This window comes from Mobula hypostoma, chromosome 7 (genome assembly GCF_963921235.1).
Source record: "Mobula hypostoma chromosome 7, sMobHyp1.1, whole genome shotgun sequence".
Taxonomy (NCBI): domain Eukaryota; kingdom Metazoa; phylum Chordata; class Chondrichthyes; order Myliobatiformes; family Myliobatidae; genus Mobula; species Mobula hypostoma.
Window position 1 is genome coordinate 74,623,542 of NC_086103.1, and position 72,089 is coordinate 74,695,630.

The 72,089-nt window shown below is 41.0% G+C and overlaps 2 protein-coding genes across 2 annotated transcripts; both read right to left on the reverse strand.

Annotated features, from left to right (window-relative positions):
* Positions 1 to 3,050: 3,050 nt before the first annotated feature.
* LOC134349909 (uncharacterized) lies at positions 3,051 to 11,325 on the reverse strand. Its single transcript, XM_063054869.1, has 3 exons — positions 11,310 to 11,325; positions 7,879 to 8,060; positions 3,051 to 4,037 (listed from the first exon to the last, which is right to left on the reverse strand). Exons 2-3 carry the CDS (start codon positions 8,056 to 8,058, stop codon positions 3,051 to 3,053), a joined length of 1,167 nt encoding a protein of 388 aa, XP_062910939.1. The 5' UTR covers positions 8,059 to 8,060; positions 11,310 to 11,325.
* A 51,826-nt stretch (positions 11,326 to 63,151) lies between these two features.
* On the reverse strand, positions 63,152 to 69,556 carry LOC134349910 (homeodomain-interacting protein kinase 4-like). Its single transcript, XM_063054870.1, has 2 exons — positions 68,995 to 69,556; positions 63,152 to 63,933 (listed from the first exon to the last, which is right to left on the reverse strand). The coding sequence occupies exons 1-2, from the start codon at positions 69,509 to 69,511 to the stop codon at positions 63,152 to 63,154; spliced, it is 1,299 nt and encodes a 432-aa protein (XP_062910940.1). The 5' UTR covers positions 69,512 to 69,556.
* Positions 69,557 to 72,089: the final 2,533 nt, after the last annotated feature.

Genomic DNA, 72,089 nt, shown 5'->3' on the forward strand with positions numbered 1-72,089 from the left:
CCCTAAAGGTTAATTTTCAGATTGAATTGGTGGTGAGGAAGGCAAATATACATTTCGAGAGGATTAGAACATAAAAGCAAAGATGTAATGTTAAGGCTTTATAACAAGCTGCTGAGTCCTCGTTTGGAGTATTGTGAGCAGTTTTGGGCCCCTTATCTAAGAAAGGATGTGCTGACATTGGAGAGGGTTCAAAGGAATTTCACAAAAATATTTCTGGGATTGAAAGGCTAATCATATGAGGAGCATTTAACGTCTCTGGTCCTGTACTCACTGGAATTCAGAAGAAAGATGGTGGGGGGGGGGATCACATTGAAACCTATCAAATGTTGAAAGGCAAACACGAGGAAATCTGCAGATGCTGGAATTTCCAGCAACACACATCAAAGTTGCTGGTGAACACAGCAGGCCAGGCAGCATCTATAGGAAGAGGTACAGTCGACGTTTCGGGCCGAGACCCTTCGTCAGGACTAACTGAAAGAAGAGCTAGTAAGAGATGTGAAAGTAGGAGGGGGAGGGGGAGATCGGAAATGATAGGAGAAGACAGGAGGGGGAGGGATGGAGCTAAGAGCTGGACAGTTGGTTGGCAAAAGGGATATGAGATGATCATGGGAATGTTGAAAGGCCTCATTAGAGTGGATGTGGAGAGGATGTTTCTTATGGAGGGGGAATCTAAAGCAAGATTACACAACCTCATCATAGAGAGGTGTCCATTTAGAACGGAGGAGAGCAGGAATTCCTCTAGCCAGAGAGTGATGAATCTGTGGAATTCATTTCCACAGGTGACTGTGGAGGCCAAACCATTAGGTATACTTAAGGCAGAGGTTGATAGATTCTTGATTAGCCAGAATATGAAGGGATATGGGGAGAAGAAAGGAGACTGGGGTTCAGAGGGGAATGGATGGGCCAAATGGCCTATTTCTGCTCCTATATTTTATGGTTTCATGGTCTCATTGAACAGTTTTGTGGGGATTGTACTAACTCTTGCAAGTTCCTTTTTGTTCTCCCTTTATGTTTACTATTTATTTTGGCTTTTTTTTTGCTGTACTCACAGGCATCAGAATCTATGTTAATGTTTGCCTCGTTTTGCTCTTTCATTTACCCTGATGTTATAATTTATCTGCTTAGTTGTCTATGACTGGGTTCTTAAGGCAAATAGAATTCTCTACCTAGGACTAGTTCTAAATCATGTTAAATCAGCTTCAGAACCCCGCCAACTGTTCCTCTGTGATTTTGCCCATAAGCAGATTTGTAGAATTTACCATGAATGCTCTCTCATCGGACAGAGGTCACATTTTTCCAGGTTAGAATTAAGAAGCCTTTTGTCACATTCTTATCTTCCAAACTTACTTGTGATGTGAATACTATGAGACAGATGTTCATGCATGTTAGGCTGTTTTTGCCCATTATTCAAATCTATATTTTATGGATGATTTTCTTGTTGGTTCTATAATATACTGAACATGTTCCAGAAATTGGATAACTTTCAGGCTTAAGGTAATATGCCTTCATGTAAATTAAAGTTCACTAATGATGTGATAACCTGGTTTTATCACATTGTATAACTTCTGTACTTCTGCTTTTTCTCTGCCATCAGGAGCAGTGTACAATCCACACTAGACTTTCAAATACTATTAATAATTCTAACTGTTCTGAGCCTACTTACCTCTCATTCTATCACCCTGCAGCGCAAAGACACTTCTTTCCCTGCACTATTTTCTTCACCCTTCCCGTAGACACTATAATCAGAAGTATTTATTTCCCAGTTCTGGCCAACAGCCATATCTCAGTTTGTCTCCAATGTTAAAACTGGGTTGCAATTTGTTCAGTTTGTTCATTATATTCTGTTTTCTTTTATAAAGACTGCTTATTTGCTCCCCTGGAGTAAGGCTGGAAGCCTTGACCTACCAGCTATGAGGTAAGTACACTACCTAATGCAGGCAACTCACCAGGAAACGTATCCCCTTTACAAATATTCTGATGTGCACAGTATAAGTGATATAATTGTAATTTAGTGTTAAAATGTAGCTTAAGACCACTCTCACTGCTTTAGGACCTTAGTAAGAACCTGGTCCTTAAGGACAACACCGTCGTCATTCCATAATAGAAACAGACACTGGGACAGGGAAATGAATAGGGCAAAGGATCGAATATGTACCTCTGAGAATTTAATTAGTAAGAGATAGATGAAAAAGGTCTACTTATTGCATATCCTGTACAGAATAAGCTTGAGGAAGTTTTGTTCTTCACATTTGGTAATTTGATATTTTTTCACATTGCACAGTTTTCCTGTGATGATGCCTGCCAGGATGAGGGGGGTACACGAGTAGATGGCTCTGGCTAATTCCTTAAGTGCTAGGTGACAGTGACAGTACTCATCAGATTAGCAGATCTCATCAAGGGTGAGACTACCACTCCATTAACATGCTTACGACGCACAACCACAGAAAGCTCATCATGAATATGATTGCTAGTCTCCTCTTATGAGGTTTTCATTGGTCTCCTTCAACAGTTCCCTCTCATCTGATCATGTTACAGGCTGAAGGGAGATCCATTGAAAGTATAGCTGATTATACCATGTGGGGTCCAACCTCAAAGTCCAAGAGCAAGTCATATGTATCTTTCAGGAGGTCATTATTCTGCTGACGGTGGAATTCAGGTGACTGGACAGATCTTCTGCACACACTGAAGAACATCTCCAAGATTGTACCATGGAGAAACAAAGGGCAAATAGCAGAAGTGTTTCAGATAATTTTGATGACCAGAAGGATATATGTACCAGTTTACAAAATTACACTGAGTGTCTTCTGTCTGATAAGCCAAAATTATTTGTGTGAAAGGAAAATCTTCTTTGATTGACATGAACCCAGTTCGTTTACAGTGGCGTAGATTAATAGTCTGTTGTTAACAATGATGCAGTTCTAAACATAAAGAAATAAGCCCAGTTCTATTTTGGGTCTGTCATAAACCTTAATTGTAGTTTACTAGAAAATATTTTGAATATTACAGATGTTTAATGCCCAAGTAACTTCAAGGATACTTTGGAGATTACTTCACTCTTGAGTATCATGTCCACCCTTCACAATCTTTTGTCCTTTTCTTCCCCTGTTGCTGTCGTATTTTCCACCACTCTCTACCTTGCCTTCTCGCGTTTTACTCAATTCTACAGCATATAGGCCAGATAGCATCTCATGGAAGCCAGGAGGAAACTTTTCTTTGGTGAGCTTTGAGATTTCATAGTTTGGGGAAGCCCCTCTTTCCTTAGTCTTCTTTTGATCAACTGTTGTGCACACATCAATTTTCTGACTGGCTAGACCATTTTTCCAGTCATTTCCTGTAACTTGCTGACTCCATTCAGTTGCAACGTTTACGTAATCTGCGCCAGAAACTTCATTCTCATCATCGATATTCTCCCCTGAATCTTGGTAAATTGGCCCTTCTATGTCTTTGGGGAAAGGTGATTCCATGTTGAAGGAAAATGAGAAGCTTCTCTCAGAAATATTCTCATAGATTGGACTTGTTTCAGAATCATGATCTTTCTCAACTTCTTTGTATGCCATAGGATCAATTGTTATGTTTTCCATATTCTCTTTCTTTGATCTACCTTTAGAATGATTAACAGTGGCATAAACTACTTGTTCTCTTTCTTCTGTAGAAATACCTTTGCTTTTCCCACCCATCTCCACATTTAACTCAACTCCACAGGCTGAGCTACTGCCTTTCCATTCTTGATTTGATTTACTCTTGGATGTTTTGGAACCTTTTTCAGTCTCTTGATCAATTTTCAATGCATGCCCACTTCCACCTTGAGATGTTTGGATGAACACATCTTGAGAGAAACTTGCTGTATTTAATTGTTTTCTGACAGATTCTGTGGAAGTCTCAGAGTTGGATTTCATTGACTGATGTTCTTTGTTTGATTCTATTGTTTTAACAACTGTATCAACCTTGTGGTAAATTTTTCCAACTTCCTTTGCGTTGAATAAAAAAACCCCTTCTCCTGAATCACATCTTCTGCCTGCCTCAAACATGAATGATTCCTGCATAAAAGAAGATCTGTGTCAGACTTTGGCACATTATAGAACTTCACAAAACTACATCTGGTTTATATAACCAACACACATCAAAGTTGCTGGTGAATGCAGCAGGCCAGGCAGCATCTCTAGGAAGAGGTACTAGTTTATCTGGTTTATATTATGTTATCGAAATATACATCACATTTTAGGTCTATCGTGCGTAACAAATCCAAATGCATGTGTTGTCCCCACTTTCAACAAACTAAAAAAGGAGGCAACTTTGAACTTAAAACCATGTCAAATCAAAGTTGCTTGTTATCCTGATTCCGGATCACTGTTACTGAAGCCTTACTTATATCAAATGCCATATCCTGTGCTTATCCAATACAGGCTTGTAAGTAGTTCACCAGCTTGGCTCTAAAAGAAGTTAAGGGTCTAGGGATTTCATTTCATCAAAAACTGGGGACTAGGGCAAGCCATAGTAAGATATTAGCAGAAAGGTTTAATCCTCAGTTACACTATGACAATATTTAGAATGTACAAGGTGCCATGCCACACTAGTTATTCAGAAAAATTGTCACAGACAAAGCTACCAAGTAATCTCTATACCTAAGGAGTCTCAGTATCATCTGTAGAGGTTCTAGAGGAATGTCAGAAGAGAAAAAGCTTGTTGTAGAGAAGTAATGCATAGAAAGTGCTGGAGGAATGCAGCAGACCAGGCATCATCTATAGAAGACAGTAAACAGTCGACGATTCAGGCTGAGACCCTTCATCAGATTTGGAAAAAAGAGATGAGAAGTCAATGTAAGAAGGTGTGGGTGAGGGATGAAACCGGGAGAGGGTGAGGGTGAAGTAAAGAGCTGGGAAGTTGTTTGTGAAAGAGATAAAGGATTGGAGAAGGGGAAATCTGATGGAAGAGGACAGAAGGCCATGGGAGAAAGGGAGAGGGGAGGAGCACCAGAGGGAGGTGATAGGTAGGAAAGGAGATGAGGTGAGAGAGGAAAATAGGAATGGGGAATAGTGAAGGGGAGTGGGGAGCAATTACTGGAAGTTCGAGAAATCGGTGTTTATGCCATCATGTTGGAGGCTACCCAGATGGAATATAAGATGTTGGTCCTCCAACTTGAATGTAGGCTCCACAAGACAAAAGGCCGTGGTAGGCGAATGGAAACAGCATAGTGCAGAATGAGGAGTAAGGTGTCCCATAAAGCATACAAAAGCCTCCATAGAAATTGGGAGATTGCCAGTGTGCACTTATGAATGTTACACTCCCTCACAATTAAGGTAAACAGCAAGATGGATGGGAACCCTCAGATAGGGAGTGGGAAGTTACCTCTAGCATTTGGAATGCAGGGTTTTGATGCAGTTGAGAAGAGGCATCTGCTTTACAGTTTAGACTGTGCAGCATTGGGTAGACTGCCTCCACACACCAGCTGAGGTCAGCACAAGGTAACTTGGGATGATACGAAATGGCACATTATGCAAACTTGTAAAAATGGAAGTGGTTGTCCATTTGATGTCAGAGTACTTACTGTGCACTGAAACACTAGTAAGCATTCACTAATAGATTGTGACCAGCTTACAATGAAACACAAGAAAGGAGGCCAAACTGGCCTTATTTGGCTTGAAACCTTTTCCAATGATGGTATCAAATATAAGGGTTAAGACGTCATGATGCAGTTGTACAAATCTATGGTTAGACCACACTGGACAATGCCTCTTCCCACCCTATCTCCTAAATCTTGACTATATCTCTTCCCATGCTATCTCCTATACCTCAACTATACCTCTTCCCAGCCTATTTGCTGTAAAAATACTATTCCCTTTTCTCAGTCTCTTTGCCTCCACTGCATCTGTTCCCAGGACATGGTTTTCCATTCCTGGACATCAAGGATGTCCTCCTTCTTCAAAGAACAGGGGTTCCCTCCCTTGCCTATTGGTGCTGCCCTCACCCACATCTCCTCTGCACTCACTCAATTTTTCCGCCATCTTAACAGTAATAGAGTCCCCCTTGTCCTTACCTACCACCCCACCAGCCTCAACATCCAACATCATCCTCTGCGGTGTCTGCCATCTCCAAATGTATTCCACCACTAAACCTGCCTTTACCTCCTCTACAATGGTGAGACCTGTCGTAAGTTGGGAGACCAATTCATCGGGCACCTCTACTCCATCCACCAAAAGTAGAACTTCCCGGTAGCCAAACATTTAAATTCCGATTCCCATTCCCATTCCGACATGTCATTCTGTGGCCTCCTCCTGTGCCAAGATGAGGCCACCCTCAGGGTAGAGGAGCAAGACCTTATATTCAGTCTGGGTGGCCGCCATCCTGATGACATGAATATCAATTTCTCCTTGCGGTAAAAAAATATCCCCCCCCCCCCATCTCCCTCTATTCCCTTCTCTGGCCTTTTACCTCTTCTCACCTATCTATCACTTCCCCCAGGTCCCCTCCTCCTTCCCTTTCTCGTTTGGTCCACTCTCCTCTCCTATCAGATACTTCTTCTCCAGCCTTTCACTTTTCCCACCCACCTGGCTTCACCTATCACCTTCCAGCTAGCCTCCCTCCCCTCCCACCTTGCCTTTCTATTCTGGCATCTTCCCCCTTCCTTCTCAGTCCCGAAGAAGGGACACAGCTGTTTAGTTTCCATGGATGCTGAGTTCCTCCAGCATTTTATGTGTTGCTTATTGTGTACATTCACCATCCTACAGAAAGGATGTTTTAGCACCAGAATGCAGAAGTGGTTCATAAAGATGTTGCATAGAATGTAGGCTGATGTTACAGAAAAGGATTGGATGGACAGGATGCTTTCTCACTGGAATGTGAGAGACTCAGGGATAGCCTTATAAAAGTTTCTACAATTAACAGGGGCATATGCAGGATAGACAGTCAAAATCTTTTTCCCCGAGCAGGTGAATTTTGAACCAGAGAATATATGAGAGGGGAAATTTAAAGGAGAGCTGAGGGGTAAGTTCTTTTACATAGAAGGAGGTGAATATCTGGAATAAACTGCTGCAGCAGGTGGTGGAGGTGGATATAATGACAATGTCGAAATAATGTTTGAATAGGTCCTCGGATAGGAAAGGTGTAGGGGGATTCAGGCCTAATGCAGGCAAATGGAATCAGTGCAGATAAGCATCTTGGCTGGTGTGAATGAGTAGGACCACAAGAGTCTGCTCCTGGTGCTGTATACTTCCGTGCAGAGATTAAGATCTGTCCTCACTCACACAGAGCCCATCACTGATGCACCCACATCAAGACTTGATTTGGGAGATACAGGCAAAACAAAAGTGCACGTGGTAAGGAAGTGCGTTATTCTCTGGAAGGACAATAAGATAACTACTCCTCACCCATCAATGGACGATGATCAGAAAGTAAAACCCAACAGGTAGAGATCTAACATCCACAATGATCCAAAAACCTAAAACTCCCAACATGGCTCCCCAATTCGTGTTCCAACACCAAACATGCCACTTCCAGCAGACAGTCCAGGATGATATAAATCACATCTGGTGTTAAAATGGCCTGGATATAAGATTACTATGATGAGTTACCTCCAGCTCATTCTGAAATAGTCCAGATGTTAAAACCATGGACAATATTATCCACTACAAAGTGACCACTTTGCAGCACTATGTTTTTTACACCATTCATATCTATTACTCTGTCCTCCGCACTGACCATTGCACTGATGCAGAATTAATCTCAAACTGTGTAATCAAATTGACTTCATTTGGAACTGCCTGATGGCACTGATCTGCGCACATTTTATTTCAGCAAAGCCCTTGCAATTTGTTTATAAACAGAACAGGGCAAGAATATAACACATGGTAAAATGAAGATAAAAATGCAAAAGAACGTCACCTTATCTGTTCCATATCTCCGCAGAAGTTGGTAAGGCCACTTATACATAACTTCCTTAGTCACAGGATCTTTCAAGATCAGGCTGTCCTCCTCAACGAACAACGTGTACTTTCCTTGAAGATTGCATCTGGTAGAAACAGCAGTCTTCTTCACGGTCACGGTGAATTGGTTATCAGGCATAGCTGCGGAATATACTACTAATGATTTTGTTGCAAAGTTTTGATATAAAGCTTTAACATCAATGAAATTAATCTGACCCATTACATGATTGCGAATAATACTTCTGAGGTACAGTTATTGATTATACAGGTTTGTGATTTTGGGTAACAGAGTGATAGCATTTTCACAAGACATTGCTTCCATTTACAGGACATGACCCGACGATCTATGCATGTATTTTGCAGGCAACATGCCAGAGCTTTAACTCTTATTATGCATTTTTCCACATAGCCACAGCACTCCAGTATAAGACATAAGCTAGAGGAGCAGAATGAGGCCATTCACCCCATTGGGTCTGCTCTCCCATTCAACATTGACTTATTACGCCTCCAGACCTCACTTTTCTACCTTTTCCCAATATATAATGATGATAATACATCGACAGTAGAGGGAAGGGGGGCAGGGATAAGGGATGCTAGTCTAAACAGCCTGACAGGAGTGATGACTCCCCAGCATCAGAAACACTATGAACTGACTAGGTATCTAAGGGTGAGAGCTCTGACACGTTGAGCTACCTGCAAGTCATAAGGGTTCACTGCAGTTCAAAGCCTCTACCACTTTTTCAGGGAATAATTTGCATCACAATCACCCTCCCTGAGTATCCAAGTTTCTCTCCTTCAATCCAACTACCAATTAATTTAAACCTACACTCTCCACTTTTTAACTCACTGATAAGGGCAATGTGTCTCTCCTAGCTGTTTTACCTAAGCCCATCATAATTTTCTGCACCCTGAACCTTTTCTAAGCCTTGCCCATCACTGAAGTCAGACTCACTGTTCTATAACTTCCTGGGTAATCCCTACTCCCTTTCTTGAACGAGGAAACAACATTTGCAACCCTCCAATCCTCCAATACTTCCCCCGTCCCTAATGATGATGCAAAGATCATCGCAAGAGGCTCAGCAATCTCCTCCCTCGCTTCTCACAGTAGCATGGGGTATATTTCATCTGGTCCCGGTGACTTATCCAACTTAATGCTTTTCAAAAGCTCCAGCACATCCTCTTTCTTAATGTCAATATACTCAAGCATTTCAGTCCGCTGTAAGTCACCCCCACAATTGCCAAGGTCTTTTTCCCTGGTGAATACTGAAGCAAAGTATTCATTAAGTACCTCTGCTACCTCCTCCGACTCCATGCACACATTTCCACTATCACACCTGATTGGTCCTATTCTCACACGGCTCATCCTCTTGCTCTTCACATACTTATAGAATGCCTTGGGGTTTTCCTTAATCCTGTCCACCAAGGCCTTCTCATAGCCCCTTCTGGCTCTCCTAATTCCATTCTTAAGCTCCTTCCTAGCAACCTTGTAATTTTCTAGAGCTCTAACAGTACCTAGTTTCTTGAACCTTTCATAAGCTTTTCTTTTCTTCTTAACTAGATTTTCTGCATACTTTGTTACCATGATTCTTTAACTCTACCATCTCTTTCCCTGCATCAATGGAACGTATCTATGCAGAACACCATGCAAATGTTCCCTGAACATTTGCCACATTTCTGCTGTGTATTTCCCTGAGAACATCTGCTCTAAAGTTTCTGCCTATTTCCCCCATCCCAATTTAATGTTTTCCCAAATCGTCTGCTCCTATCTCTCCAGCGCTATGGTGAAGGAGATAGAGTTGTAGTCACTACCTCGAAAATGCTCACCCACTGCGAGATCTGACACCTGACCAGGTTCATTTCCCAATACCAGATCAAGTACAGCCTCTCCTCTAGTTGGCTTATCCACATCAGGAAACCTTCCTGAACACACCTAACAAACTTCACCCTATCTAAACCCCTTGTGCTAAAGAGATGCCAATCAATAATAGTGTAAGGGGTTTCTTCTTTTATGTTACTGCGTAGGCTAATTAAAATGGCTTCTTTGTTATGTTATAATTAAAATGGCTTCTCTGTGATGTTAACTGCTGAGACAGTGGTTCTCTTTCCAGCAGCTTGTTTGGATTATATTACTGATAAGGAGGACTGTATCCATTTGTTAACCAATTGGGATAGATGTTATTCTTTTTTGTGTGTCTGTAAACTATTGTGATGCGCGGGTTTTGGGGCAGGAAGCGCGATGGGAAGAGAGAGAGAGAGTGGACGCGGTGTTGTGAGCTGGCTGACGGGACGGACCCCGAGCACAAGTCCGAGGTCCGGGTTCTTCGGCGAGGAGAGGAGACGAAGACACACTCGTGTGGAGCGTCTGGTCGACCACCGTGGGTGGTCCCAGGTGGCGGGACGAGATGGTCAGAGGGGATCAAATAGTGAACAGAGGACTGTTACTAGAGCTCCAACTGCGTGCACGAAGAGGTTGAACTTTGATAAGTTTGGCGCCTTTTATTTTCCTTTTATATTTTATCTCTATTAATTACATAGTTCCAGTAAGATCTATAAATTGTAATTAATTTAATCGTATATGGTGTATTGTCTGTTATTTGGCGGGGTGGGTTACATCACACAGCATCCACACAAACTTAATTACCCAGTTTGGCGGGGCCGAGGGCTGTTTCCCCTAGACGACAGCGAGCCGAGCGACCCTGAGACTTACCGGGGGCTACATTAGGAAAGTTTAAATCTCCCATCACAACACCCCTATTATTATTGCTCTGTTCCAGAATCTGCCTCTCTATCTGCTCCTCGATATTCCTGTTACTATGGGGGGGGGGGTCTATAAAAATCATGCAGTAGAGTTATTGCCCCTTTCCTGTTTCTGACTTCCACCCCCACTGACTCAGTAGACCATCCCTCCATGACTTCCTCCTTTTCTGCAAACGTGACTGTATCCCTAATTAGCAATGCCATGCTTTATCTCTTTTGCCTCCCTCTCTTTTCTTTTTGAAACATTTAAGCCTGGCATACTCAGCAGCCATTCCTGCTCCTGAAACATCCAAGTCTCTCTAATGGCCACAATGTCACAGTTCCACATACTGATCCATGCTCTGTTCATCTGCCTTGATTATGATACTCCTTGCATTAAAATAGATACATCTCAAACCATCTGGCTGAGTGTACCTTTGCTCTATCATCTGCCTATCCTTCCTCACAAGCTGTCTTTACTTGTGCACGAACCTCCCCATCCTCTGCCTCTTCACTTCAGTTCCCATCCACCTGCAAATCTAATTTGGAAAGATATTAACATTTTTCTGTGATTAGGCAATGGTAGCATGAACAACAATGACATCTTTGTTATATGCTCTGCTTAACATTACAGTATTACGTGTATTACCAGACCTTGTGCTATGGTCGAGTAAAGCTCATTTTCTTTCATTGACAATGCATCATCGGATAACGTGGAATCAGCTGCGGCAAAATCTTTATTGGTCTTCCTCAGGGTGGCATTCTGGCAACATATAGCCATCAAAACAAATAGATCAGAACAAAAATTGAGTGTAAGTTTCTATTTCTATACAATATTGCTGCACTGCTGCCCACTTTGAAACAGGGTAATCCTAGAGTGAACCCAGTGTACTGCACAGCCAAGGTCGACTGCTGTGAATATTTTCATCGTGGTGCATAGCAGCAACCTGATGCATTATAGATAACTCGTGCTGTTTTATAAATAAGCCTATCCAGTGAAGTTACCAATGCAATGATGGAATCGATTATTGCACAAGCATAAACAAGAACATGGTCATTGACTTTTCCCATAACCCTTAACTCCTCTGCTATGTAAAAATCTATCTAACTGTGCCTTAAATATACTTAATGAGGTAGTCTCTACTGCTTCCCCAGGCAGAGAATCCCACAGATTCTCTACTCTCTGTGAAAAGGGCTTTTCCCTCTTTTCATTTTTTTGTAAAATTTTATAGGTAATCAGATATATATATATTGACATTAGCAACATTACAGGACGAGCAATGTTGTTCCTAGGTATCTTCTAAATTTTCTTTTATGTTTGTTATTACAACTGTGACTTCACTAAAAAATGGATTTAATTGACAAGTAAAGCGCTGGTGCCCTGAATGGTACATGAAAGGCATTTTGTAATTGGAAGGCTTTCTTTCATAAAATTGGAGAAACAGATCCCTTTTCTCACATATTTCATTAGCATCCAGTGCTCTTGGTTCCAATGCGGCATGGTCAAGATGCAGAGAAAATCTCCCTCTACTCTATTCTTGCTGCTACAAGAACACTCTGCACCATCTTTGGAAGAGCACATATGCAATGCATATACAGTACTGTGCAAAAGTCTTAGGCACCCTTAGCTGGGGTACTGTACTTGTCAACGTGGAGCAAAGAGCAAGTCTGTAAATCTGGCAGGAACAAAAGATGTTGGGAACGGCGTGGGAGGAGTGTGGAACAGGTGGCAGAGAAGGAGTGCCAGGGTTGGGGGGTGGCGGGGTAAAGACCCATTCAGCCCTGAGACACCAGGCAAGGTCATTTGATTCCAAACAATTGGTTTATTAATCATTACAGAAAGTCTCTCTGGTGGTTCCTGCTCCCTTCAGAATCAGGTTTATCATTCATCACATATGTTATGAAATGTGTTTTTTTTGCTGCAGCAATGCAGTGCAATTCATAAAATTATTACAGTACAGTGCAAATGTCTTAGGCTACCGAGCTCTATATACATGCCTAGGACTTTTGCACAATATTGCAGTTGTAGTCTTGAATTTCCAACAAGCCAATTAATGCTTAAAGGGGAAAATTTCTCTAGTATAGCCATATGACTATCAATCTAACTGAGACTTCCTAAACACATTTTACATTGAATCACAGAATCCTTACAACCACAACAAAAGGCTCTTTCTATCCCCTCAATACAGACTGAGTTGGAACCAGAATCCTGGTGATAAAAGTGATTAGTTGCCCCTGAGGTGACCGAACTCTATGAGGGGAATTTGAATCAAGTCTTTCTTATTTTGATTTATTTCAAGAGTTATAGAATTTCTCCATTTTTAAAAAATGGCAGCAAAGTACTGTACTTATTGCACCATCAGCAGATCTAATCATAAGAGATTTAACTTTTGCCTTTCTGTACTTTACCTACCTCAAAAGCCAGCTCACAGAGGGAATTGACCCATGACGTCAGCTCATGTTTTGGAGCTGCCAGTGTCCAGTTTTTGTCCATGGTGCTAATGCAGAATGCAGTCATGTCTTTAGGAGTGTTTTCCCCTTGAATCTGACTGATGTTGACACAGTTGGACAGACGAATAATCTTATCCACCTTTTTAGAACTAGATTTGTCCAAGGAGGTGCTGCTTTCTTTTACATCAGATTGTTCCAGCCTGGCAATGCTGTGTGAACTCCCTGGATACAACATACACCAACTTTTCTTCCAAACTTTCTGAAATTACAAAAGGGGTTCAATCAAAACCAGAGCGTGAAGGAAAATCTGATCTTCCCAGTGCACTGAATACAGAAAACCCATCTTTAAGTACAGTACTATGCCAAAATTGGTTATATCATTAACATTGAACAGGATTGACTAAAGTTATCACAATGTCTGAATCAAGTGAAAATAGGAAACCCAGATGGAATTTAATTTATACAAGTGTGAAGTGATCCATTTCAGTAAGTTTTTTTTTAATTTTATTTTTATTTGGATAAGGAATTCATAAGTATCATGTACTTTTTCCACACTTATAACCTTTTCCATTTTTTTATATGTATAAAACTATAATTATTTATACATTCTTAAGTACACATTGAGATGATATAAAAGGAAATTAGACACTTAAATAGATAATTATGTACAGTGGTAATTCTAATCTATTAGGCTAAGTAATGGTATTAGTTGTTAAGAAACATAGTAACAATAGTTTCCATAAATCTCTTCTGGACCATTTCTTCTGGTCGAAAATGTTGTATGTAAGCCTATGTAACAACCATTGTAAGTGTTTATATCCTAACTTGTTCATGCTTGCTCCTGCTCCCAGACATAATTATCCAATCCCTATGTACTTATTTACTTAATTTTATCATTTTTTTATCCCTTTCCCAAATCTTTTCCTTTACTTGTATTAATTCTCTGTTTTCCAAAAGAAAACAAAAACAGTAAACAGTTAGACTAGGGGTGCTTACGTTAGCAATATTACTGTCTTGATGAGAAGAGCAGTATAAATCACTAGGAGAGTCATCTAAAGTCTGCTCGCATTGGGGTTATATATTCAATCCATTTATTCCAGATTTGATAAAATTTTTCTTTTTGAATTCTCAGGGAGTAAGTCAACTTTTCCATTTTAAATATTTCCAAGATAATTTCGTGCCAATCTTCTAATGTAGGTGGTATTGGATTTAGCCACTTTCTAGTGATTGATTTCTTACTTGCCGCTAAGAGGGCCTGCAGCAACTTTATATCTTCCTTCTGTTCAAGAAACAATACATGCCCCAAATAGAGCGTCTCAAAGTTCAAAGGTATCTGGGACCTAAGTACCTTAACTAATGTTCTATGAATACTTTCCCAATATATACTTAATTTAGGGCAATCCCAGAAAATATGGAAATGATTTTCCTCCTTGGAGCCGCACCTTCTCCAACACGACACGTTTGTATCTCTATATTTTTCCTGATATGGGGTCTTGAAGTATCTTATAATATTTTTCCAACAATGTTCTCTCCACGTCAAAGAATTAGTCGAGGACCACTGAAAGCTGCATATTTTCCCCCAAGCCTCCTTTGAAAGTACCAACCCCGCTTCTTTCTCCCACTTCTCTTTAATATACAATGTGTTTACATTTTTAGCATGGGAGAGTGCATTATATAATCGAGAAACTGATTTACTAGGTATTGAACTGCAAGCCGAATTCAGGATCTTGAAAAATTCTAATTCTACTGTTGATAGGTCTGTATATCTACAACTCTGGTTAACATAGTTTCGTACTTGAAGGTACCTAAAAAAGTCATTGTGTTCTAGGCCATGTTTGTCCTGCAGGATTTGGAAACTTTGTAATACTCTTTTATCTATAAATGAGAGGTAGGTTGTAAGACCTTCCTTTATCCATAATTCAAATCTTTTATCTCCTCTGTTGGGAAGGAATTCGGTATCATATGCATACCATCTGAAGAGTTTAAACATGTTATTAATTCCACACGAATTAATCACCTTCTGCCATACCTTTAATGTAAGATTTATCCAACTGTTTTTAAATTTTTCCAATTGGGCCATCAATCCTTTGTCAGCTATTGAGGCCTGTAGAGGAAAACTGTCAACTAATCCAAATTCTATTTCCTTCCATCTAGTCTTATATTCCCTATTATAGAGGGGTTATCTGTGAGGCATAAAAATAATTTCTCAGGCAAGGAAGAACCATACCTCCTCCTTCCTTCCCTAACTGTAAGGTGTTATATCGAATTCTAGGTTTCTTTCCTTGCCAAATGAAGCAGGAAATCCATTTGTCCATTTCAGTAAGTTTCAAAAGTTTCAAAGGTACATTTAATGTCAGAGAAATGTATACAATATACATCCTGAAATTCTTTATCTTCGCAACCATCCACGAAGACAGAGGAATGCCCAAAAGAATGAATGACAGTTAGATATTAGAACCCAAAGCACCCCCCCCAGCTCCCCCTTCCCACGCATAAGCAGCAGCAAAGCAACGACCTCCCTCCCCCACCAGCGAAAAAAGCATCAGCCCCCCCCCCCGCCAAGCACTCAAACAGGCAGCTCCACCAAGTCAAACCGAAGTAGGACTTAAGCAATAAATGGCAGGGTCCCAGAGCACGTTATAAAACAGAGACCTAGGGGTATTCGTAGATAGTTTCACAAAACTGACAACGTGCTGTAGGTACGTGAAAGTGGTGAAAAAGGTGTATAGCATACTTAGTTGTGGCATTGAGTACAAGAGTTGGGAAGTCACGTTGTAGCTGTGCAAGGCATTGGTGAGTCAGTGCAGTTCAGGTTGTTGTACTATAGGAAGGCTGTGGTTAAGCTAGAGAAAGTACAAAAAAAATTCACAAGAACGTTGCCAGGGCTGGGAGCTTAAGCTATGGGGAGAGTCTGAGTGGCCAAGCAACTCAAGCTTCTGTGGACAACCCTTGGGTAAAATGTTCAGTCCTGGAGAAGGGGTAAAAACAGTGGTGAGATGGATAAACTAAGGGGAGAGAAAAGAAAAGAGGTGGCGAGAGTGGAAGTGCATAGGGTGAAGGTGGGGAATGGATTTGTGAGAGAGGTGGGAAGAGGAGAGGGGCTGAGGGAAAGGAGGAAAGAGAGGGGGGAACTGAGAAGAGAAGAGAGATGCAAGGAGCTGTAGACGCTGAAATCTAGAGCAAAAAAAACAAGCTCTTTGAGGAATGCAGCAAGTCAGGCAGCATCTTTGAAGGAAAAGGGACAGGTTTGTTTATACTTCAAAATTAACTTTAATTGTAATCTTCAAAAAACAATATAAAGTAGGAAGCAGTGCAAAACGTTTCCATTCAAGGTCATTGCAATCAGTGGTGTAAAGTTATTATTTAAACTGTAGCACCTTTACCACTCATATGGCACCCTGTCATGATAATGATACACCATTTCAATGTTTGAGGGGCTCCCTCCCCCCAACTCAGTCCCTCCGACCACTCATGTGACCTTCTGTCATGATACACTATTTCAGTGATTGAGGGGCTGCCCCCCCAACTCAATCCCTCCGTGTGCAATAATGGAAGGAGTCCATATTGTGGTCCTTCATCACAGAGCCTTTGCACTGGCCACACCAAGATCCAGTGCATACCTCAGCTTGTACTCCTGTAGCCTAGCCTGTGCCAGTCTGCAGCACTCCCTGACAGATATCTTGCAGCGCTGGAAGAGAAACAAGTTTTGGGCAGACCAACTGGTGTCTTCCACCGAGCTGATAACCTTCTAGCAGCACTTGATATCTGCCTCAGTATGCGTCCATAGGTCAGGGAGTCCTCTATTATGCAGCTGCTGGGGATGAATTGAGACAAGGATCCCTGCATCCTTCTCCACACGCTCTTAGTAAATCAGCAGCTTGCAAGGAGGTGGCTGACCTTCTCTTACCCACTGTAGTTGTCTCAAGGGCAGTGTGCATTGGGGATGATATGTCATGTGTACAGTAAGAATCTGACTGTGATGACGCATCTCACTGCCAGCCAAGTTATCTCTTGATGAGTTCTGGTGATGAGGCATAATTTACTCACTCTACCACTTCCTCTGGCAGCTCTTTTAATATATCCACCAGCAATAAACCTGCCCCTCAAGTTCATTTTAAAAGGAGAGAGCAGGAACCATTAAAAATGGCAAGTCTCGTTACGTGTAATTTCACTTTGGAATAGTGATAGCAAGATCTGTGAAGGCTAGGAACAGTTAGGAACAGAAGGTCTCGTTATGTGTGAGTTTCACTTGAGCTGATAAAAAGAAGGTAAGTTAAAGTGGAGCAGCCATTGTTGGAGTGGATCAGCATTAGAGTGCGGAACTGAGGCTTTAGCCCAAGAGGCTTCAGTAAGAAAAGGCCGAGGCTATTTTGGATTGGCCATTGTGTGGGTGGGCTAGTGGGGGACTCTATGTTCTGAATCTTTGGTTCAAATGGCTTCAGGAAGTAAACACGGGTGAGTAGCGGGTAAGAACAGGTAAGGAATTTTAAAATATATTAGCTTCATATAACTAGAAAAGTGCTAAACTACAACAAATTAAATAAAATAAGGGTGATGTGTTGCAGTTGTATGATGAAGGAGTTGGCAGATTCCTTTGTGGGTTTTGCTGATCATATCTGAAGTAAGTGCTAGTTACTTGAAGAACTCAGGCTCAAAATTAAGACAATACACACCAAAATTATGACCTGGAATCTGAGCTTCGAACACTGTAGTGCATTAGGGAGTGGGAGAGTAACCTGGACACTGTGTTTCAGGTGGCATTTCACATCCGTTAGATTAACTACAATACTTCAAAATTGGTCTGTGACTAGGGACAAGAGGATGTGACCGTAAGTGAGGTAGGTAGGGTGATCCAAGAAGTAATGTTGGCAGAGCTTCAGCCCTTCAGCTTGCTCAGCAGGTCTCAGGTTGCTGCTCCTGCAGAGGATGAGAGTGGGGGCTGTAGAAAGGATGAGTATTTGAACCATGGCTCATGGTTCAGGGAGCCCTTGGAAAGAGGGGAGAGAAGAGAAATTTTGTTGTAACTGAGGAAATTGTAGTTGGGGATATAGACATAATTCTCTTTTGTAAGGAGTGAGAGTCCTGAAGGTTGCGTTGACTGCCTGTTGCCTGTGTTTGGGACATCTCATCTGATCTGCAGAAGAATTTAGAGTGCGAGGGGGAAGATCCCATTGTCGTGGTCCATATGAGTACAGCAAGAACAAGGAAAGAGGTTCAGCCGAGGGAATTTGAGTAGCTAGGGACTAAATTAAACCACAGAATCAAAAAGGTAATAATCACTGGATTGTTAACTGAGGCACATGCAAATTGGCACAGGGTTAATAAATCAGAGAGTGAAATGTGTGGCTCAAAGACTGGGTCTGGGAGAAGTGGGTTTGAATTCGTGAGATATTGGATAGTATTGGGAAGGGAGGGAGCTGTTTCAATAGTACAGACTCCACTTGAATTATGCTGGGACCAAGGTCCTGGCAAGTCTCATAACTAGTGATTAATGAGGATTAACTAGGGTGAAGGATTTCACCAGTTACTGGTGAAGAATATTGGCCTTTCCAAGTCATAAGTACTTTACCAGTTTAAATCCATCCTCCAAAAGAAGTCAAATTGATATTCCTGCACATGTTCCACACTGTGGATGGGCCTGATCTGGCGTGAGCTGTCATTTTGTACTGGGATCCTACCTCTCCAAAAGTAATAGTGAGCCAGGTTACCCGGGCAATGAATAAAAATGATTTCTTCAACATAAAAAATAAGCCAATGACATTAGTACACGTATTCTGCAATAATCTGTGTCATTTAAAATCTCAGCCACCAACTCATCAGTGACTATCCTACACCAGGTGAATTGTATATTAGAGTATGGTTTGTATCACCATTTGTCTCCTCAGCATTTGATGCCCAGAGAAAACAACGCAAGTTTATCCAGCCTCTCATGATAGCACATGCCCTCTAAACCAGGAGGTGTCCTGGTAAACCTTTACTGCACCTTCTCCAAAGCCTCAACATCTTTCCTGTAGTGGGGCAACCCAGAACTGTATGCAATACTCCAGGTGTGGCCTAACCAGAGTTTTATAGAGTTGCAAGTTAACCTCCTGACGTTTGAACTCAGTGCCTTGACTAATAAAAGCAAGCATTCCATAAGCCTTCTTAACCACCTTTTCGACCTGTGTGGCCACTTTCAAGGAGCTATGGACTTGGATCCCAATATCTCTGCACAGCAACACTGCTAAGGACCTTGCCTTCAACAGTGTATCGAGGTGCAACACCTCACATTCATCTGGGTTAAGCTCCATCTGCCATTTCTCAGCTGATATCTGCAACTGGTCTACATTGTACTGTATTCTTTGCCAGACTGCTATACTATCCACAACTCCATCTATTCACAAATTTACTAACCCACCCTTCTACGCTATCTTCCAGGTCATTTACATACAAACTTTATATATAACAAACAGCAGAAGTCACAGCACAGATCCCTGTGGAACTCTATTAATTACAGACCTCCATTTTGAATAAGTCCCTTCAACCATTATCCTCTATCTTCTCTGTGCAAGCCATTTCTGAATCCAAACAACCAAATCCCCATGGATCCCATGCATCTTAATATTCTGGATTAGCCTCCCATGAAGACTTTGTCAAATGTCTTATTAAAGTCCATGTGTACAGCATCCACTGCTCAAATGTCATCAATCTCTCTTATCACCTTGTCAAAAAACTCAATCAAGATGGTAAGGCACCACCTGCCACGCACAAAGCCCTGCTGTCTCCGCTAATTAGTCAATGGGCTTCCAAATGCTCATATATCCTTTTCCTAAGAGTTTTCTCCAGAAATTTCCTTATAACTGATGTGAAACTCACTGGTCTATAGTTTTCAAGATTTTCTTTTGTTCCTTTCTTAAATAGACATACAACTTTAGCCAATTACCAGACCTCCAGGACCTCGCCTGTGACTAGAGAGAACAAGAAGCTACTGGTCAAGGGCCCAGCAATCTCCTCTCTTGCCTCCTTCAATAACCTGGGGTAAATCCCATCAGGCCCTGGGGATATCCACCTTAATACTCATTAGAAGGCCCAACAATTCCTCCTTCTTGACCTCTAAATGTCCTAATGTATTTATACACACAGCACTGATCTCCTGGTCCTCCATATCCATTTCCTTGGTAAGTGCCGAAGCAAAGTGCTCATTAAGTAGCTCTCTCATGCTCTCTTCATCCAAGCAAATGTTTCCCCCTTTACTCTTGAGTAGTCCTACCCTTTCCCTTGTTATCTTTTGACTCTTGATGTATATACAGAATGCCTTAGGATTCACCTTAATCCTACTTACCAAAGACTTTTCTTGCCCCCCCCCCCACTTCCAGCTTTCCTAATTCCCTTCTTTAGTTCTTTTCTGGCTTCCTTATAATCCTATGTGCTTCATTTGATTCTGACTTCTGAAGTTTTACATACTTTTCCTTTTTCTTCTTGACTAAATTCATCACCTCTCTGAACATCCGAAATTCTCTTATCTTTCCATCCCCATCCTTCCTTCTCGTAGGAACACACATTTCCTGTTCTCTGTGTAATTGAGCTTTAAACGCCCTCTGCATGTCTGATATGGACTTGTCAGAGAAAAGCTGGTCCTAGTTAACACTTCTTAGTTTCTGCTTAATGCACTCATAATTTGTCCTACTCCAATTTTGGGGTGTATGGGGTATCAGGGAGGGGTAGCACCTGTGGTGGGGGAACATGTCGTGTCCTTTTCAAGGCGCTTAGTCCACCTTTGTTCCCCACCTGGTACTCAGCTCTCACCTGTGGCTCCCCGTAGCTGTTTGCATGCGACAGCAGCCACACCCCGGGCAACGGCCTCGACAAGCCAGCTAAACCAGGTGAGGGTAGCCGACAGGTCTCAAACCCTCAGTGAGATAGGGAGATAGGGTTGTCTATCCCAATATGTGAAGACAAACCCCGGTGGATTGAGTGGACGAGACCAATGGAAGGTCCAACGGTCAAGTAGGCGGTCTCTGTAAGCTTTGTGGAACGTGTAGAGCAGGGCAAGACACAGAAGACATCCTGGTCATCCACTGCGCCTAGTCCCATCTCCAGCTGTCTCGACTCTGTCTTGCCACTGGATCCAGATGGGAATTGGGAAGAGAGAGTGAGGCTGACGCTGCGCAACTCTCCCTCACTTAAATCCAAGTCACGCGCTAGTCTCGACACCATTATGATGGTGTCGAAGTCCTCATCGACATCGACGATGGATGAACATATTCCAATTTTAGGACCATACCAGTCCTTATCTATAGAAAGATAAGGAGTTATGTTCACTATTCCCTAACTGTTCACAGTACTCAAGGTGAGGTCACACCAGTGCTTTATAAAGCCTTAGCACCACATCCCTGCTCTTGTATTCCAGACCACTTCCTCACCACCAACTCAGCCTCCAAGTTAACCTTTAGGTGTTTGGCACAAGGATTCCCAAGTTCCTTTGCATTTCAGATTTTGGATTTTCTCCCCATTTAGAAAATAGTCTGCACATTTATTTCTTCTACTAAAGTGCATGATCATACATTTTCCAACATTGTATTTCATCTGCCACTCTCATGCCCATTCTCCTAATCTGTGTAAGTCCTTCTGCACCCTACCTGTTTCCTCAGCACTACTTACCCCTCCACCAAGCTTCGTATCATCTGCAAACTTGGCAACAAAACCATCTATTCCATCATCTAAATCATTGATATACAGCATAAAAAGCAGTCCCAACACTGACCCCCGCACAATACCACCAGTCACTGGCAGCCAACCAGAAAAGAATACTTTTATTCCCACTCACTGCCTCTTACCAATCAGCCAATGCTCTAACCAGTAACTTTCCTGTAATACCACAGGCTCTTAACTTGGTAAGCAACCTCATGTGTGGCACCTTGTCAAAGGCCTTCTGAAAATCCAAATATACAACATTCACTGCATCCCCTTTATCTATCCTACTTGTAATCTCCTCAAAGAATTCCAACAGGTTTGTCAGGCAAGATTTTCCCTTAAGGGAACCATGCTGACTTTGTCCTATCTTGTTCTGTGTCACAAAGTACTCCATAACCTCATCCATAACAATTGACTCCAACATTTTACCAACCACTGGGATCAGGCTAACTGGTCTATAATTTCTTTTCTGCTGCCTTCATCCTTTCTTAAAGAATGGAGTGAAATTTGCAATTTTCCAGCCCTCTAGCACCATGCCAGAGTCCAATGATTTTTGAAAGATCTTTTCTAATGCCTCCATAATCTCTATCATAACCTCTTTTAAAACCTTAGGGTGCAGTTCACCTGGTCTGGGTGACTTATGTACCTTTAGGTCTTTCAGCTTTTTGAACACCTTCTCCCTTGTAATAGTAATTGCGATCACTTCTCTGCCCTCTCACCCTTCAGCATCTGGCACACTGAAGGCTGATGCAAAATACTCATTTTGTTCATTTGCCATCTCCTTGTCTCTGTTAATATTACCCTCGTAATTTGTACTACTCCAGCTTAGGACCATACCTGTCCCTATTTATAGCTATCCTGAAAGATAAGGAGTTGTGGTCACTGTTCCATAACTGTTCATCCACTGAAAGATTAGTTACCTGGCCAGCCTCATGACCCAACACCTGGTCCAGAATGGTCCCTCCTCTCATTGGACCATTCACATATTGACTTAAAAGCCTTCCTGGATACACCTAACAAATTCAGCTTCATCCTATCCCCTTACACTAAGAAAGTCCCAGTTTATATTAGGGAAGTTGAGATCCCCAATGACAACAACCCTATTATTATTAAATATTTCCTTAATCCATGTTCCTCAATGTCCTGATGGCTATTAGGGGGACTGTAGTTCAATCCCAACAGTGTATTCCTGAATTCCACCAAAATGGACTCAGTGTCTAATCCTTCCATTACATCTCCTCTGAGTGCAACTGTGATATCGTCCCTGATTAGTAGTGCAACTCCATTCCTTCTTTTACCTCCTCCTCTATCTGTTCTTTTTTCAAGAACTATTACATTATGCCATTAAATAGGGTGTTTAAGGTGATTGAAAGAGTCAGCTGGAGTCTCCTGATTGTTTGAATACATTGCCCTCAAGAATATGTCAGACAATTGTAACAGGGTCTCAGTCTGAAATGTCGAATGTTTACTCTTTTAGACCATATGACCATAAGATACAGGAGCAGAATTAGGCCATTTGGCCCATCGTGTCTGTTTCGCCATTCAATCATGGCCGATCCTTTTCTTTTCCCTTCCTCAGCCCCACTACCCGGCATCCTCCTCATAACCTTTGATGCCGTGTCCAATCAAGAACCTATCACTGTCTCCCTTTAATACAGTACACCCAAAGACCTGGCCTCCACAGCAGCCTGTGGTAACAAATTCACCACTATCTGGCTAAAGAAATTTCTCAGCATTTCTGTTTAAATGGACGCCCCTCTATCCTGAGGCTGTTCCCTTTTGTCCTAGATTCCTCGAACATGAGAAACATCCTTTTCCAAATTTACCCTGTCTTGGGCTTTCAACATTTGAAAAGTTTCAATAAGATCCTTCCCTCCACTCATCCTTCCAAATTCCAATGAGTACAGACACAGAACTATCAAATGTTCCTTGTATGATAACCCTTGCATTCCTGGAATCATCCTTATGAACCTCCTCTGAAACCTCTCCAATGCCAACACACCTTTTCTCAGATATGGAGCCCAAAACTGTTCACAGTACCCAAGGTGAGGCCTCATCAATGCCTTATATTGCCTCAGAATCATATCCCCGCTCTTGTATTCTAGATCTCTTGAAATGAATGCTGGACTTCCTGCTGGCTGTGGATGGAATAACAGCATTTTATAGCTGCTCCTCGTTTACTTTTCTTACTTTCCAACCTGATTTGATACTATGACTACAAGAACTGCTAAAGGTAAAAAAGAGGAAGATTCTTCTACATCTTTGGATTCTATTATAGAATTGCTGCAAAAACACAGAAAGGAAGCGTCTGAGGAAGTTCAGCGATTTAGAAAGGAATCTTCCAAAGAGTTTCAACAACTTGGCTCTGAAGTTAACGATTAAGTACAAAACTGGATTCTATTCAAGAAACCTTAACTGAGCCCGCTAAACGAATAAAAGAGAATGAAGAAATCCTGTCGATGCTGGAAGAGAAAATGGATGAGCTGCAAAAGCGTTATGAAAAACAATCCAAGGTTAACGACGAACTAGGACAGAAGATCCCTGATTTAGAAAACAGAAATAGAAGGAATAATGGATGAATTCTTGGTCTCAAAGAGTTAACTGAAGGTGATCATCCTACGGAATTTTCTGCAAACTTTCTGGTTCAGTTATTTCCTGATATTTTAAGATCGACCGAACGCACAGAGTACCTGGGAATGGAATGTTTGCAAGCAAACCTCATTTAGTGGTAATCACTTTTCATGAGTTTCAAACAAAGGACCGTTTAATTCGTGAATCTCGTCAGAAAGGTATGATTGATTGTAATGGTAAGAAGGTTTCTCAGCAGAGATTATGAGGGAGCTTGCCAAGTTTAAAAGCATCATGTCAGAGTTCTACAACAAGGATTTTAAAACTTCTCTAAGGTATCTGGCGAAGCTCAGAATTACACTGTAGGATGGATTGCAGAAATGGTTCCGTTCGAGTCTTTAGGCCCATAAATTTTTTGAATCAGTAAAGTGATTGCTTATTATTTGTTACATGAATAACTGTCTATTTTACCTTTGCTACTTTGTACTTAACTCTTTCTTTTTGAACTTCTTAAGGCTTTATTTTGAGAATAAGACTTTAATGTGCTAATACTTTGTCTGCTAAGTTTAGAAGTGTCATGTTAGAGCTGTTTAACAAAAACTTACATGAATAATTGTATATTTTGCCTCTGGTGAATCTTGTAGTCAATTCGCTTTTTGAAGCTTTTAAGGTTTTACTTTGAGAATAAGATTTTAATGAGCTAATATTCTGTGTGTCCATATAATTTTATATTATACTTACTTTTCTAGAGTTCTTGATATCAGAATTAACTGTTTCTTTATTATCTGTTGTTCTGACTAGGTTGGAATATTTCTAACTTTGAAATTTATTTGGAATTAAGTCAGCAGGATTTTCGGGGGGATGTTGCTATTAGTTGTGGGCGTCGACTTTCTTTGGTCAACTTTCTCTCTTTGGGGCGGGGAGTGTTTGGGATTTTTTTTCTTGGAAGCTGTTTGGGATTCTCAGTCAAACTTGTTGTTTGGTTTCCTTATCTCATAGGTCATTGTTTAGTTTTATTGATCTTCTTAAGGATTATCCTTTTAACTTTTCTTTTAAATAATAATAAAATGGATTATAATATTAATTTACTTAGTCTTAACATGAAAGGATTAAATCACCCTAGGAAACGAAGTAAGGTTTTTGCCTATATTAAAGAATTTAAGGTCCCAATTATTATTTTACAAGAAACCATGTACGCAATTCTGATAACTCACACCTTTTTAGCCAATGGAGAGTATTACACTTTCATTCTTGTTTTCAGGACAAATCTAGAGGCGTTTCGATTTTTATAGAAAATACAGTTCCCTTTGTTCAACACAAGGTTGTTTCTGATACTAATGGGTGATTTGCTATAGTATCAGGGAAATTGAGAATAAATTGTTGGTATTTGCTAATGTTTATGCTCCAAATATAGACGATCCAGGATTCTTTGAGCATTTTTTTTTGTTTCTGCCTGATCTGAGGTGATGGCAGGAGACTTTAATTGCTGGTTAGATCCAGTTTTAGAACGGTCTTCTTTTAAACCAGCGACACTTAATAAATCAGCTTTGTTTATTCATTCATTTCTAATGAAATGTGGTATTGTTGATATATGCCATTTCTTACACCCAGATGATACAGAATACTCATTTTTCTGTCATGTTCATCATAGATATTCCAGAATTGACTATTTTTTTACTGATAACCAAATGATTCCATTAGTTCGATCTTGTGAATATAAAGAGATTGTTATTTCTGACCATGCTCCTGTGCTTTTATCCGTAAATCTTACTGGTTTTCCTCAGACAAACAGATTCTGGCATTTTAATTTAACTTTGTTATCTGACAAGGGTTTCTTGAAGTTCTTGGAGAGGCAAATTACTCTCTTTTTTGAAGAGAATACGGTGGAGTAGACTTCTAGCCTTGTCATATGAGATGCCTTTAAAGCAGGGGTCCCCAACCTTTTCTGCATCGTGGACCGGTTTAATATTGACAATATTCTTGCGGACTAGCTGACCGGGGGGTGGGCGAGTGTTAATCACGACTGGAATATAGGTGATAAGTCAACTATAAGTCACTTATCAGTGGCTAATGCACTCAATTTTGTTTTTAAAAGGGTTTATCTAACGAATTTAATATTAAACACACAATGCATATTTTCCTCACATGAATATAGTGATAAGTCAATTATAAGTCATAAGGAGGTTCCTTATGTCCAGTCTATTCCGCAATTTAGTTTTTGTTGCATTCACTGCAGAAAATTCCGCTTCACAGAGATATGATGTTGGAAATGGAAGCAACGTTTTCAGTGCTTTCGTGGCTATCTCAGGATATTCAGCCTTGACTTTGATCCAGAATGCCGGTAAAGATGTTATGTCAAACATACTTTTCAGCCCACCGTCATTTGCAAGCTTGAGGAGTTGATCTTCTTCCTGTGCTGACATGGATGATTCACCGGGGACGTTCACAAGTGGGTCATGGACCCATTCCTTTGCACGTCTTGGGTCATTTGCAGTTGGGAAGTAACGCTCGAATTCTGTCTACAGTGAAGAGAGGTGTTCACGCACCAGCTGTGAGCCTCAGTCTCTCCCAAATACCCAGCTAATGTTGGGAACATGTCAAATATGCTCCTGTCCACTCGCAGTCCCCACAGATCCAGTTTGGCTGTGAAAGCAGACACTTTATCTGCCAACTTGAAGACAATTGTCATTCTCCCTTGAAATGACAAATTGAGTTTATTGAGCAGGTTGAAGATGTCACACAGATAAGTGAGTTTTGCTATCCACTCCTCGTCACTGAAGTGTGCTGCCAGTGGTGACTTTTCTTCTGAAAGATATCTCTGTACCTGTTCTCTTAACTCAAAAACCCTGGCCAGGGTTCTCTCCCTTGATAGCCACCTGACTTCAGTGTGTTAGAGAAGGTGTTTGTGCTCTGCATCCATTTTCTCACAAAGCTGCTCAAACAGACATGAGTTAAGGGCTTTTGCTTTGATGTGGTTGATAACTTCAACAACGTCACTCAATACGCTGTTAAGATCAGGTGTCATTTTTTGGCTAGCCAGCATTTCCCTGTGTATGACGTAGTGTGTAGACTGGCATTCGGGAGCAACCTCTTTGACTTGGGTAGTGAAACCAGACTTGTTAAGCTGTTCCAACAGCTGTGCTTCGATGTCCTCCACTATGTCATTGATTCTCCTTGAAACTGTGGTAGCTGAAAGAGAAACCTGTGCCATCTTGTTAGCTGCAGCTTCTCCCAACAGTTCAGGGCACATGTCCTTGGCAGCAGGCAGAATCAATTCTTCACCAACAGTGAAAGGCTTCTTAGCCTTAGCAATACGGCTAGCCACTAAGTACGACGCTCTCAGAGCAACAGCATTTGTGGAGATGGTGGCTCTCAGCACTTGCTTCTGTCTCGCTTGCTCACGTTTTTTCCACTCAAAAAATTTAACGGGTTTGTCTTTAAATGCAGGGTGCTTGGAATCAAGGTGCCGAAGCAGATTTGAGGGCTTCATTGCCTCATTAGACAGCTTGTCTCCACATATCACACACAGGGGGCTTGGAGCGTGCGAGTCACCGGTCACAATAAAGCCATATTTTCTGTACGACGTCGTATTTTCTGTTGAAGGAAGCTTTCTTTTTTTTGCAGTCTTGGCCTGAGCTGTCTCTGCGTTATCATCATTGTTAGGCCTTTTATGTCCCCTACCATCTTTTCCAAAGAAACTCTCAAGCGACGTTTGTTTTTTACTCATCGAGTAGTTGTAGGTTAATGACTGACTGATGTCCTCATGTGGGTGATGACCTCACGTGTGTTCAAGTTCAACAGCGCGTGACAGGGAATAAGGAAAGGTGCAGTTGACTCATATCGTTTCCTCGCGGCCCGGTAGCACATGCTTTGTGGCCCAGTACCCATCCACGGACTGGTGGTTAGGGACCACTGCTTTAAAGCATATATTAGAGGACAAATCATTTCTTATACTGCAAGTGTTAAGAAAAAAGCCAATAAAGAGAGAATTAATTTAGCCAATCAGCTGAAACAATTAGATGAAAAATATGCTTTGACTTCAGATCCTGTTTTATATAAAAGACAGGTTGAAATTAAAACTAAATATGATTTTTTATTAACATATCCTAAAGGATATGTTGAAGGATATCCTCAGGAGTTTTATCCTCAGGATAAAAGTCAATTTTATAATCATGGAGATAAAACAGTTAAATTATTGGCTAACCAAATTAAAACTTCTTATGCTAAACAACAGATTAAAGAAATTTATAGTGTTAACGGTATTAGGATAATTGATCATTTAGAAATAAATTATACTTTTAGAGAATTTTATTCTAAACTTTATAGTTTGATCCTCTTAAAGATAATACTGTAATGGATAATTTTTTAGACCAATTAAATATCCCTACGCTTTTTGTTGATAACCAAAAACAGTTGGATCAATGTATTTCTCACGAAGAAATAGCCGAGGCTGTGCGTTCACTGCATTCAGGGAAAGCTCCAGGTCCTGATGGATTTTCTGGAGAATTTTATAAGGCTTTTTTTTCTTTGCTTATACCTCATTTATGTTCAGTTTTTACAGATTCTTTTAAGTCAGGTAGGTTGCCACAATCTTTTTATGAAGCTTCTATTTCGCTTATCCTTAAAAAAAGTAAGAACCTAACTGACTGTTCTTCATATAGACCAATTTCCTTACTTAATGTTGATGCTAAAATCTTATCTAAAGTTCTGGTCCATAGGATGGAAAATATCTTACCATCTATCATTTCTGACTATCAGACTGGTTTTATTAAAAATCAACATTCTCATTTTAATATTTGTCGATTATTAAATGTTATTTATTCTCCTTCTAAGACAATATGAGAGTGTGTGATATCCTTAGAAGCTGAGAAGGCTTTTGATCGGGTTGAATGGCATTATTTATTTAAAATTTTAGAAAAATTAATTTTGGGTCCAACTTTATTCAATGGATTAAATTACTGTACTTATCTCCTTTTGCTCGGGTTCTTACTAATTTTCAGAATTCTAAACCATTTAATCTTCAACGTGGAACCAGACAAGGTTGCCCTTTGAGTCTTTGCTCTTTGACCTGCCTTAAAACCTTTAGCTATTGCTTTTCGAGAACCTAGTGATATCACTGGTATTTTGTGGAAGGGTACTATCCACAAAGTTTCACTTTATGCGGATGATTTATTGTTTTACATTTCTAATGTCGAAACTTCGTTACCTTCTGTGCTTTGTTTACTCTCTTGTTTTAGTCAGTTTTCTGGATATAAACTGAACCTACACAAGAGTGAACTTTTTCCTTTGAATATTTTGCCATTAACTGATATTAACCTTCCTTTTAAAATGGTAAGAAACCAGTTCACTGATTTGGGTGTACCAATTACTATGAATTATAAATACCTATTTAAAGAAAACTTTCTTACTTTATTCAATTATATAAAAAGGACATTATCAAATTGGTCGCCCCTTTCGTTATCGTTGCTCGGTCGAATTAATTCTATTAAAATGAATGTTTTACCTAAATTTACATACCTCTTTTAGGTTTTACGGGTTTTTATTCCTAAATCCTTTTTTGACTCTCTGGACTCTATTTTATCCTCTTATATATGGAAAAATAAACGTCCTCGACTGAATAAAGTCCATCTCCAGAAAGTTAAAAAGAATGGAAGTTTAGCGTTACTAAATTTTAGGTTTTATTACTGGGCAGCTAATGGAATCTCACATTTTGGTTACACTGTATTAATCATGAGGACTGTCCTGGGTGGGTTTCTTTAGAAGCTAACTCGGTTAATAAATTTTCTATAATCTCTCTTTTGGGATCTTCACTTCCTTTATCGTTAAGTAAGATAACTGAAAATGTGGTAGTCAAACATACTTTGAGGATTTGGATACAATTTAGAAAACTCTTTGGTCTATTGAGATTCTCCCTTTCTAGTCCCATTTTTTAAAATTATCTTTTTAAGCCTTCTGTGACTGATGTAGTTATTAAACAATGGGAAGGATTGGGCATTACGTGTTCCCGGGATCTGTTTGTTGGAGAAAGTCTTTCTTCATTCGAACAATTGTCAACTAAATATTTTACCAAAACCCATTTTTTTGGGTACTTACAAATTAGAGATTTTCTGCAATCTCAATTAGATATATTTCCTAATAGTCCTGATAAGAATGTATTAGATGAAATTCTTAATATGAAATCATTTCATAATGTTCAATATCCAATATTTATGATATGTTGTTGGGAATGAGAAATGATTCTTTAGACAAAATCAAAAATCTTTGGAAACAAGATTTACAGACTTCAATTTCTGAAGAAACTTGGAATGAAATTTTTAACTTGGTTAATACTTCATCGTTGTGTGCTCGCCATTCCTTTCTACAATTTAAAGTGGTTCATAGGGCTTATATGACTAACGCTAAATTATCTTGTTTTTATATGGATATATCTCCCTACTGTGATAGGTGTAACAATGGAGAAGCTTCATTTATTCATGTGTTTTGGACGTACCCAAGTCTTGGAAAATACTGGAAGGAAGTATTCCAAACGTTTTCTGTACTCTTTAAAGTAAATTTTAAGCCTAATCCTTTGACTGCCCTATTTGGTGTTGTTGGAAGGAAAGATATCATTCTGAAGACATCTGATTTGCACATTCTGGCTTTTATCTCTCTAACGGCTAGGAGGGCACTTTCCGCCTAATCATGCTCAGTGGTTACGGGATGTTATAGCATGCCTAAATTTAGAAAAGATTCGTTGTTCAATTTCTGAATCTAACCAAGATTTTCAAAATTTGTGGGAACCGTTTTTAAATTATTTTCATAATCTTTGAATTCTCGTTAAAGAACAGAAGTTGGTTAATAGCATATTTTATTATCTGATAAGATTTTTTTTCTTTTTTTTCCCCCAAACAGCTTTGACTTTGGTAGTGGGTATAGGTCTTTTTTTATAAAATTGTTTATATTCTAATATTCGAATTAATCTAATCGATATGAATATAGAGTAAGGAGTTCGTTAATATGATTCAATATACTGTCTCTGGTATTATTATGTTTTTTCTTTTGTTTTATAATATGTATTCTCTTGGACTCTGTATTCTATATAGAAATCAATAGAAATATTGAAAAAGAAAATAAAGAAATGAATGCTAACATTGCATTTGCCTTCCTCACCACCAACTCAGTCTACAAGTTAACCTTTAGGTTGTTTTTGCACAAGGATTCCCAAGTCCTTTTGAATTTCAGATTTTTGGATTTCTCCCCATTTAGAAAATAGTCTGCACATTTATTTCTTCTACGAAGGTGCATGACCATGCATTTTCCAACATTGTATTTCATTTGCCACTTTCTTACCCATTTCCTAATTTGTCTAAATCCTTCTGCAGCCTGTTTCCTCAGTGCAACCTGCCCCTTCACCAATCTTTGCATTGTCTGCAAACTTGGCAACAAAACCACTATTCCATCATCTAAATCATTGATACACAGTATAAAAAGAAGCAGTCCCAACACTGACCCCTGCACAATACCACCAGTCACTGACAGCCAACCAGAAAAATAACTGTTTATTCCCACTCACTGCCTCTTACCAATCAACCAATGCTCTAACCAGAACTTTCCTGTAACACCATGGGCTCTTAACTTGGTAAGCAACCTCATGTGTGGTACCTTGTTAAAGGTCTTCTGAAAATCCAAATATACAACATCCACTGCATCCCCTTTACCTATTCTACTTGTAATATCCTCAAAGAATTCCAACAGGTTCATCAGGCAAGATTTTCCCTGAAGGAAAACATGCTGACTTTGTCCTATCTTGACCTGTGTCACTAAGTACTCCATAACCTCATCCTTAACAATTGACTCCAACATTTTATCAACCACTGAAGTCAAGCTAAGTAGTCTATAATTGCTTTTCTGCTGCCTTCATCCTTTCTTAAAGAGTGGAGTGAAATTTGCAATTTTCCGGTCCTTTGGCGCCATTCCAATGATTTTTGAAAGATCATTACTAATGGCTCCACAATCTCTACCACTATCTCTTTCAGAACGCAAGGGTGCAGGTCATCTGGTCTAGATGACTTCTGTACCCTTAGGTCTTTCAGCTTGTTGAATACCTTCTCCCCTGTTATCGTAAGTGCACTGACTTCACTTCCCTCACACCCTTCAAAATCTGGCACACTGTTAGTGTCTTCTACAGTGAAAACTAAAGCAAAATACTCATTTAGTTTATCTTCCACTTCCTTGTCCCTGTTATTATTTCTCTGGGCTCATTTTCTTGCAGTCCTATATATATTTGAAAAAGCTTTTACTCTCCACTGTGATATTGTTTGCTAGTTTGCTTTCATATTTCATTTCTTCCCTCCTAATGTTTCTTTTCCTTGCTTTCTGTAGGTTTTTAAAAGCTTCCCACTCCTCTATCTTCCTGCTAATTTTTGTTGTGTTGTCTGCCCTCCCTCCCTTTTGTTTTTACATTAGCTTTGACTTCCTTTATCAGTCACGGTTGTACTATTTTGCTATTTGAGCATTTCTTCATTTTTGGAATACACATGTCCTTCACCTTCCTCATTTTTTCCCAGAAACTCATGCCATTGCTTCTCTGCTGTCATCCCAGCCAGCATCTCCTTCCAATTTACTTTGGCCAATTTCTCTCTCATACCACTAATTTCCTTTAGTCCATTGATACGTCAGACTTTACTCTCTCCTTAGCAAATTTCAAATTGAACTCAATCATATTATGATCACTGTCTCCTAAGGGATATTTTACGTTAAGCTCCCTGATCACCTCTGGTTCATTACAACACCGAATCCAGTATAGCTGATCCCCTAGTAGGCTCAATAACAAACTGCTCTAAAAAGCTATCTCATAGGCATTCAACAAACTTACTCTCTTGAGATCCATTACCAACCTGATCTTCTCAATTGGCCTGCATTTTAAAATCTTCCCATGACTATCATAACATTGCCCTTTTGACATGCCTTTTCTATTTCCATTGGTCCACCTCTCAGCTATTGTTGTGAGGCCAATATATATGCCATCAGAGTCCTTTTACACTTGCAGTTTCTTAACTCAACCCACAAGGATTCAACATTTTCTGATCCTATGTCACATCCTTCTATTGATTTGATGCCATTTGTTACCATTACAGCCACCCAACCCCCTCTGCATACCTTCCAATCCCTCTGACACAATTGTAACCTTGGACATTCAGATCCCAACTACAGCCATCCTTCAGCCATGATTCAGTGATGGCCACAACATCATACCTGACGATCTGTAACAGTGCAACAAGATCATCCACCTTATTTCTTATGCTCCATGCATTGAGGTATAACACTTTGATTGCTGCATTTGCTACCCTTTTAGATTCTGCATCACCCTGTTGGCTGCAATTTTGTCCTATCATCTGACTGCCCTTCCTGACAGTCTGACTGCAAGCTATCTTTGCTTTTTTTTTCACCATCCATCCTATCGTGAGTCTCCTCACTCCAGTTCCCACCACCCACCACCCCTGCCAAATTAGTTTAAACCCTCCTCAATAGCTCTAACAAGCCATCCCATGAGAATGTTGGTCCCCCTCGGGTTCAGGTGCAACCCATCACTTTTGTCCAGGTCATACCTCCCCCAGAAGAGATCCCAATGATCCAAGAACCTGAAGCCCTGCCCCCTGCACCAGCTTCCCAGCCACACATTAATCTGCCAAATTGTCCTGTTTCTAACATCACTGGTGCATTGCACAGGCAGCAATCCAGAAATTACTACCCTGGAGGTCCTGCTTCTCAGCTTTCTACCTAGCTCTCTAAATTCTCTCTTCAGGACCTCTTTGCTTTTCCTTCCTATGTTATTCATAACACTATGTACCAAGACATCTGGCTGCTCTCCCTCCCCCTCCGAAATGCTGTAGACGCGATCCAAGACATCCCTGACCCTGGCACCTGGGAGGGAACATACCATCCAGGTGTCCTGTTCACATTCAAAAAATCTCTTGACTGTTCCTATTGAGCCCTGTCTCACTACTGCTTCCCTCTTCTCTCCCTTTCCCTTCCATATGACAGGCCCATGCTCAGTGCCAGTAAGCTGGTCGCCATGGTATTCCCCTGGGAGGTCATCCCCCACAACAGTATCCAAAGCAGTATGCTTATTATTGAGGGGAATGGCCATAGGGGTGCTCTGTGCTAACTGGCTGTTCAAATTTCCATTTCTCCTGACAGTCACCAAGCTACTCGCCACCTGCAACTTCAGGGTGACTACCTCCCTGTAACGCTGATCAATTATCTCCTCACTCTCCTGTACAAGCCGAAGGTCATCCAGCTGCTGCTCCAGATCCCTAACACAGTCTTCAAGGAGCTGCAGCCAGACGCACTTCAAGCAGATGTAGTTCCCTCGGAGACTCTGTGTCTCCCAAGACTCCAGCATCTGGCATGAAGAACTCACAATGGCCATTTACTACACTAGATACAGTTAAAGAAATAAAAGGGAACCTTAACAGAAACTTACTCAGAACCAATGCCTCTTTCGAGCCAAAGCCTCATTTGAGACAAAGCCCGACACTCCTATCTCAGCATAGGTGCTGCCTGGCCTGCTGAGTTCCTTCAGCATTTTGTGTGTGTTGCTTGGATTTCCTGCATCTGCAGATTTTCTCTTGTTTGTGAATATCTACCTCAGTTTGCTTTGTAATAGGATCTCCCATTTGTTCAGTTAATAGAAACTGGTCTAATATTGCAAAGAAATGGAGGAAAGTATCTCTTGGATTGATTCTGGGGCTACAAGCTCCAGCAATGAGAGTCCATTCTGATCTTCGGTGCTGTCTGTGGGGAGTTTGCATGCTCCCTGTCATGATGTGGGATCCCTTTAGTGCTCCTGTTTCCTCACACATCCCAAGGTGTACAGGTTTGTGGGTTACTTGTCTTCTGTAATTTGCCCTTAGTGTGCAGATAATGGTAAAATTTGGGGGGAAGTCGCTGAGGAGGATTGAAATGAGATGAGTGGAATTGGCTGCTTGGTAGTTGACACTGACTTGATGCGTTGAAGGACCAATTTTCATGCTATAGGACTTCTAATATGCACCAAGATGAAAAATGTTGAAAATTCTTAGGGATAGGATAGGATATATGGGCATTTGGCCTAATTAGGGAGAGCCAGGGTGGCTTTTTTTTTCGCAGAGCAAGACACGTGTTAACAACTTGATTGAGTTTTTTGACAAGGTGACAAGCGAGATTGATGAAGGTGGAGAAGTAGACGTTATCTATATGGATTTTAGTAAGGTGTTTGACAAAGCCCCTCATGGGATGCTAATCCAGAAGATTAGTATGCATGGTGTCCATGGTGAATTCGCTGTTTGGATTCAGTACATGATTGCGCATAGAAGACAGGGTGGTGGTCAAAGGGGCTTATTGGAGCTGGAGGTCCATAATTGCAGGTGTTCCACAGGGATCTGTGCTGGGAGCTCTGCTCTTTGTGATTTATATAAATCACCTGGATGAAAATATAGATGGGTGGTTAGTATGTTTGCACATAATACCAAGATTGGTGGAGTTGAGGATAGTGTAGAACACTAATAAAGAATACAGCGTGATATAGATAAGTTGCAGATATGAGCAGAGAAATGGCAGATGGAGTTAAATCAAATAAATGTGAGGTGTTGCACCTTGGTGGTGCAAATACAAGGAGACCGTATACTTTAAAGGCAAGACCTTTAACAGTGTTGCTCAGCAGATTGATATTGGGGTCCAAGTTCACAGCTCCTTGAAAGCGGCGATGCAGATCGATAGGGAGGGTAAGAGGCTTGTGGAATGATTATTTTAATTAGTCAAGGAATTGAGTTCAAAAGTTAGGAGAATATATTGCAACTTTATAGAACTCTGGTTAGTCCACATCTGGAGTATTGCATACAGTTCTGGTCACCCCACTATAGGAAGGATGTTGAGGCTTTTGGAGAGGGTGACGAAGAGGTTTACCAGGATGCTGCCTGGTTTAGAGGGCATGTTGTTATCATGCCTGTTGTGCTGGTAGAGGCAAATACATTCGAGACTTTTAAGAGGTGTTTAGATAGACACATAAATATGAAGAAGATGGAGGGATATGGACATTGTGTTGGCAGGAAGGATTCATTTTTGGGTTTTCTAAGTTTAATTTTTAGTTGATTCCGCACAACATTGTGGCTGAAGGGTTTGTTCTTATGCTGTACTTTTTTTTCTATGTTCTAACTAATCATTGCCTGATGCACAAGTCTTTTTATTAAGAGGGGAAGTACTTTTTATCAACAGATGTTTGTAAAGATAAGTACATACCAGAATTTGAAATTTTTATTTGCTAGCAGGTCTGAAAAAGAAGTTCGCTTCATTCCAATACTTAAAAAAGATTTGGAAAGAATCTCCAGATGAAATGATTCGCCGAATGAATAAATTATAATTCTTAAATCATTAGGAATGCTCAGAATCTGAGTACATACTGGGACCCCACAAACTTGAGAGCATGAAAACAATTTTAAATGCTGATCATGGTGTTACACCACAATTTGACTGGAGGGCCTCACGACATCCACCTTTAAACAAGGACATTTATTTCAGTCTGTGTAGTTCGGTGACTCTTAAGCTATCATTTTCTTCTCCTCGATACTTGAGTAAGCCTTATGGATTCACTAAGTTGAGTTTTAGTGATTATGCTGTCAGTCACCTAGACTTTAAACTCTGAAATTCCCTCACTAAACCTGATCACTTTTTCTCCTCCTTTTAAGATCTATCTACAACCAAGCTCTTGGCCATATGACTTGTTTTCTTTTTCTGTGGCCAGCTGTTAGTTTTTGATCTGTAATGTTCCTGTGGGCTATTACTTAGGGGCTTGTAATATGTTACGGGAACTATGTTACTGGAAATCTCATCTCAGCTATCGCTCAAATCTCTCCAAACTTTGAACGCAAATGCCAAGAACTGAAACATGAAGACAACTGAACTTACCTTCCCAAATTTGTATTGCTGTATGTGAAGTATCCCTTCTTTCACGGGCTTTTCCATTGCGAGTCTCTCCGTGGCTGGTCTCTTCAACCGGCACTATGCTGTTATGCACTTAACAGAGACTTCACTTCCTATAATCACTTCCTCATTTTACTTGACAGGACTCTCTATCTTGCCCTTAAAGGAAACCTCATTTACATTCTCAAATGATGCCTGAATGAGGCTACAAAGTTAATATGCTAAATCACAGGGGAATCTGTAATGGATGGGAGAAGGGAAGGTGAATAGATGTTTGCTCTTGGCAGGATCAGGTTTCCGAGTTGCAAGTCCAGGTCCTTCTGCTGTTCCCAAGTACATATGCTTCAGATCACCCCTTTTGTTTGTTTCTGCTTCCCCTTTTCTCCCTTTGAATAGTTAAACTTTATTTCATCCTCTATTTTTACCACCAAAGATCATTAACATCTATTGTTGAATCTGTTTCTCCATAAATCTAACTGAAGGTTCTAGGATCTTCTCTTTGTGCTTCCAACAGAAATATTTTGTTTTTGTATTTAGTTGCCAATCTTCCTGAGTCTACAAGAGATTTACTAATATGATTCCAAGGATATTCCTGTATGTGGATAGACTGGAGAAGGTGGTCTCATTCTTCGAGGAAAGGAGGTTGCGAGAGGATCTGATTTAGGAATTTACAACCACAAAGGATATTGACAGAATGAATGAGGAGAAACTGTATTCTATTTGTAAAAAGGGTCAAGAATCTGGAACATTTTTTCCTAATTAAACAGGCTGTTGTGATCAAGGATGATTTCTTCCCACTCCAGTTCTGAGGAGCAGAAGATGGCATTCTGGGGTTTGCTTTTATTGTTTAAATCCTAGACTGAGAACGATTGGAAATTTCAACAAAATGAAGATGAGGGCACCTTTAATGTAGCAAGTGATGAGGATCTGTAATGCATTGCAGGGAAATTTGTGGGGGTAGATTTGATATATTCAAAAGGGATTTGGGTCAGAATCTGAAAAAGGAGAACTTGCACAGGTGTGGGGAGGGTGCAGGAGATTAGCTCTTAATGGGATGCTATTATATAGACTGCACTTTCTGGGTGAAACAAGTGGCCTCTTTCTATGCTGCAGCCACTCTGTAAAATTGTGATTGCAGATGTGGGAACAATGACGCAGCTACTGGTGTACTTACTCATAGTTCTGATGACCCAGGTTCAATCTTGACCTTCAGTTCCATCTGTGTGGAGTTTGCAAGTTCTCTCTGTGATGCAATTGGCACCCTACAGGTGGTGCAACTTCCTCCTTTGTTCCCAAGATATGCAGGTTGGAAGGTTAGTTGGCCACTGAAAATTACCTCACCTGTGTCAATGAGTGTTAAAACCTGGAGATAATGTGAAGCATGTGTAGTCAGATGAGTGTAAAAGGGTGCTTGATGTTTGGCATGGATTTGAAGGACCAAAGGATCTTTCTCAATATTGTGAGACCTATAACCTCTTGTTCATGATTATCTATCCATTGAAAAAAGCATTCTATCCACCTAAATTGTTAATTTACAAATAGTTTAGAAAAAATTTGTAAGCTGTGCAATTAATGAGATACATTTATCTCAGTTCAAGGAAACTGAAGACCAGTCTTGATAAAGTATCCAGAACATAACTAACTTTTTGTCTTAAGTTAATGTTGAAATGAGGGAATGGTATTGCAATCTCTTGTGTATTCAATGCAAACAGTAGTTGGAGGGAGTCATTTCACAAACCTATGACCTCAACCTCTTTTCCCATAAAACTCTCCTTCTCCATCTATAGAAGAAAGTGTTGCTCCCACGTTGTCTTTAACCTTAGCACCCACAAAACAAGAGTAAAAGCAAATCATCCTGCCAGGCAGAGACCTTTGATGTGGTCAGAGCTTGCTTTGCATGGCCAGGAATGGGGATTCGTCTGGTCATTTTCTAGATATTACCATGAGGAGGATGGTCATTTGGTGTGAGATAAGTTTAAGCTTATCTCTGTGGTCAATGGCTTTGGTCATTTTTGTATGGCAGCCAGTTTCTCTGTTGCAAATGAGACATCATATTCAAAGCTTTGCACGCCGCCTGCCTCCTGTCTCCACTCCCACAGCCCACACTCTTCCCTTATTCCTGTTCTCCTTAGTGTTCAAGAACAGGAAGGAGTTCAGTTACCTAACCATTAACGGAAGGATATGAATATCACACCTCATTTGTGCTTTGTTGAATTCCATGCTACTGTGATCTGCAGCCTCCAAACCAATGACTTTATGCTTTTCAATGGATTCTCCTTGCGCTGCTGTATAGGCATTTGTGCTTACACATTGCTGAGCACGCACAAACACTCGGTGGCCACTTAATTAGGTATACCTGTATACCTGCTTCTTAATAAAAACATCTAATCAGACAATCATGTGGGAGCAACTCAATGAGTAAAATTCAAAGTTCAAAGTAAATTTATCATCAAAGTTCATGTATGTCGCCACATACAACCCTCAAATTCAGTTTTTTGTTGGGATATACTGTAAATCCAAGAAACACAATAGAATCAATGATCGTACCCGAAAGGACAAACAAATAATCAATGTGCAAAGGACAACAAACTATAAAAATGAAAAAGAAAAAAATAAATAAGCAATAAATATCGAAAACATGAAATCCTTGAAAGGGAGTCCATACATTTTGGGAATAGTTTAGTGATTGGGCAAGTGAAGTAATTTCCCCCTGGTGATGGACTGGGCCGCATCCATTACTTTTTGTAGGATTTTTCCGTTCAAGGGCATTGGTGTTTCCATACAGACTGTGATGCGGTCAACATACTCTCCAATGCACATTTATAGAGGTTTGTCAAAGTTTTAAATGTCTTGCCAAATCTTCACAAATTTCCAAGGAAGTGGAGGTGCTTTCAGGCTTTCTTTGTAATTACACTTACTTGCTGGGTCCAGGACAGATTCTCTGAAATGGTAACACTGAGGAATTTAAAACTGCTGACCCTCTCCACCTCTGATCCTGTGATGAGGACTGGCATATGGACCAGCAGTTTCCTCTTCCTGAAGTCAATAATTGGCTCCTTGGTCTTGATAGCCTTGAGTGAGGGTTTGTTGCACTCAGCAAGCTCTGCCTGCAGACAAGGTCAAGAAGTTCATTTGTTGTTCAGACTATACATCTGAATGGGAAAGAAATATGATCTAAGTGGCTTTGATCATGGAATGATTGTTGGTGCCAGACGGGGTGGTTTGAGTATCTCAGAAACTGCTGATCTACTTGGATTTTCACACAAAACAGTCTCTAGAGTTTACAGCAAATACAAAAAATAACAACATCCAGTGAGCAGCTGTTCTGTGGATGAAAGTACTTTGTTAATGAGAGAAGTCAGTGTGGAACGGTCAGACTGATTCAAGCGGTAATAACTCAAGTAACCACACGTTACAACAGTAGTGTGCAGAAGAACACTTCTGAATGCACATATTGAACTTTGAGGTGGATGGGCTACAGCTGGAGAAGACTGCAAAGATACACTCACGTGCTACTTTATCTGGTACAGGAGGTACCTTATAAGATGGCCGCTGAGTGCAGAAGCTAGCTGGCACTTGTACATGCATTAACGCACACACACTTGTTTAGTGTCTCCTTCCCACCTGCCCATAGTCCCATCTCATAGTCTTCAGCTCCTCATCCGGATGCCTGCTCAGCCACATAGTTGAGCATGGCTCTATATCTCATCTATCTGTAGTCCTTTTCGGTTTGCTTCGACACTCACCCTTCACATTGCTTATAGAATCATCAGTTGCAAAGTTATATGCCACATCCTATCAACTTGGCAAGTAAATTCTGTTACTGCTGAGTTCACCAAACTTCCTTCACACTCTTATCAATGATCTCTATTAGTCTGAACTTCTATTCTTCATATCTTCAATATCTTCATCTGAACTTTAACACTTCTTCCATATCTCACAGAGCAAACATTGGTTGTCTTATTTGACCACAACAACCACAAAGCAAGTACAGACTGCTAATTGCACCCTTTCAGTCAAAGTGATGCACAACTGGGGGGAAGGCATGCTCTAAGCCTTGTGCTGGCTGCAATTGAGCCTTAACAGAAGAGCAGTTCAGTGCTGTGGCATGTGGAGCATTGAGTTAAATGCACACCAGTAGTACACCATGCAGATGAAAATTTCTTTGGACCAGGCTACAAAATGTGGCTAATGGATGCATGCAACGTGATACTTGCCCCACTGGGTAACCTGTCAAAAACTCGAATAAACTCTTTTCGGGCTTCCACGGAATGAATTGTCAAAAATTCGTTCCGACTGAGTCATCTTTCCAAGGGTTGTTTGCTAATTAGTCATAGTCATAGTCATACTTTATTGATCCCGGGGGAAATTGGTTTTCGTTACAGTTGCACCATAAATAATAGATAGTAATAAAACCATAAATAGTTAAATAGTAATATGTAAATTATGCCAGTAAATTATGAAATAAGTCCAGGACCAGCCTATTGGCTCAGGGTGTCTGACCCTCCAAGGGAGGAGTTGTAAAGTTTGATGGCCACAGGCAGGAATGACTTCCTATGACGCTCTGTGTTGCATCTCGGTGGAATGAGCCTCTGGCTGAATGTACTCCTGTGCCCAACCAGTACATTATGTAGTGCATGGGAGACATTGTCCAAGATGGCATGCAACCTGGACAGCATCCTCTTTTCAGACACCACTGTGAGAGAGTCCAGTTCCATCCCCACAACATCACTGGCCTTACAAATGAGTTTGTTCATTCTGTTGGTGTCTGCTACCCTCAGCCTGCTGCCCCAGCACACAACAGCAAACATGATCGCACTGGCCACCACAGACTCGTAGAACATCCTCAGCATCGTCCAGCAGATGTTGAAGGACCTCAGTCTCCTTAGGAAATAGAGACGGCTCTGACCCTTCTTGTAGACAGCCTCAGTATTCTTTGACCAGTCCAGTTTATAGTCAATTTGTATCCCCAGGTATTTGTAATCCTCCACCATGTCCACACTGAACCCCTGAATGGAAACAGGGGTCACCGGTACCTTAGCTCTCCTCAGGTCTACCACCAGCTCCTTAGTCTTTTTCACATTAAGCTGCAGATAATTCTGCTCACACCATGTGACAAAGTTTCCTACCGTAGCCCTGTACTCAGCCTCATCTCCCTTGCTGATGCATCCAACTATGGCAGAGTCATCAGAAAACTTCTGAAGATGACAGGACTCTGTGCAGTAGTTGAAGTCCGAGGTGTAAATGGTGAAGAGAAAGGGAGACAAGACAGTCCCCTGTGGAATCCCAGTGCTGCTGATCACTCTGTCGGACACACAGTGTTGCAAGCACACGTGATGTGGTCTGCCAGTCAGGTAATCAAGAATCCATGATACCAGGGAAGCATCCACCTGCATCTCTGTCAGCTTCTCCCCCAGCAGAGCAGGGCGGATGGTGTTGAACGCACTGGAGAAGTCAAAAAATATGACCCTCACAGTGCTCGCTGGCTTGTCCAGGTGGGCGTAGGCATGGTTCAGCAGGTAGATGATGGCATCCTCAACTGCTAGTCGGAACTGGTAGGCAAACTGGAGGGGATCTAGGTGTGGCCTAACCATAGGCTGCAGCAGCTCCAGAACAAGTCTCTCTAGGGTCTTCATGATGTGGGAGGTCAATATCACTGGTCTGTAGTCATTGAGGCCACTGGGACGCGGAGTCTTTGGCACAGGGACGAGGCAGGATGTCTTCCACAGCACAGGAACCCTCCGGAGCCTCAGGCTCAGATTGAATACATGGCAAAGTACTCCACATAGCTGAGGGACACAGGCTTTGAGCACCCTGGTACTGACACCATCCGGTCCTGCAGCTTTGCTTGGGTTGAGACGTTTCAGCTGTCTTCTCACCTGTTCAGCTGTGAAGCCCACCGTGGTGGTTTCGTGTGGGGGAGGGGTATAGTCATTAGAGCAGGGTGGGGGACTGTGAGGAGGGGTAGGAGGGGAGAGTGGAATATGTGTTGGTTGGGGGTTGACAACAGATGACTCATGTGGATGGGCAGGGGCCACAATGTCAAATCTGTTAAAGAACAGGTTAAGTTCGTTGGCCCTGTCCACACTGCCTTCTGCTCCTCTGTTGCTAGTTTGCCGGAACCCAGTGATGGTCCTCATCCCCCTCCAGACCTCTCTCATGTTGTTTTGCTGGAGTTTCCACTCAAATTCCTCCTGTACCTGTCTTTAGTCTCCCTGATCCTGGCTTTCAGATCCCTCTGTATTGCCCTCAGCTCCTCCCTATTTCCATCTCTAAATGCCCTCTTTTTAGCGTTCAGGGTGTCCTTAATGTCCTTTGTTACCCATGGCTTGTTATTTGAATAACAAAGGACAGTTCTTGTCAGAACATTGCAGTCCACACAGAAGTTGATGTAATTAGTGATGCACTCTGTGAGCCCATCAATATGCTCTCCATGTGGCTCACAGAGTGCCTGCCAGTCTGTCACCTCAAAACAACCCTGGAGCGCCTCATAAGCCTCCTCCGACCATTTCCTCACTGTCCTCGAGGTTGCAGGTTTACTCTTCACCAGAGGCACATAGCAGGGTTTTAGGTGCACCAGGTTGTGATCTGACCTTCCCAGTGGAGGGAAAGGAGAGGAGCTGTATGCATCCTTAATGTTAGCATACATCAAATCCAGAGTCCTCTCCCCTCTGGTTGTACGGCTCACATACTGTGTGAAATTGGGCAGTGTTCTAACCATGGTAACCTGGTTGAAGTCGCCCGAGACGGTAATGAGGGCACTCGGGTGCTGGGGGTTTGTAATCTGATTATCGATGCAGGTGAGTTGTTGAAGTTGGGGGAGGGGCGCTCAGGAAGTGGTTGATGGAACTGAGGGGAGACGAGCCTGTACAGAGAATTAGTAGGGGAATGAGATTGCTCTGAAAGATGGTGTAGAGTTGGTAAGCTGAATAGCAATTCACCTATGTCATGCAGAAATAGGGAACAAAGAATTACCAGCATTTGCAACTTATTTTTTTTTGCTTTTGGCGAATGTAGTATATTGGAAGAAGGAAATAATATATTTTTACTAGAAAAATTGTTTGGAATCCTGGGAGCAGGGAGGAAACAAGTGATGTTCCACCTCCGGCATTATGTTGTGAAGGGAAAGGATTCTGAGAGTGATTAAGAAATGGAAAGTGTGCTGTAGAGGGGAACTTGGATAGGACTATATGAATTACTACAGTGGAGACAGAGGCCACTTGACACATTAAGCCAATGTCAGCTCTGGGTACTATGAACTGAGATGGGGAGAATTGTTGTTTGATGGTAAAGGGAACCATTTTGAAAATGCCATTATGAAAATAGGTCAACAGAAGAGGAAAAAGGGGAGAAGGAATTGGGGTGGGGAAACTAGTAAGAAGGTCACTATTGGTAGGCTTTGAGAAGATACTAATCAATAGCTATTTGCATAACTGAAGATAGAGGTAGAAGGGAAGAGTCTGAGATGGACCATTTGAAGATAAAGAAAGAGCAGAAATCAACAAAAGATGATGGAACTTTCCATTTCAGGGCAAAGACACGAAATGACACCTAAAAATTAGCATAATCTCTTTTCCATGAAAAAGCAATTATATGGAAGAACTATAATATTTATTTCAAGGAAGTGGTCATAGTTAAAAGAGAAGTATTTTATTGTGAGTAATTTGAGTCAAGCAAAGAAGGGTGGTGGTGAAATGGGACTGGTGTGATCTTCTTTCAAGAAAGAAACAAAAATCCATCACAGTGCCTAGTGGGGGATGGAAGAGTAAATGTTTGGGCTGGGGCAGGCCAGAATGGAAACAGTTTCTAAAAATGCAAAGATATAGTTGTAAAGATTATGAACAAGGGGAAGAAAACAGAACTGGTCTAGGAAGAAATAAGATTTACTGGTAAGAAGAGGCTAAAATGGGGTCTACTATACCAATTCTGTTTCGGAAGGTCAGAAATGAGGGAGAGAAGTTTGTGTGTTGTACTGGAGATCTACAGAAGTGATTACACCACTGTTTCAGATTGCAGAACAGAGCAGTAGTCTAAGTTCACAATAGGGTCACTGATGTTAGAGCTTCAGAATTCAGAGCCTTTCATTTCAGATAAAAATGAGAAGGAGCTTCTTTTGAGGGTTGTTATTCTTTGGAATTCTCTGCCCAGAGGCTTATAAAATGCTAGAGTTCAGCATTTGCAAGATGCATTTCGGTTTATCTAAAGACAGTCATACCATCCTTCCCAGGAGGCCTAGTAGCAATGCTTGAGCTGGACCCTTTGTACCGACCTCAAGAGTGGGGTAAGTGTGAGGTCATCACTTTGGAAGGAAGCTAATAGCATATTTTTAAAATTATGTGACTACAAAATATTGTAGTACAAAGGGATCTGGAATCCTACTATACAGAACACACAATAGGCATAATAAGCACTTCCATGGGCTACTCTGAAATGAATATGACATATAAAAACAGGAAAGATTTGATGGAATGTTACAGGATGTTGCTGAGGCTGGTGTATTGACAACACTTTCTGTCTCCATATATTTTGAGAAATGATGTTTTTGGATTTCAGGGTGTGCAGTCATGGTTGATTCTTGGAATGAAGGAGATAACATACAAGGATGGGTTGGGCTGTGCAGAAGAATGTGAACTGACCTTATTGAAATATAGGTTTCTGTTGAGTTGGATGGGATGGATGCTGAGGGGATGTTTCTCCTTTTGGGATATCAGGAACTAGGTGCAATACCTTCAGAATGCAGAGCCTTCTATTTCAGATAAAAATGAGAAGGAATTTATTCTGAGGGTTGTGCTTCTTTGGAATTCTCTTCCCAGAAACTTATAAAGGCAGCAAGTGAAAGACATCTGTTGAGGGAGAAGTGGAGAGAGCAGGGAAGTGTTAAGGCCAGAATTCGCTTAGCTATGATCTTAATATACGGTGCAAGGGGCCAAATGACCTGGTTTTCACCTACCTCTCAGGTTTGTATGCAGGTTTTTGCAAATAAAGATGACGGAGGCATTTTATGTTTTGAGAAAAACCATAACAACTCTTTTATTGGACTCCAAACACTGAACACAAAGCACAGTAAAAGTACTTTACATAATTAAGTCATCACATCTGACCTGCTGCTTAAAGTGAACCCCAACTCAATATCAGTGGCTGTGAATTAGGTATGTTTCTGCCAATTACATCACCCTACATAGGACCCTCTATAATCCACTAAAACCGGTATTGTGAGGCTGCCTGGAGCTCAGGCGAGATGCCTGGCTCAGGTCCTGTGTTCTGTTGTTGGAGAAACGGCAGAGGCATCTGGCTCAGCCAGTGGTGGTTTGACACAGGCATGATCACATCGTGACGACAACCTCCAAATCTTGGTGGGCTGATTTAAGGCAATCTGCCAAAACACCCTCTTATCTATGATAAAAGTCTTTTCTCTCCATTGCAAGATGTGGATTGAACCATCTTGAGGGGGCTTAAGAGAATGTTCGTGAGCATCATGACAGAATGCAGGTCAACAGGAGTTCCAAAATGCTGTACTCCATGATGGGAGGTAGGAACAGTTGCAAGAATTGAATTTACTGAGGGTGGAATGCTGTTGGAAGGCCAATCAGACAGTTGTGGTGTCCAGAATGAAATCACTTGGCACACGTAACACCTGCCTGTATACAAACTAAGCCGCGGACAACCTTTGGTTCTCAGTTGGAGATGTTCTGTGCCCCAGCAGGACCCATGGGAGATGATCATGCCAACACTCATCCATCAGGGAAGCCCTCAGAGCAGCCCTTAAGGAGTGATGTATTGGCCTTTGGACTGCCGGTGATACGCTGTGGTGTGATGTAGCCTAACACCGAGGTTCTGGGCCACCACAGCCCTGAGGTCTGAAATGAATTGGGGATTGTGGTCAGTGGAAGTATTAGATGGGGTGCCAAACCAAGTAATTCAGGTGCTGATGAATGCTGAGCCATGTCTGTGGCCACTGTCAATGCTAGAGGGATGACCTCTAGCCACTTGGTGGTACAGTCCACCATGGTTCAATAGGTTTCAATAGGTACATTTAATGTTAGAGAAATGTATACAATATACATCCTGAAATTCTTTTTCTTTGCAAACATCCACAAAAATGAATGACAGTTAAATGTTAGAACCCCAAAGACTCCCCGACTTCTCCCTCCCATGCACAAGCAGCTGCAAGGCAACGAAACCACCCCCCGCCCCCCAGATTAGCACAAAAGCATCAGCACCTCCACCAAGCACGCAAACGTGCAGCAAAACATCAATAAAAACACAGACTTGCAGTACCCAACAACTACTCCCTCACCTGGTATTCAACATACCATTCATTCTCATTCATAATTTTTTTTCTCTCTCTCCCCCTCTCTCCCCCTTCCTTCTTAAGGGAAAAAGAGGTGTCCCCATTTCACAGTGAGAGGGGAGACATAACAACCAACTCATTGACTTACGATGTCAGAAGTCTGTTGCGCGGCATTTTCCGAGCTCTGCGCCCAGAGAGTTGGCCCCGGAAAGGCTCAGGTCTCTGGACACACAACCCCCAGCAGCTAACCCGCTGCTCCCGATGTTCCGTGTTCTCCCATGGCGCCTCAGTCAGGGGCACTGGCCTGGAAACAGCACGTCTCCAAAGCCACAAAAATCTGGAAACCCTGAAGGCGTGCTCGTCTTCCAAGCCGCGTACTTGGAATATCAAAAAATGGCTGGTTGTAAGGCCCATTCCTGCAAAGAACTGAATTCAGAGTGTAACTCTGGGTCAAGGTCTTCAAGAGAACCTTGGAAAGGAAAATAAAGAGATATCAAAGATAGAAATGGAGCTGTTTCCAAAGATGCAAGCAAAAGATTTGCCTTTTAGCGCCATCATAACTTCGCACTGCCCCTCCATTCATGGTAGAGAGGTCCGTGAAACCGCGGGGGGGGGGAGGGTTGATGAGTGGAAGAGGACCAACAAGGTCCATGTTGACATGAACAAACCTTCGCTCAGGGACCTCAGAAGGCAAAGGTGCCAATGGTGCCTGAACATGACGGTTAATTTTTGCCTGCTGGCACTCCACGCAGTCTGCAGTTCAATCATACATGTCCTTTCTAAGGCCATGCCACACAAACTTTAGTGCAACCAGTTTCCATGAGGCTTTCCGGCCCATATGCAAGAGGCCATGTATGGAGTTAAAAACAGTCCGTCTCCAGTGTGCAGGCGAAGGCAAGTGGTTGAGACATCACACAGGAGAGAAATCCCAGCTTCTCCAAACTTAGTGTCAGCCAACTACAGGCCCATGACTGCTGTTCGGTAAGCCTGAGCGTCTGGGTCAGTAGCTTGGCCGGCTGTCATACTGGCATAGTCAACCCCTATGTGTACGGCCTCAACAGGAGGCTCAAAAAGTGTATGGAGATGAGCTACGTGTTCAGATTTGGACGCTCTGGCAACAGTATGTCATCCAGGTAAACAAAAAGAAAATCTAAGTCTTTTAATACAGATTCCATCATCTGTTGAAAAGTTGTGCTGCATTTTTCAGCCCAAACAGCATGCACAAAAACTCAAAGTCGGTGGGGGGAGATTGCGGGGTTGCAGGGGAAATAGGTTATCACAGCCATTTTGGGAATGTCCTCTGAGCACACAGGCACCTGATGGTAGCCCCTAACTACAAACGTTTATAGATAGACTTTGGAAAAAAATTAACTTTCTGGCTAAACATTTCAAAAAGTCTTGGATGTGTGAGAGCAAGTAACAATCGGGGATGGTGGCTTCCTTAAGGCATCAGTAATCATCAAGTGGTCGGCAACCTCCGTTGGACTTAGGGGCCATATGGAGTGGTGAAGTCCAGGGGCTATTCAACCCGTGTACAAATGCCAAGTTTTCCCATGTTGGCAAACTCAGCTTTAGCAGTTGTCAACTTTTCTGGTTCCAGTCTAAGCACGGGGGGCACGGACTGGTGGGCCAGTTGTAGAAATGTGGTGCTTGACCCCAAGTTTTGCGACTGTAGTGGATAATGTGAGCTAGGTGAGATCTGAGAATTCGCCCAGCAGTCGAGTAAACTCACATGCGGCGGAGCACGTGCTTGATTGAGTTGTTGTGGGGAACTTATTAGGGGGCAGGGTAATGACTCAAAGTCCTTGACATCCACAAGCCGATGGTTCTTAAGATCAAGTAACGGTCCTTGGGCATAGGAAATCTGCACCAAGTCAAGTCTAGGCACTCTAGCCAGGGCGAAGTCCCATGTGCAACATCACCCACTGAAGCAGAGCATCACCCGTCGTGTCCCATAAGTCTGGCTCCTGCTGCCGTTGGTGGCCTTTGTCGCTCTTTGCCTTCTCATCAGTAGTCAATGCTGGCAGCGCACTCACTTGAGCACCCGTCTCACACAGGTCGTGTCGCCCTGAAAGGGTGTGCATAGTGAACAGTAGACGGCCCTGACAGCTGGAACCCACGGTGTTCACAGACCTCTGATGTCCCGATGCGCTGGCACTGTCGAAGCTGCAAGGCAGTTGGCACATCCTAGTGAGTGTGGTAAAAACACAGGCTCGCCATTGTCTGTTTCACAGCTGCTGGTGTCCTTACGTTGGGGGCCTTGCTGACTGGCTTATCGAGGTAGGGTAAAGGGGAGGAATTATGAACCACCATCTGGATGATAGGATGACTATCAACCATTTTAGTGGACTCTCTATAGTACTTCAAGGGTGCATTAGCGAGGGCTATGTAAACTTGATCAGGCATTTGATGCATGAAGAGTTCTTTGTAATAGAACAAGGATGGTGATTTCCCAGGGGAGACGGTATGTGGTCCATTAGCTCTGATAGCTTAGCTTTGCCAAGGCTGGGCAAGCAGAGCAACTGTTTGGCACGCTCAGACTCTGATAGTCCAGAAGTCAATAAAAGGTGAATTTTCAGCGATAGGTATTTATTGTATTTAGGCAAGTGTTCAAGTAAACTGAACACTCTTGCAGACATGGAGTTGCTGAGCAATGCCACCACTTAGAAATATTTGGTGTTGTCAGCAGAGATTTCTCACAGTGTACATTGGGCTATGGGCTATTACAGCATTTTGCTGAAAAACACCAGCAGTTTCAAAGCCACTGCATAGGCCGACACGTTCAATAATTGGAATTGTTCTAGAGTATCGGGGTCACCAATGTAGGTTTCCACAAGTAAAAAAAGTAAAGGCATCTTATGTTTAAGAACCGTAGCAACTCATTTATTGTACTCGAAACACTGAACAGAAAGCGCAGAGAAAGTACTTTACATAACTACATCATCATACCAGACCAGTCTCTTAAAGTGAACCCAAGATAGCTTTGAACTATGTATGCTTCCACTAATTATATTACCTACATGTATAACACCATTGCATCAGACATTTGTGTCTGAGAAGTACCTCATTGGCTTCCACTGATATTACCTTTGTTGTAGCAAGAATATCAACATCTTCAGCTCACCCTTGGGCAGCTACCTGCAGAGGAGGTCTACCTCTAACTGCCAGAGCAGTTTCTCCAACTTCCAGTAATTCCCTCCTCTTCCCTTCCTCTATCCCTATTTCACTCTGCCCCCTCCCCCAGCTCCTCATGGTTCCGCCTCCTTCTTCTACCACCCATTGTTTTCAGGGCTATGACATCAATGCTTCCTCTCCCCCACCCCTTTGTCTTTCAAATTACTGGTCTTTCAACTGAAGCTACAGGCATTCTTCAAATCCTTCCCCATCTTTCTTTCTTCAGTCCTGATGAAGAGTTCCGGCCCAAAACATCGACTCATCATTTCTAACTGATGCTGCCCGACCTGCTAAGTTCATCCAGAGTACTGAAAGTGTTGCTGCGTTAAATGCCTGGACACCTGACTCCCAAAACTTCTTCCAATCTTCAGGATGCCTGTCATGACCGTGAAGAATATTGCCCACCTGGGAGAACGAGTGCAACTCCAATGAAGTTCAAGGGCCTCAACACCATCTGTGAAGGAACATCTTATTTGTGCATCCCACCTCTCAACCGCCCAACGGCTACTGCAACTCAGTCATGTTCTTAAGGGCAGTTATAATAAATGCTGGGTTTGCCAATGGATGAATTAAAAAAGTAAATGACAAATAAAAGCATGAGCAAATGGGACCTGTTTTAAGTTTCACAGCCTGGACAGATTTTTAGGAGGAATGTTGAAAAGCATTCTTGGAAGGACTCCTAAATAACTGCAGCAAATGGAATCTTTACGCAGTGCCTAACACTTGGGAATGATGTCAAAAATCTAGGCCAGCTTGTTTGGAAGGGACAACAAACATAAAATGGATTCTGCATTCTCCAATGTATGCAAAGATTCACACGCTGAAAACCAGCCACCAGTAAAAATCAAGCAGAAACTATCAGGGATAATAGTCAATTTATTTTTAGCAATGTTAACATCCACACACACTCAAGCACGTGTATATAGTCATTGAATACCTTGTTGCGATATTTATATTAAAAACTGTATTAATCTTTTGAAGCTAAATATGAGAGGCTTTCAAACTCAAAATAAAGACATTGATATGAGTGGATTAAAAACAATAAAATGCCTTCTCCTACTCAAAACCCACATAGTCCTTCTTACTTATACTCAAAGTTGGGTAGTTTCTTCTTGTCTTGTGTTCCAGTTTCTTTGCTTGCTAATAATCTGGCCTGTTTTGGTTAAAAAAAATGTATCTAAAATTACTCTGTCTTTAGAAAGAACTATAATTTTCATTCAACACCACAGAAATCTTTGATTATAATCAATTGTGCTATAATTACTTGAATATTACAAAAGGATTTCTCATCCTTCTTGGCTTTTGCTTTAACCAAAATGAGAAAGCGTGTTTGTAGGTCTTGTTTCACCAGGTGGGAGCAAAAGAACAATGCTTCTAATAAACTCCTGATGATTAAGCTTAGTCACTCTGTGAACATGCTTCCATTTTATTTGGAACTGTGTAAAACAATGGCCCCACCAGAATCTACAATTACAATAGAGGTACTTTCAGTTGATAGGAAAATGCATGATTGTGATAGCACCGGCAATGGAAAGACACAAGATGACTGATTTCTAGTGAGTGCTAATTTCCCAATTCTCTTAATGGTCTTGTAAACCAAAGAAGATCATAATCTTTGGTGGCTATGATCCATCGGATACACAATTTTTCGTGTTCCATGTTGTTTTTCTTTGAATAGTGCCTTGGAAATATTGTGCCTTCACCATTGAAACGAGTGCATTCACAGTGGCAAACCTGCCACTTCTTTGGCCTATAGCTAGTGGCCAAAGCTTTTAAAGCACTCTTTGAAGATACCACCATGTTTTAAAGCTTATCATAAGCACTGCTTCATTACCATCACTGAATGCAGCATTGGTTTTAGTAGTTGAATCTCCCTCACCATCTTTTGGCTCCTCTCTTTCATGAATTGCTTTGTGTGGCCATTGAAAGTTTTGATGATCTGAATTTCACTCTCCCCTTTCTTGGTGCTAAATTAAAAAAAAATAATAAAATCTGAATTACAGCATAAGGTTATAAATCATTTCCTTGTGGTACGGGTTTTACAGAACACCATCATCCTACCCAGTCTTATAGATACCAATCTGAATTTAAATCAACCTAAGAGATACCAATAAAACAATCTAATCCCAGTATCATCTCTTTCAGATCATGTGATCATGAACTGAAAGTAGTGGAAGGGAGCAGCTGACATGAATTGCACTGCATGGTTATAGTACTCACAGGTTCTAACCAGCCATTGGATAGTTTTCAGTACCAATCATAGGGCCCCAATTTCCTAATGGTTAAAGAGCAAAGGAAGCAATAATGGTATAAAGATAGATTTGCTAAAAGCTGATCCATATTTATAGTTCTCAGATGGACTGTACTCCAGCTTTGCTTCTTTTTATTCCATAGCAGTACTACCTCACTTATAAAAAACTGTAGATCTGCACAATGTAGACAAGCACAATGTTCTCTCTATGCTGCGTGGGTTTCTGGCCACACAGTAACTGAAATGCTCTCACACACATAGCCTTTGTTACTGCACACCTGGAATTTTTAAAATATAAAATCAAGTCTATGTTAATATCATTGTGAAATATCCTGTAATTAATTATGTGTTAATGAATATAATCCATAAATTTTCTGAATAAAAATTGTACCACAACCTTTACTTTAAAACATTTTAGAGCTTCAGTGTATTTACATTGACAGTTCTATTACAAATTGCAACAAAACACACAGAATGGAAGTTGGTAGCTCATTGCTAATAAGCTGCCGGCCCTACTGAACGCCGACACTGTCTAGTCAAAACATTTTACTTTTATCATTGTGCCTATCAGTTGCTCTGACTGTCGGACATCATTTACTTGTGTTGTGAGCTGTGGTTTGTGTTTGTTTGATGTGCAAAAAAAAAATCTTTTAAAGTACTGCAGAATTTTCAGGCTGTGTAAAAATTTTTTGTTCAGAACAATGGTTGCTCCGCTCAGCTGTAAAATAAAATTAGAGGAAACGTTTGTCACAAGTCTTTAAGTCTACTGCCATTCATGATCTTGTACTCATTCATGTAAATAACTCAAACTCTCAATGCCAACCTTTATTCTGTTTTAAACCATACTCACCTATACTGTCATCTTAGATATCATCCACTGGCTTCCATGCCATTAATGCTTCAAATTATAAGTTCTACAATCATCCATAAAACTCCTCAATACCTGCCTTCACTCTTCATAGAACATTTGGTTTTACATCCAACTTGAAGGTCTTCTAGATGTTTTGCCCAAACATGACCCAGTTTCTTTTTTGTAACTCCCTCCAAAACATTTTTGCTTTGCCTTTAAAAGGTTTTTTTTAACCTAATATCCAGGTATTCCAGCAAACTAGAAAGGGAAATTGGAGATAGCGAGTGCAGGAAAGGAACAATCTTCACTGAAGGAGAATTGATATACTGCACCTCTAAAATGAGCCAATCCCTTGGATACACACAATCTGCAATGTAAGTATGAGTTATTCCATCTTGCTGCATTCTATGAGAAAATTTGAAACATTTTACCTTGAAGAACGTTACAATCACATGAAGTGGCAATGAGTATACTTCAAAATTCTTGCAATAGAGCACTTGGCATATCTTGTGGAATTGGATAACTGCAAGCCTTTTGTTTTTTGGCATTGTTAAAAGGCTTAATGAGATTGCATCAGCGCTTTGTGTTAACCTGTATCGTCAGCAGTGCTGTTATTGGCACAACAATTAAATAATGGTTTTGAGTCTTGGGTCAGCAAAAATAGCAGCAAATCTGGCTGTGCAAGTACCCTGGTTAAATCATTTATCATAGCCCTTAGCAAATTTGGGATACACTAGAAATGAAGAAAAAGAACAATGATGGACCTTGCATTTGATAACTAACCAATAACCTTGATAGGAAGTGTGTACATTCAGAAGAAGGACTAGGCTTATTCCCACTGCCGTGTTCCCATGTTGAGGCCTTGCCAGCAGAAATTGCCGAGTATGAGTGGAATCCAATTTTGGTTTGCGTGACTTACCAGAAGTGGCCGATGTCAAATGTATTCAAGTTGTAGCAATGTTTATCTTCAGGATGAGGGAGAAAAGAAGAAAGGCTGAGAAGCCAAATGTAGAATAGTATTTGTTAAGTAGAATTATAGAAGTTTGTGCAGAAAACAACTGAGCTGTGTGTTTGAAATGGTGACATCTTATGCACTGATTCTTCTTATACTAAAATAGTTTATTCACTCCACACTCTGTCTCACTATAGCTTTGAGCATGAAATAATATGACAAAAATCATAGGCATGGCCTTAGTAGTACAATGGAGTAAAGGGAATTACAGAGGCACAAGGGAGGAGCTGGCCAAAATTAATTGGAAGGGAACACTAGTAGGGATGATGGCACAGCAGCAATGGCTGGCCTTTCTTGCAGCAATTGAGAAGGAGCAGGATAGGTAAATTCCAGAGAAGTATTCTAAAGGCAGGGTGATGTAACCGTGGCTGACAAACCAATATAAAAGACAAAAAATTAATAATAGCAGAGCAAAAATTAATGGGAAGTTAGATGACTGGAAAGCTTTTAAAAACCAACAGAAGGCAACCAAAAAGGTCATAAAGAAGGAAAAGATGGAATACAAAAGTAAGCTAGCCAATAATATTAAAGAGGATACAAAAAGTTTCTTCAGATATATAAATACATTTCCTAATAGTCCTGATAAGAACGTATTCGATGAAATTCTTAATATGAAATCATTTTATAATGGTTCAATATCCAATATTTATGATATGTTGTTGGAAATGAGAAATAATTCTTTAGACAAAATCAAAAATCTTTCGGAACAAGATTTACAGACTTCAATTTCTGAAGAAACTTGGAATGAAATTTTTAAATTGGTTACTACTTCATCATTATGTGTTCGTCATTCCCTCCAACAATTTAAAGTGGTCCATAGGGCTTATAAGTTATCTCATTTTATATGGATATATCTCTCTATTGTGATAGGTGTAACAATGGAGAAGCTTCATTTATTCATATGTTTTGGACATGTCCAAGTCTTGGAAAATATTGGAAGGAAGTATTCCAAACTTTTTCTGTACTCTTTAAAGTAAATTTTAAGCCTAATCCTTTGACTGCCCTATTTGGTGTTGTTGGAAGGAAAGATATCATTCTGAAGACATCTGATCTTGCACATTCTGGCTTTTATCTCTCTAACGGCTAGGAGGGCACTTTTGTTTAAATAGAAGGATGCTGTTCCGCCTAATCATGCTTAGTGGTTACGAGATGTTATGGCATGCCTAAATTTAGAAAAGATTCGTTGTTCAATTTCTGAATCTAACCAAGATTTTCAAAATCTGTGCGGGCTGTTTTAAAATTATTTTCATAATCTTTGACTTCTCGTTAAAGTACAGAAGTTGGTTAATAGCATATTTTATTATCTGATAAGGTTTTTTTTCTTTTTTTTCCCCCCCAAACAGCTTCGACTTTGGTAGTGGGTATAGATCGTTTTTTTATATAAAATTATTTATATTCTAATATGCAAATTAATCTAATTTATATGAATATAGAGTAAGGAGTTCGTTAATGTGATTCAATATACTGTATCTGGTATTATTATATTTTTTCTTTTGTTTTATAATATGTATTCTCTTGGACTCTGTATTCTTCTATATAGAAATCAATAAAAATATTGAAAAAGAAAGGTATATAAAGTGTAAAAGAGAGGTGAGAGTAGATATTGAACTGCTGGAAAATGATATTAGAGGGGTAGTAATGGGGGAACAAGGAAATTGTGGACAAACTAAATAAGTATTTTGATGAGTCTTCATTGTGGAAGACACTAGCAGTATGTCGGAAGTTTGAGAGTGTCAGGGGACAGAAGTATGTTAAGTTGTCATTACCAGGGAGAAGCTGCTTGGGAATCTGAAGGTAGATAAGTCACCTGGACTAGGTGGACTATATCCCAGGGTTCTAAAGGAGGTGGCTGAAGAGATTGTGGAGGCATTGGTAATGATCCTTCAAAAATCACTAGATTCTGGCATGGTTCCTGATGAATGGAAAATTGCAAATGTCACTCCAGTCTTGAGAGAGGCAGAGTTTAGGATAATAGGCCAATTGGTCTGACCTCAGTGGTTAGGAAGATTTTGGAGTTGATTGTTAAGGATATGGTTTCAGGATACTTGTAGGCACATAATAAAATAGGCCATAGTCAGCATGGCTTTCTTAAGAGAATATCTTCCCTGACAGATTTGTTGGAATTCTTTGAAGAAATATCAAGCAGGGAAGACAAAGGAGAATCGGTGGATGCTGTGTACTTGGATTTTCAGAAGGCCTTTGACCAGGTGCCACATATAAGACCCCATGGTATTACAAGAAAGTGCATTGGCTAACTGGCAGTGGGAATAAAGGAAGCCATTTTCAGTTGGCTGCAGGTGACAAATGGTGATCCACTGATGTCTGTTTTGGGACCGCATCTCTTCATGTTATATGTCAATAATTTGAATGACAGAATTGATAGTTTTGTGGCCAAGCTTGCCGATTAATCAAAGGTAGGTGGAGGGGCAGAGAGTTTACAGAAGGGCTCAGACAGATTAGGAGAATGGGCAAAGAAGAGGCAGTTGGAGTATAGTGTCGGGAAGAGTACAGTCATGCACTTCGGTAGAAGAAATAAAAGTGCAAGCTATTTTCTGAATGGAAAGAAAATTTTAAAAATCTGAGGTACAAAAGAACTTGGGGGTCCTAAGCAGGATTCCCTAAATGTTAATTTGCAGGTTGAGTTGGAGGTGAAGAAGGCAAATGCAATGTTAGCATTCATTTTGAGAAGAATGGAATATAAATGCAAGGATGTAATACTGAGACTTTATAAAGCACCGATGAGGCCTTCCTTGGAGCATTGTGAACAGTCTTGGGTTTCCTATGTAAGAAAGGATGTGCTGACATTGGAGAGGGTTCAAAGGAGATTCACACTAAGAATTCCAGGATTTAAAGTCTTATATGAGGAGTGGTTAATGGCTCTGAGCCTGTACTCACCATAATTAGGAAGAATGAGGGGGATCTCATTGAAAGGACTTGATAGAATGGATGTGGAGAGGCTGTTTCCTATGGTGGGGGAGTCTAAGACCAGAGGACACGGCCTCAGAATAGAGATATCCATTTAGAATGGAGATGAGGAGGAATTTCTTTAGTTAGAGAGTGGAGAGTCTGTGGAATTTGTTGCCACAGGCAGCTGAGGAGGTCAAGTCATTGTGTATATCTAAGGCAGAGGTTGATTACCCAGGGCATGGAGGGATATGGGGAGAAGACAGGAAATTGGTGCTGAGAGGGAAATGGATCAGCCATGATGAAATGGCGGAGTGGACTTGATGGGCCAAATGGCCTAATTCTGCTCCAATATCTTATCACCTTGTGGTCTTAAGTTGGGTTTGCAGCCTTCAAGTGTCCTTTCCCTAGTAAGGAATGACATGGAAAAGCTCATTTTAAAACTTAAAGCTAACATTTTCATTAACTCATGTCAGAGCTATATCAAACTTGATATGGTTATAATTATTCCTTAACTACTGGTGCCGAGTAAAACATTCCAAGGACTCACCTTCTGCTCTCTGTATAATTGTCCCTTCTGTACACTTATTGACTATTATTCTGTGAGCTAACATTGATCGGTTTTGGCGTGATTAGTGTTGAATTCCATACATACTCTCTTTTTTTGACATTTTTTCATGTTCTGCCTTACTTAAACCAGGATTGTTTTCCTACGGATTCTTCATTTACAGTAAAAGAAACGGCTTGTCTAAATCTTTCATTCCCAAATCTATTCTTACCTTTTCCTTCTTTAGTAGTGTCAGAGTTATGCTTGAGTTGTTCTTTTTCAGTTAGAGGAAAGGATGGTGTACTTTCAGGCCAGGTGCTGTGATTTCGTATGTTCCATTGTGGATGGAGATGTCCACCTTGTTCATGTTCGTATGTCACAGTCTGTTCTTTTAGAACTGGCACAGAAGGATCAGTTTCCTTTGGCTGGTCACTTGCTGTTGGTCTCCTTGTTCTAGACCACATCCGTCCAAGCAACTTAATTGCATTATGCATTGGTTGTCTATGAGTTACTGCCCGCCTGTAACTGCTCACATTTTTATCATTTGTCACTGGAGAAGATTTCCTGTTGTCAACCTGTTTGGAGGTAAGAGTTGACAATGTTCATTACAGTAACCAGAATGAGATTTGGTCAATTGTATATAAAAGGGACAAGTAAAGCAGGTAAATAATACAACAAAAGCCAAGGGATGAAATAGAAGGCACTAAAAACACAACTTTGACAAAATTGAACGTATTCCCTACATTGGACTGCAATTCCCTATTGATAATTAGCTGTTTCCCTATCCACGGGTATTGCCTGGCTTGCTGAATGCTACCAGCATTTTCTGCTTTTATTTGAGATTGAGCATCTGTAGTTTTCTAAATTTGATTCCTTCCTAGCATTGACTTAACATTTTATTTAAGAGATAAGAAACGTGCAGCCACCCTGACGAGACCTGCCTGAAATGGTAAGGAGTTGAGGATTTTCATCCAGTCATTAATTAAATGAATGTTCTGTACTCGGTGGTAGGCTGTAATGTATGCTCACTGAGTTACTTTGCACTTGCACCCTAGCATCTGTGATATTGGGATAGTTGTTTGTATTCTCTTGCTTAAAGGAGTCAAAGTAACATCTTTAGATTTTCCTAGCAACAAGGTGGAGGCCACCTTTTATACCAATTCAAACCCTTCTATTACTTATCCAACAGACATATTTGATATTTTGATTGATCCCTTATGTCAAAAACTCAGTTACTACATTAGAACAATGTCAGAGATACTTCATTTGTCTGTAAATCACCTTGGAGCATCCTAAGGCTGTGAAAAGTGAAATATATGTTCAGTAGCCACTTTATTAGGTACCTCCTGTACCAAGTCAATTAGCCATTGAGTGTATGTTTATGGTCTCCTGTTACTGTAGCCCATCTGCATCAAGGTTCGATGTGTTGTGTGTTCAGAGGTGCTCGTCTGCACACCACCGTTGTAACGTGCACTTATTTGAGTTGCTGTCGCCTTCCTGTCAGCTATAATCAATCTGGCCATTTTCCTCTGACCTCTCGCATTAACCCATAGAAGTGCTACACATTGGATGTTTTTTTTTGTTTTTTGCACCATTCTCTGTAAACTCTAAAGACTGCTGTGCATGAAAATCCGAGGAGATCAGCAGTTTCTGAGATAATCAAACCATCTCATCCGGTGCCAAAAATCATTCCACAGTCAAAGCTACTTAGATCACATTTCTTCAAACATTATGATATTTGCTCTAAACAGCAACTGAATCTCTTGACCATGCCTGCATGCTTTTATACATTGAGTTGTTGCCACGTGGTTGCCTGATTAGATTTTTGCATCAACCAGCAGGTGTACAGCTGTACCTAACAAAATGGCCACTGAGTATAACTGCTGGTGTCCAATGATTGCAGTGTGTACTATTCACAGAATGAGCAACAGTGACTAATTTAGGCCTCTCCTACAGGGCCTCATAGCCCCCACAATCTCTACCACCAGGGCAGAAAAGATGCAGTTATCAATGCACCACCCTCTGCAGGTTTCCCCTCCCAGCTGCGTGGCATCCTGACTTGGAAATATACTGCCTGGCCTGCTGAGTTCCTCCAGCACTTTGTGTGAGCTTCTTTGGAAGTATATTGCCTGTCCTCCTTCATCACTGAGTTTTAATCCGGGAACTTCACGCCTGAGAATATTGCTGGGACACCATCACAAGCAGTGCAGCAGCTTAAAAAGGCGGCTTACCAACACCACCCCAAGGGCATTTAGGGATAAGAAATAAATTTCAGATTTACCAGTGATGCCCACTTTCGAAAGGTATGGTGAAGGCAGGTGGAGGAATCCCTACAAGACGACTTTGAATCGGTGGACTGGACAGTATTCAGGGATTCATATTCAAATCCGAATGAATACATTGGAGTTGTCACCGCTTTCATCAAGGCCTGCGTGGATGAGTGTGTGCCTTCGAGGACACACCAGACATTCCCAAACCAAAAGTCATGGATGAACTAAGAGAATCGCATTCTGCTGAAGGCTGGGTCTGAGATGTTCAAGACCGGAGATACAGAACTATACCAGAAGTCCAGGAATGATCTTGGAAGGCTATTTTAAGAGCAAATAAATAATTCACATTGAAGTTAGGGGCAGAAATGGATGCACATAAGCGCTGGCAGGGTTCAGAGGCCATTACTTCCTACAAGGTGAAATCTAACATCATGAATGGCTTTGATGTTTCACTTCCAGATGAGCTCGATGGCTTTTATCCACGCTTTGAAAGGGAGAATGAAACTGCACCTGAGCAAATTCCTGCAGCATCTGCAACTGTCATCTCTGTCTTGCAGCCTGGCCCAGCATCAAGGGCATCTTCAAAAAGCAATGCCTCCAAAAGGCGGCATCCATCATAAAGTACCACCATCACACTGGACATGACCTCCTCACATCGCTACCATCAGGGAGGAGGTACACAATCCTAAAGACACACACTTGATATTTTCGGAACAGCTTCTTCCCCTCTGCCATCAGATTTATGATCCAACAATGAACCAACCCATGAACACTACCACATTATTTTTGGCTCTACTCATTTAATTTACATACGTTTGTATTTCTTATTATAATTTATAGTATTTTTGTGTATGGCACTGTACTGCAGCCACAAAATGGCAATTTCATGACATATGCCATATTAAATCTGAGTTGACCTTCAACATGGGAAAGAGAATATGTCTCTTTCACAAGATAATATATCCCTGTCTTTTTTTAAAAAGCCCATTGTATAAAATGAGTAATTCATAACATTCCCAATGGAGTGAGAACAAATGTAGTTACTCTTGACGCAGGAAACATTTCTTTGCAAGTTCCTGCCACTGCCATGATTTCTTGGAGTTTCATTTTGTAGAGGATATAAAGAGGCAAGGTATGAATTGCAAAACTAGGCATATGTGTGCTTGGTTACAGACCAATCACAGTAATGCAGCCTGAACAAAGTCTTGCAGGGCTTCAAAGGGATCTCCAAAGAAGATAGTAACATAGATCTTTTCTTTCCCCTCTACTCATCAAAAGTAGAACATCATGAGGTAGGACAGAATATGAAAGGTGAGTAAAAAAATCTTAAAATCAACAGTAGATTGTTCAGAGATTAGTGAAGCAAGAGACTGTCATGTATTTTCAACTTGCAGACCCAACATTGTTCTGAATATACAAAGTTTGCAATTGTACATAAATTTGCTGATGGCAATGTACAACTGAAATTGAAAGGCAAACAAGAACTAATTTTCTTAATAAGCATTAAAACAAATGTATAAAAAGTGAGGTTATAGGCCAACAAGGACACTTCCTATAGTTACTCACTATATATTGACATCACAGGCTTGCAATTATTGTCTATTTTTTATTGCACCCTGAAAGGAGAAATCAGTTGAGTGATGACCATATTGTTGACTTGAAGTCATGTATAGTTCATTCTAAAAAAGGATGGTGAATTTTGTTTCCTGAAGGATACTATGAACCAGCTTGGTTTATGCAATAGTACAGTAGTTGTCTTGCAGTTACCAGGCTCCAATTTAGCTGTTGAATATCAAATTCAACAACTGTCACGGTGCAATTTTGAATTTACATTGCTGGGTCAATTAGATGCTACTCTTGTTTAACAATAAAAACAGACACCTCTGAAAGCTAGCAGGTTTTAAGATATTGTGCATGACCCTGACATGCAGACTCTACAGTGGGAGACCTAATTTTAGGTTATGGTAATGATTGATCACAAGCAATCCCAGAATTCTGTGGTTTGGATAGGAACAGTGAACTTTGGATATGTTGCCCAGACATGACACTGATTCACATATACACCAGTCTATTATATTGATACTGTTATCTTGCAAAATACTGAAAATGGTTGGGCTGCATCTTTCCATGGTGGGAGAGTCTAGGAATAGAAGGCACAGCCTCAGGATAGAAGGACGCCCTTTCAAAACAGAGATATGGAGAAATTTCTTTAGCCAAAGGGTGGTGAATTTTGTGGTATTTGTTGCCACGTGCAGCTGTGGGGGCCTGGTCTTCAGATGTATTTAAGGCAGAGATTGATAGGACATGGCATCAAAGGTTACGGGGAGAATGCCAGGAAGAGAAAAAAAGGGATCAGCCATGATTGAATGGTGGAGCAGACTCGATAGGTCAGATGGCCTAATTCTGCTCCTATGTCTTATGGTCTTATGGTCTTATCAGTGGAGAGAGGTATTATTCTGATGAAGGTTCATTGATCTGAAATAATAATTGTTATTTTCTCCAGAAATACGGCCTCACAAAAAAATCTGATGTGAATTACATCTATCTTTTCATAAAATGCTGAAACTCAATACAGTTGAGAACTAACCTCTTTTTCAAATTCATCCATAACTGAATGATCCGAGTCATCTTCCATTGATTGTTTAATGGCTTGAGGCTTTTGGTGTACATGCACTGATTCATAATGTTGATTATTTAAATAACAACACTTTATGAAGCTTTGACAGCAATGAAAGTGACCTTCAGCTTTCTTACAGGGAGCTAAAGCTATATGGAGGGCCTGTGCTGATATATTGTAGTATTTTGTATTTTTGTATTTTGACTTGAGCTTCTGCATTGTGATAAATGGGTGCTTTAAAGCTGCACTTGCAGCAAAGCGCTGCCTTGGATCGAAAATGAGTATTTTCTTTATGAGAGCCACCATCATATACTGGTCAAACAGTTCAGCTTTCAATTCCTTATCTGGAAATATAGTTTTGGTGTTGATGGTTGCTAGCTGGTCAAGTGAATTCAGACTTCTTGTTCTGGTCTCCAGAGGATGCACCATTGTCTCTGCTTGATATTCATCTATTGATTTGAGCCTCCATTTATACATTGAATTAGGCTGACGAGCTTTTTTAAAGAAATGGTGGGTTTTGCTGGCTGCTTCCAAAATTTGATCACTCGGTAGCCCTTGTGTTTCAACAATATACCTGATCTGGTCATACTCATTGGTACCAGGATAGATGGGCCAACCAAGGTGAAGTTCTGCCATCACACAGCCGAGAGACCACATGTCCAACTTTTCAAAGAAGGGCAAGCCAAGTAAGATCTCGGGTGCTCGGTAAAATCTAGATTGGATGTATGGCCCTGTATTTTAAAAAAAAGATCCTTTGAACAAATGTAAAAATGAATAAAATCTATCAAGTTAGTACAGAAATAAATATGTTGTTGATCAAATATTCCTTACTAAACAGAATAGTTTAAATATGTAAGCCATCTGATAACTACAGGATGTTGGGCATTGTTCTTATACCCCTAAAATAACATCACAATATCTTGGATACTTTATTAATGGATTCCGAGTCTAGTATTTTATTAACATTGGTGGTTATCATAATGCAACAATAATATTTGTGCACCCATCCTTTGGAACAGTGAAGATGTCACAATGTCTATAATATCATAACAGGAAACAAACTCTAAAAAACCAACAATCTTCAATTAGTGGCCAAAATGTATTTATTTCCAGTTGTTATCTGTGTCTCAGGGGATGGCAGAGATGACATTTTTCTCCATTGTCTTAAAAGCTGGAAGAGAGACAGAAAGGTAAGTTTGGTAACAGATGGCTTAATCCCTACAGTGATAGCCAATAATGTATCCTGCATTGTGTATGACAAGATTATAGGAACTGGGACACTGAAGAGCAAATAAGTAGGCAGATTTTGAAAAGTTGCAAAAACATGGTTGACTTCAACTTCTCTAATCTTGGTTTGCACTTCCTTAATGTATAAAGTTTAGATGGGGCAGAATTTGGTAAGTGTGTCCAGAAAGGATTTTTGACACAATATGTGGACTTCAGGAGAGGCCATACTGGATTTAGTACTAGCAATGAATCTGCTCAGGTGACAGCCCACTCAGTAGAAGGGCATTTCGAAGTTGATGACAAATACACCCTGACCTTTAGCATAGAACTAGGTAATGTTTATGAAAGGTTCAATAAACTAGGTAAAGATTTTGTAGAAAATCATAAGGCTAGCAGGAAGGAGTTCAGGAATGAAATTAGGAGAGCCAGAAGGGGCCATGAGAATGCTTTGGCAAGCAAGATTAAGGAAAACCCCAAGGCATTCTACAAGTATGTGAAGAACAAGAGGATAAGATGTGAGAGAATAGGACCAATCAAGTGTGACAGTGGAAAAGTGTGTATGGAACCGGAGGAGATAGCGGAGGTACTTAATGAATACTTTGCTTCAGTATTCACTATGGAAAAGGATCTTGACGATTGTAGGGATGACCTACAGTGGATTGAAAAGCTTGAGCATTTAGACATTAAGAAAGAGGATGTGGTGGAGCTTTTGGAAAGCATCAAGTTGGATAAGTCTCCGGAACTGGATGAGATGTACCCCAGGCTACTGTGGAAGGTAAGGGAAGAGATTGCTGAGCCTCTAGCAATGATCTTTGCATCATCAATAGGGATGGGAGAGGTTCCAGAGGATTGGAGGGTTGCGGATGTTGTTCCCTTATTCAAAAAAGGGAGTAAGATAGCCCAGGAAATTATAGATCAGTGAGTCTTACTTCACTGATTGGTAAGTTGATGGAAAAGATCCTGAGAGGCAGGATTAATGAACATTTGGAAAGGAAGAATATGATTAAGAATAGTCAGCATGGCTTTGTCAAAGGCAGGTCGTGCCTTAAGAACCTAATTGAATTTTTTTGAGGATGTAACTAAACACATTGATGAAGGTAGAGCGGTAGATGCGGTGTATACGGATTTCAGCAAGGCATTTGATAAGGTACCCCATGCAAGGCTATTGAGAAAGTAAGGAGGCATGGGATCCAAGGGGACATTGTTTTGTGGATCCAGAAATGGCTTGTCCACAGAAGGCAAAGAGTGGTTGTAAACGGGCCATATTCTGCATGGAGGTCGGTGACCAGTGGAGTGCCTCAGGGTTCTGTTCTAGGACCCCTACTGTTTGTGATTTTTATAAAATGACCTGGATGAGAAAGTGGAGGGATGGGTTAGTAAATTTGCTGATGACACAAAGGTTAGGGGTGTTATGGATAGTGTGGAGGACTGTCAGAGGTCACAGCGGGACATCAATAGGATACAAAACTGGGCTGAGAAGTGGCAGATGGAGTTCAACCTAGATAAGTGTGAGGAGGTTTATTTTAGTAGGTCAAATATGACGGCAGAATATAGTATTAATGGTAAGATTTTTGGCAGTGTGGAGGATCAGAGGGATCTTGGGGTCCGAGTCCATAAGACACTCAAAGCTGCTGTGCAGGTTGACTCTGTGGTTAAGAAAGCATATGGTGTATTGGCCTTCATCAATCATGGAATTGAGTTTAAGAGCCGAGAGATAACGTTACAGCTATCTAGGACCCTGGTCAGACCCCACTTGGAGTACTGTGCTCAGTTCTAGTCTCCTCACTACAGGAAGGATGTGGAAACTATAGAAAGGGTGCAGAGGAGATTTTCAAGGACGTTGCCTGGATTGGAGAGCATGCCTTATGAGAATAGGTTGAGTGAACTTGGCCTTTTCTCCTTGGCGCAGCAGAGGATGAGAGGTGACCTGACAGAGGTGTATAAGATGATGAGAGGCATTGATCATATGGATAGTTAGAGGCTTTTTCCCAGGGCTGAAATGGCTAGCATGAGAGTGCACAAGTTTAAGGTGCTTGGTAGCAGGTACAGAGAAGATATCAGGGGTAAGTTATTTATGCAGGGAGTAGTGAGTGCATGGAATGGGCTGCCGGCAATGGTGGTAGAGGCAAATATGATAGGGTCTTTTAAGAGACTCCTGGATAGGTACATGGAGCTTAGAAAAATAGAGGGCTATGGGCAACCCTAGGTAATTTCTAAAGTAAGTATATGTTCGGCAAAGGGCTTGTATTGTGCTGCAGGCTTTTTATGTTTCTATGTTTCTATAGCCAAGGGCAAGGACAAGAGCAGACAGTACAGGAAAGTATCTAGTTACGGAAGGCTAACTACAATGGTTTTAGGCAGAAACCTGAAGCATACACTGGGAACAGGTAGTTCAGGGAAATGCACAGTAGAAATGTAGAAGTTGTTTAGGTGACACTTGCATGGGATTCTGTATAAATGTTTCCCCCTTGAGACAGAAAAAGGATGGTAGGGTGAAGGAACCGTGGTTGAAAAGAGAGATGGAACATTTGGTCAAGAGGAAGAAGGAAGTAAAAATCAGATAGAACTCTTGAGAGTTATTAGGTACCCGACAAGTAATTTCAGAAGGAATTTAAGAGCACTAGATGGGGACATGAGAAAGCCTTGGCTAGTAGGATTAGGGAAAACCCTAAGGTTTTCTGCTCCATGTGAAGACCAGGAGGATGACTGGACTGAGAGTGGGACTGTCCAGGGATAAAGAGGGAAATGTGTCTGGAGTCAGAGGAGGTAGAGGAGTTCCTTAATGGATACTTTGCTTTACAGTTCACCAGTGAGAAGGACCTTGATGAATGCGATGTCAGCATAAGATGGACTGATGTGTTGGAACGTGTTAAGGTTAAAAGAGAGGGTGTTTTGGAACTTTTGAAAAATGGAAGAAGAGGTAGCTCTCTGGGGCTGGTTGGGATATAGCCTAGATTATTACAGAAAACTAGGGAAGAGCTTACTGGGGCATTGATGATGATCTTTGCATCCTCACTGGCCACAGGAGCAGAACTAGATGATTGGAGGATGGCAAATACTGTTTTGTTATTCAAGAAACCTAATCCCGGGAATTATAAAGCAGGGAGTCTTACATCAGTGGTGGGTAAACTAATGAAGAAGATTCCTAGGAACAGAATTTAGAACATTTGGAGGGGGCACAATGGTTATTAGGGATTGTCAGCATGGCTTTGTGCAGGACAGGTTGTGCCTTCTGAGCCTGATTCAGTTTTTCGAGGAAGTGTCAAAGCACATTGATGAAGACTGTACTGTGGTTGTGGTGTACAGTATATGCAATTTAGTAAGCCATTTGAGAAGGTTTCCCATGGTATAGTTTCATTCAGAAAGTCATGAGGAATGAGATCCAGGTAGTAGCTGATGGAGCATTTTCTTCTCAGATGTCGGTGACCTGTGGTCTTCTGCAGGTTATCTTAGAACGCGTCCCTGCAGAAGACCGCAGGTCACCAACCTCCGAGAGCAGATACTTGCTCTTAATGATTGTTATAAATAACTTAGATGAAGAAGTAGAGGTTGGATTAATGTGCTTTCAGATGACATTAAGGTTGGTGATGTTGTAGAAGGTTGTCGTAGGTTACATTGGGTTATAGACAGGAGCAGAGCTTGATGGAGAACTTGAAGATGTATTTAAATCTGTTAAGTGCGAAGTGAATCACTTTGGAAGATCGAATGAAGGCAGAGTACGTAGTAATGGCAAGATCCTTAGCGGTGTAGAGGAACAGCAGGATCTTGGATTCCAAATCCATAGGTCCCTTAAAGTTGCCATGGAAGTTGAAACGGTGGCTTAGAAGGTCTTCATTATTCAGGAGATTGAGTTCAAGAGTCATGATGTAAGCTTGCAGCTCTATAAATCTCTGATTAGACTACATTTAAGAGTATAGTCTTCAATTCTGGTCACTGTATTGTAGGAAGGATGTGGAAGCTTTAGAGAGGGTGCAGAGGAGTTATTTCCAGGACGCTGCCTGGATTAGAGCACATATTTTATGAGGAAAGATTGAATAAGCTAAGACTTTTTTCTTTGGAGCAAAGAAGGATGAGAAGCAACTTGATAGATTATAAGGGGCATAGATAGAATGGACAGCCAGCATCTATTCCCAGGGCAGCAGTGGCCAATGCAAGAGGGCATCCACAGAAGGTGAGTTAAGGAAAGTTTCTGGGAGCTGTCAGAGGTAGGAATTTTTTAAACACAGAAAAAACTCTGTCATTCAAAATACTGCAGCTGATCCTCTATCTCAGTACCATATCCAGACTATCTCAAGTTCCACCAAGTTTTCCACCAAGAAATCCACTTACTTCCCGAACCACATTCAATAACTTAGGTTCTGTTGTCTTTTGTTGTAGAGAATCCTATAGACTCACCACCCTTCCAAGTAAAGAAATTCCTCCACATGAAGCACCAAAGGCTTTTCCCAGTTTTAGTGAAATTCCTCAAGCTAGACCAGCCACAGCAAGAAGAAACGATTGGCCCTGGCAGAGTTAGTATATATTTATGCTTGCTAATTCTACAACAAAAAAAAATGAAGACTTACCTTTAAACTGCTGAATATCAGGCAATAAGCAAGCAGAGCCAAAATCAATCAGCTTTATTTTGAATGGAAATTGGGCCTTTTCAACGAGCATGATATTTTCAGGTTTGATGTCTGTGTGGACAATAGAGAGCTCCTTCAGTTTCTGCAGAGCAATCAGCACTTGCTTTGTGATGGAGCGAATATGCTTGATTGGTAGTGGAACAAATTCATTTTCCTTCTGATACTCATACAGACTTTGCTCCAGAAGTTCAAACACAAGACAAAGCTTGGAATCATCACTGAATGACTCAACAAACTGAACAATGCAGAACTTGTTTGAATCTACAGATTCCAACATTCTCAGTATTTTAAGCTCGCACTTGATGACCCCTTTCCGGAAATTATAGTTTTGTAATATCTTTATGGCCACATATTCGCCGGAGGCCCTTTTCCAACATTTTGTCACTTCTCCGAATGTTCCCTTTCCTAAGACAGTAATGATGTCATACTCATCAGAGTCAGAGTACAAAACAGACATCTTCAAAAGGATCCCAAATCTAACACTTCCAGTACTCAAGTAAAGCTCCACTTTATCCAACAACAGGGGCATGTGATATGTTCCATTTCTGTGCTTAGCTCTGTGATGCAGTAGGCATCTCACTATGACACAGGCTTACCTGGTGACCATATGCCCAGCAACAGAACTTGGTGGTCTCAGACTGTTAGTTCTTATGAGTTCCTATGGGATGGGAATCCTTTAATTGTGTGGCCATCAATATTGACAGGCTCATTCATTTATTAAGTATCCAGAAATATTGATTACATAATACAAAGTTCTCCATTTGGTAAATGGTATTCAATGGGAAATAGTACAATTCAGAAGTATTACGCAACTCTATGCAAGGATGTCTATCCAGCCTATTTTGATCTGAATATCTCTACTGTGTGCAGATAACTCCTGGCACAGCGTTTACCCTGGTGACTCTTGGTCCAAAACTTGTGGACAACATTGAGCCTGTATACCTTGCACAATTCCTCTGACCCAGATTAAATATTAAATGTGCTTGTGACAGAGAGCAGGCAGCCATCCAGCCAGTCATTTCAGCCCGACACCCTTCATCTTTACTGCCAGTCTAAATGAAGGGTCCCCACCTGTAATGTTGACTGTTCATCTTTCTCTATACATGTTCCCTGACCACTGTATTTGCTTTTGCTTAGTACCTCGAGGTAGGTTACTCCTCCATCAAAATCAGTGCGAGCATTGTCCCCAGGTGGTTTATGTGGGGCCTCCGCAAGTCTGACTCTGCCTAGTCAAACTCTTGTTAGTTTCCAGAATTGCAGATTTGTCATCCCTTTCGGACCAACTCATTCAGGCCAACATTTATGTACCATCTCAAGCGTCCTCCTGTCCTTCCTCACTAACCCTATCAGCATAACTCTTTCTCTACTTTCTTCCCTCATCTGGTCTTCTTTTCAATACATTTTAGCCATTCTGTGTCAGTGGAGAGTTCCACATTCTCGACGCTCTTGCAGTGAAGAAATTTCTTCTGAATTCCTAAATGTATTTTGTGGCCAATGACCACAAGCTGGTTGTAATTTTGCAATTTTTAGTACACTTCACTTTTAGAAGGAAAACACAATGTCCTCAGATTTAAAACCAGAAATGATTCTCTTTCAACAGCTTCTGCCTAATATGCTTAGTATATCCAAAATTTTCAGTTTTCATTTCAGATTTCTGGCAGCTGTTGTTTTGTTTTTAACTTCACTTTTAGAAGCGATAGGCAAGATGGAATAGGGGGATTTGGAGCCTTGAAGTTAAGGAATATGATAAAGACATCAGAGAGGAAGGATGTTAGGATCAACCTCTTCCCCCACCCGGCAAACTACAGGAAAAGTACAAGCTATAGTATAAATCATGAAAGAGTTTTTGTTTTACTTTATACAGAGTCAATCTTTACCCTCTGATCATCAACTTATAATATACAGCTGAGTTTTTGTCCTGGATATGCAAATGCTAGCAATGAAGTGAATCAAACGAAGTCGGGGAGAACTAAAACAAGTGCATCTGCTCAATCCACTGTCTGATTGTACCCTGCATACATCACTCAGGTGTCACAAGCTTACATACACTGCCCAAATATTCAGCTTATTAGCCACAGAGTCATACAGCACAAAAATAGGTGTGTCATTCCACCATATCTATTACCTTTGCAGCCTGTTTCATCTTTCTATGCTGGTCCTGCCTGACCTACTGAGTTCCTTCAGCATTTTATGTGTGTTGTCTGGATATGAAGGATCTCTTGTGTTTATGATAATCCAACATACACACATTAGGTCTTCAGCCTTTTATGCCTTGATAATTCAGGTACTTAAGTGTTGTTTGTGTATCTGCTCCACCACCTCACCATATCTGGTAGTGTATTCCAGATTCCAACCACCACCCACCTCACCTTTTGTGGAAAAAAAACTTTCCCTCTGATCTATAAACCTTACACATTTAAAGTCTCTCACTTTAAACCTTTTCCCATGATGGAGTCCTCCAAGGCAAGAAGGCAAAGAAGTTTTCTATCTACCGTATCTATCCTGCTCATAATTTTATGGACCTTTCAGATCACCCTCTGTCTTCTCTTCTGTAGCAAAAGCAAGCCTAGCCTGTCCATTTTCTCCTTATAACTGAAGTGCTTCAACCTTGGCAATATCCTGACGAAGCCCCTCTGCACCTACTCCAGTGCAATTGCATCCTTCCTGTAACATGGCAACCAGAATTACACACAATACTCTAGATGTAGCTTAACCCATGTTTTACAAAATTGGAATATGGCATCCCAGATGTTATATTCTCTGTCATGGCTAATCAGGGCAGTGACCAATGACCAATGTGCTCCCTTTCATGTGCTCCCTTTTCTTCTGAGCTGCTATTTTCAAGTGTAGCAACCCCCCCCCCCCCCCCAGCCAGCCTCAGGGTCACTCGGCTCGCTGTCGTCTAGGGAAACAGCCCTCGGCCCTGCCAAACTGGGGAATCAGTTTGTGTGGATGCTGTGTGATGTACCCCGCCCTGCCCAAATAACAGACAATACACCAGATATGATTAAATGATTTACAGTTTATGGATATTA

Coding starts and splice junctions, on each gene's coding strand:
- LOC134349910 (XM_063054870.1), bottom strand. CDS start 69,511: ATGTCTGTTTTGTACTCTGACTCTGATGAGTATGACATCATTACTGTC. Junction 63,934..68,994: donor TGATATTCAGCAGTTTAAAG/GTAAGTCTTCAT, acceptor TTTAAAATACAG/GGCCATACATCCAATCTAGA.
- LOC134349909 (XM_063054869.1), bottom strand. CDS start 8,058: ATGCCTGATAACCAATTCACCGTGACCGTGAAGAAGACTGCTGTTTCT. Junction 4,038..7,878: donor GGAGATATGGAACAGATAAG/GTGACGTTCTTT, acceptor TCTTTTATGCAG/GAATCATTCATGTTTGAGGC.